The following is a 72,089-nucleotide window of genomic DNA, read 5'->3' as shown; positions in this document are numbered from 1 at the left end:
TCTTACCAGGTCTCGAGCGATCTCCATCAAAACCACACCATTCTTAAACTCAGTCCCCCAGCTAATGAAAGCCAACACACCATAAGCCTTCTCAACAACCCAATCCACTTGTGTGGCAATTTTGAGGGATCAATGTACATTAACCCCAAGATCCCTCTGTTACGACACACTACCAAGAATTCTGCCTTGAGCCCTGTAATCTGCTTTCAAATTTGACCTTCCAAAATTAATCATTTCAAACTGTCCAACTGTAACTGCGTTTGCCACGTCTCAGCCCATTTCTGCATCCTATCAATGCCCCGTTGCAACCTACAATAGCCCTACAAACTATCCACCACTTGATCCACCTTTAGGTCATCAGCAAAATGACTAACCCACTCTTCCACATCTACATCCAAGTCATTTATAAAAATCGCACAGCGCAGAGGTCCCAGAGCCGGTCCCTGCACAACACCACAGGTCATCCTGCTCCAGGCTGAATGTTTTCTGTGTATTGCCACTCTCTCTTCTATCGGCCAGCTCATTATGTATCCAGACATCCAAATTTCCCTGTACCCCATGCCTCCGTAATTTCTGAACAGGCAATCAGCGTGTTTTGTAACATCCTGATAGAATTCAATATACAAACCCTGGAGAGATGTCTTGGCAGGGGGAGCTTACAGGGATAGACATGATTGTCGGAATTTACAGAGACAAAGGAAGGTAGTATCGACTGGAGACGTTTAGGGCTTAAAGTGTTAGGGATTTCTGAAGTTGACAGAGATAGGGAGTGTTCTAGGGGTGGTTACAAACAGAAGAATGATCGAATGTACATCACAGGGATCACTCATTCAGCACGGGGCAGGAGTGATGTCTTGAATCCCCTATGCAGTCTCAGTAAAGACCAGTCAACAGAGGTGAATGCATGTCCCTCACAAGCTCGTAGCAATGAAGCCGACAGCGTTGTGTTTCCCTGCCCAGTACTGTATCTATGCCCTGTTTTGTGGGTCTGAATATAGCAGTCCGCTCACCTCCACATGCTGTCTCCTGTGAGTGATCTTCCTGACTGCAGGATTTACTAATGGGTCCAGATCTCACTCCGAGATACCCAACCTCCTATGTGTTTCAGAGGGACGGTGTGTCTGCAACCCTTCGCACCGTTGAACATTCAGTACTAAAGAAAATGGCATTGTCAGAGTGCCAGGGAGAAAAGACTGTCACATGGTCGGTGTTAACGAAGTGGACTCTGTCAGAGGGTCAGACTTCACCTGTCAGAGATTTAGTGTTGACGAAGGAAGCACTATTGCATGGTCAGCCCTGAGAATGTGGGCATTGTTAGAAGGTCATTGTTGAGGAAGTAGGCTCTGCCAGAGAGTTTGTGTTGAGGGAGTGTTGCATTGCTGGAGTGTCAGCGCTGAGGGAGTTCCATTGTCGGAAAGGCAGTGTTACAACAGTGCCACCCTGGAAAAAGGTCAGTTCCGAGAGAGTAACACACTATCAGACGGTCCGTGCTGAGGGAGCTCTGCACTGTGGAGCGTCAGTGCTGACAGACCTTCGCATTATCGGAGGTTCAGTGCTGAAGAAGTGCAGTCATGTTCGAGGATTAACGCTGAGGCAGCTCCTCAGTCGGAGAATCATTGCTGAAAGAGTGGGCCCTGTCACAGGATCAGGGCTGAATGAGTGGCACACTGTTAGAAAGTAAGTACTGAGGGAGTGCCGGACATTCGGAGGTTCAGTGTTGAAGGAGTGAGCACTATCTTGGGAGGTGGGGGGGGCAGTGTTAATGGAGTACAAGACTGTTGGAGAGGCTGTGTTCCCAGCGGCGTGAATCTGTGGAAGTGTTTACCTCAAGGAGGAGTCGAGTCTGGGTCAGTCAGTATATTGAAGGCTGAGATGCAGAGACAGATGTTTAATCAGGAAGTGAATCGTAGGTTAACGGGTAGAAGAAAAAACTGGAAGCAAGAATGATCGGATGAACGACGACACATTGAATGGCTGACCAATCTTGATCGGTTGAATGGGCTACTTCTGATTCTGTGTTGCTTCTCCGCAAGGAATACATGCATTTCCCAAATCTTTGTATAGACATCTGCCTGGGGTCTTAACAAATTTGATTCTTTTTCTATAACTGCAAAATTAAGAAGAGGTTGTTTGCGAGTAATCAGTCTTTTTAAATATGTGCATGTGTATCTCTATCAATGCTGCTAGCTTTACAGGTAAATGTTTGATTTCTTTATCTCATTAAATTGTCTAATCTCGAACTTCTCCTTCTGGATACATTTTCACAAATGCCTGTTTGGATTCAAATGAAGGTAGAAGCAACAACTGCAGAAAAACAGTTTGTGTTCAATTTGAAACAAGGATTATTGTACCAATATTGACCGATGTTACAAATAAAAATATATTACAAAGATATTGCAAGCGATTTTACAATCGTTTCTAAATTAAAATGTTTGTTTTAAATGTACCGTTTGTATTATCAATGAAGCATCTCAAAGGAGGTCAACATTCAAATTAATGACGATTTGATTAAATTTTTAATGGACTGAAGCTAAAGAAATGTCATAATTTTGAAAGCTACAAAATGTAATTTTGATGGTATGAATGCTTTCAAGCACTTGGATTTGTATAATGCTCCTAAGATCGTGCAACATCTTAAAACGTGTTAACATGATTGACGTGTGTGATGTTGCTGCTCCTTTTACAAGTTTATGTTGCCTTCGTTTTTTTCTCAGGAGGTCGAAAGGAAGTTTCCGAAATGACTGCAGGAATGTACTTGAATAAGCTTTCACGGTTAAAAAAAAAGTATACAACCAGGAGGGAGTCGCCAGTCCTGCCAGCTCAGCTTTACTCTGTTTTAGTTTGGTTTGATTTAAACAAGCATTCAGTTGAGCAGCAGCTGGATTCAAAGAAGTAGATCCGTGCTGATCCTTCCTCTCCCTGACGTGTCTCCTTCAGACCCTGTGTTTTATTTTTCTCTTTTGCCAAGGGGTGTTCATGCATATTGTTGTAAGTAGTTGGAAATACATCATTAAGTTTGGATAATCTGTTGGGTTTTTGAATAGGTTTCGTTATTCTGTATTCTGTTCTCTTTTGTTTGTATTTCATTCTATAATCATGCAAATACATTCCGTTTTGTTTAAAACAGACTGGTTGCACCAATTGCATCATCCCTGGAATATCCACAAATCGCCTGCTTAACAGAAACAAGATAGTTGCAGTCAGGATTAATATTTTTGAAATATTGTTTGGGCGGAGGTGCATGTCCTCGTTCAAAACACGTGCCTTCGTTGCATTCTAAACACCTCCACTAACGTCGGCGATGCGTCAGGTAAAGTCCACAAAGCAAGGTTCGACAACAGATATGACCAAATAATAGATAAGACTATTATTTTGACGAATTAATAAACACTTAAGTACTGGAGAGAACTGACTTTTTTCAGAACATGATCATTAGGAGAATTCTCGTCCATTCACTGATTAAAAAAGAACGACATCTGACCATCTCTCGACAAATACAGACACATATGTTGAGTATGACTTGCACAATATTTCAGGATTATTCGCCAATCATTCAGCCAGCTTCAATGGGATGCCACCACCAGAAACATGTTTCCTTCTCTCTTGTCAGCCTTCCGCAGGGAACTGTTCCCTCTGATATATCCTGGTCCGCTCCCTATCCACCGTCGACCTCACACCCGACAGCATTATGGCACATTCACATGTAACCACAGATGGTGTATTACCTGCGGATTACTTCGCCCCTCCTCAGTTCCTGTGGGCCTGAAAAACTTTCCAGATGAAGCACAGATTTACCTGCAATTCGCTCAGTATAATTGTTTAGTCTGGTACACTTGTTCCTCAATGTCGTGTGCTCTATATTTCCGAATCTAAGCACAGACTGAGTGACTGCTTTGTTGAACCCAAACATTTCTTCCACAGAGCTAAATTCCATAGTTTTCCTTTGTCTGCCTCTTCAAGAATCTGACGCACTTCCCGAGGCCATATATCCATTACAGGCTTGCTGCCGTGCTTCAGTGAAGTTCAGCGCAAGCTTGAAGAATTGGACTTGATTTCCTGCTTCAGAAATATACAGCATTCTGGGCTCAATATCGTTTTCAGCGATTTTAGGCCAAATGCGTTCCCCAAGATTTCCTCCGTTTGAACAGACCTGTCCTTACTAACACAAAGTCTACCATTATGCACAACCCCTTGTTAGACACTATTCGAAGCCGTAAGATTTATAAAGGTAATTGCTGTTCCCTTTTTTGTCGAGCCAACAGGTTTGCTTTCTCTCTGGGCTCTATATCGCTACCTATCATTTACTCCTAATTTCCTCTCGTTTCTCTGCATTCTACATTTAAAAAAAACATTTTTAGAGCTACGATAAGTTCTTTCGAAGGGTCACTGGACTCAAAACGTTAAATGATTTCTCTCCGGAGATACTGCCAGACAGGCTGATTCCTTCCAGCAACTTCTGTTGTTGGTTCTGCTTTCCAGCTTCAGCAGTTCTTTCTCGTTTGTGTTTCGTATGTTGTATCTTAATATTGCATTTTCTTTTGTTTAATTTTTCCCGAATCGTCCAAATTCTGTACAGTTTTGAATCATTATTGTCATGTGAGTGTTGCTAACCAAGACACCATTAATTGACTGTCCAGAAAAAAAAAGAATGGTTTCAAGCACCACTTTGAAATCTTTACTCTCAGTCAATTTGGATTGACGTATCAGTTCCTGTTGCAGCTTTTGTGTAAATGAAATGTTTATTCGGCAATCCCAGAGACCCTGAATTGAGAAGTGTATTACTTGGAAATGAAGTGACTTGTGCTACCGAGTTGGTAATGTAATGAGATTCCTTCTTTCCAAAGATTTAGTGAGCCATCTGCAGTTTTATATAAAAGTTTAATAACTTAGTACAATTACATTCTTGTTAAATGACATGTGTACTGAAAAAGACAGATTAATTATTTGATGTCAGGCCAATGTATTTGCTTAGGTCTTCCTGTAACTCGGCATCGTACTTCTTCCTTCACGTTCACTGCTGTTGGACAGAGATTGCAGGGAATCCCTGCAGTGTGTTTGTATGGCATTCAGCCAACCGATTGCACATTGACACTCTGAAGTGCGTCCCATTCAGACCCGTAGTTAATACATCGAGGCGGCATATCGTTGAACATTATAGGCAATTTAGCATGGCCAAATCACCGAAGCTGCACATTTGATAGAAACCCAGAGCACCAAGAGGGACCCTTCGTCGGCACAGGGAAAATATTCAAACTCCACACAGACTTTAACACTGGGCTGGAATCAAACCCAGGTTCCAGCTGCGGTTAGGCAGCAGTGCTAATCACTGAGCCACATTTCCACCCCGTAGCATCTGGATTAATTAGTTTTAGCCTTTGTATTTAATACTGTACAGTTACTGATAACCTGTCTTGATATGTATGGCTGTTTTGTGCTGATATTCTGTTTTCTACCTCCCGTATGGACAATTGTTCGTTACTTTATACCTTTCAAATTGCTCTCAATCCTGAGAAATATTTTCTGCCTTCCTTCCAAGTGACTTGCTTCGGCATAATGCAATCTTAAAATTAATTTGGTAGACATCGTCAGGATTCCTGATGAAGGGCTTTTGCCCGAAACATCGATTTTGCTGCTGCTCCTCGGATGCTGCCTGAACTGCTGTACTCTTCCAGCACCATTGATCTGGAATCTAGTTCCCAGCACCTGCAGTCATTGTTTTTACCTCTCTGACAAATGAATATGTCGGTGTTACAAGCTTCAGGTGTGGAGAACAAGAAATGAAAAATACCATGTCGCCATGCCAGGCAAAGGAAACAGAAAGTAAACTAACATTTTTTGATACGTTTTTACAGGATTTTCGGCCCAACCAACAGGTTCGCATTCATGGGGTCTTCGTGATTCTGCTATGTTCATTTTGAGCCATGGCAGAGAGCAGATGAATGAGGTTGTTGGAAGATGATTCGGATGATACACTATGCGAATGTAAGACAGATAGAAGTAAAAAGAAGAAAATGGCAGAAAATTGTCCGAGGTCCATGAACAAATTCATTGCATATTCAATGTAGATATTCAATCTGCGTTTCCAAAAATGTTTCGTAAACATTACAACACGTAGTCTTCAGCAAAAAAAATCCAGATTTGATATCATCTGTGAAAATATAAATTGTAGTCTTCCTTTTTTAACAGCATTAGCTAAGTTACATGCTTGGCTTTTTTTTTTGTTTTAAAGTGTGGTCAATTGGCTTACTATTACCATTTCTCAAGGTTGCAAAAGTGGATATATTATACATTCTTCAGTTGGTAGATCTCGTCCAACGAAAGTCAGTTTTCAATTTATAGTAAATGTCAGTTGGTGTCACTTTGCTTGGGGTTTTGCAGTAAATGTTGCATTCATTTTGTTTATTGCCGCGAATGCATTTGCATTGTTCTTTTCCATGAGATGGTGAAAACGTAATTTAAAAAGAGGCATCCGTACATATTTTCCAGCGAGTTATGTGATTCCTTTTACCACTGCCGTGATAACCAATTGCATTATTAGATCACTGTTTTATGTCAAGAGATATTCGTGAAAAATGCCATTGTGTTTATTTTTGACTTTCAAACAGATCATTGATGGTGTCTGCAGAAAGTTCAATCAAGTTTATTTTGGTGGATCAGTTGACTTTTCTGATTAAATTTATAATCCAATATTCGACTCTTTCCCGAGGCATAATCTTGAGACAGTCTGTGTCTTCAGCATATCACTCGCATCCTCCTGGGGACTTAATGTGAATTTGTTTATGGTCATAAAATCAGACAAAATTTACAACAGACACTTTGGTTCAATTGGCAGGTGCCGAACAAATGTGTTGAGATGAACTAGCTCCATTCGCCTGTGTTTGTCCATATCACTCTCAGCATTTCCTATTCATGTATATGCTCAATTTCTGAAAATGCTGTAGTTCTGATCGCTGCTACTGCTTCCTCCACAGACTCATTCCACATATTCACCACTTTGAAAATTTGTTCTGCAAGTAACTTTAAATGAAAATTGGAAGTCCGAGTCCAGGTTTCACTTAAAGTAACTTAAAGGTTGAGTCGATATTTAGGATGGCAAATACAATGCTGCCATTCATCTCGAGAGGACCGGAATGTAAAAACAACGATGAACGTCTGGGACTTCATAATATTATGGTCATACCGCATTTAGAGTATTTGAGCAAGTCTCGGCCACATATGCCAGGCAACATGTATTCACCCTGGAACAGGTTCAAAGAAGGTACACAAGAATAATCCTATGAATGAAAAGTTTAACATATGATGATCGCTTCATGGTGCTGGGACTATACGTACGGGGTATTGAAAGATGACTGGGGGATTCGATTGAAATTTCCAGAGCATTGACTGGCCTGGACAAAGCGGAAAGATGTTTCCATTGGTAGGAGAGCCGAGGATCGGGGGAAGAGCCTGAGATTGAGGGGAAGACACTTTAGGCATAGATGAAGGGAATCGTTTTATGGACCAAAACAAATACATCCAAACATATGTTGCGAAGGCAGTCTAGAGTGTGGCATCTTGTTTATTTTAACGCTAGGTATAAGACGCTTTGTTACAGATGAAATTCGATTGGGCAAACTGTTGGTTATTAAGCCAAACACTTTTTTCCATACACTGTAAGTGAAATGCAGAAAAAATAACAATAAGAGAAGAAAAAGCAGATTTTACTGAAACTCTATCGAAATCGCTAATGAAATAATATATTAACGACGGCTAATTAACTGTTGCAATACAATAACATTACATAAACACTAACTTGGCAAAGGCAGATTTAGCAAGGTCAATTTTCTGACATGCCATTTTAGTAGCTGAAAGAACATCCCATCTTTACTTCTAACAGAGACAGGAATAAGAGCTCCCAGCAAAGATACTAGAAAAGGCTATTGGAGGCAATAACTTGAAAAAAAAACAGGCCGTGGGCAGGTTGTACCCATCAGTTCAGGCCGCGTCTACTGTTCCAAATTCAAAAAGAAATCAAGGCCTCATAAGCTGTTTACTTTACAGATTTTGGAACAGAACATTCAGCATCTTTCTTCATTTACAGAACTTAAAGCCGTAGTATCATCACGTTTGCCATGTCCTTCTTTCAAGATTACGAGAGTCCAATACCAGAGGAAATAAGCCTTTGGCGAGACAGGACAGGAGATAAGGAGATAAGGCGAAACGTCTCTACCACAAAGAGAGGTGAATCTGTGGGAATTATTACCACATAAGGCTATGGAGGACAGGTCATTGAGAATATTTAAAACAAAAATAAACATGTTCTTGATTGCCAAGGTGATCAAAGGTTGTGTGGAAAAGCAGTACGACGGGGTTGATAACAAAATCTTTCGTTCAGGATGAAATGGAAGAGCAGGTTCGAATGGCCGATTGGCCTAATTTCTGCTGCTGCTTTGTGGTCTTAAGATCTTACAGTACATGTTGGTTTACAGGGGTGGGGGAGAGGGGCTGGTCAGTGTGGGATGTTCTTTGATGGTTAATGCGGCGAAAATTGGCCGAATGGCTTTTTCTCACACTGTCGGGACTCTCTGGATTACAAATCTGTCCTGTCTAACCAAAGGCTTATATCCTCTAGTATTGGACTCTCATAAACCCCATGTCTTCCATTGCTCCTTATTTTGCTGCTTCATGTCGTGGCTGCCAGACACACTAAGGTTGCCACAGGAGTCCGCAGGAGACGCCGATAACACAACAATAAAATTAATAAATGCGACCCAGAAATGAAGAGCATGAGGAACTCCATTACTTTGGTCTTTGCCATTTCAGGCACTTTCGTCTTGTTTTGTCTGACATATATTGCACATTTTCTACTTGTGCGGATTTCAGGTGACAGCTATTCGTTCGGTTCAAATCCCAATGACCCAAAATTTATTCTGCAGTAAATCGGATACATGCTGCAACTCTTACATTCATGCACGAATACGGGTATTTATGCAATGACACAGGCAAAGTTGACAGGTGAGTTCAAAGATGCTTTCAAATACTTCACCAAGCATATTACGACATGTCACATAGAGTGAGACCGGCTGAATAACTTGAAGTGACGTCAACACTTCAACACTTCACTAAAATCACACACAATCTTATGAATCTCTGGCACGTGTATAGGTAATGATCGACAAACTAACCCACAGCACCTCTTTATATATTTGTGGTAGCCACCTATGACAGAGATTGTTTCTCAAGTTATCAACTCTTCTGCCAGGCGCAAAAGCTCACAATAAGAAAGATTTCCGTTTGAAATGGATTTGATTCATCCGTGTGTAAAATCTGGAGGGGAGGATATCCATGGTCTCTGTTAAAATATTTAAGATAACTTTGTTTTGCAATTTTATAAAAATGTACACAAGAACACCAAGATTGCCTCTTATCCTAAACGTCAGAAAAAAAAAAAACAAATGTAGTTACAGTTAAAATTATGTTGTGACATCCTGGAAGCATTTAAAATCTGAAGTATGGGAGTAAAGATACGTATTGCATTGATCAGCGCTGGCACCTGAAATTAGTCATGCCGTACAATTTGTCACAATTACGAAAATGAGTAAACTGTGATTTTTTTTTAAACTAATCAATCAATTTCCTGTACATGACTATCCATATATCAGTTTTGCGTTGGCAAAATTTGGCCAGCAGAAGGAGATTTCTTTCTAGTTATCATAACAGGAAAGATTTACTTCTTCGAATGCACTGAAAATTTTCTCTCCCCGTATTAAATTGTTAAAAGCTAAGTCCCTGGAGATCTTAAAATAAAACACAGAACCGTTTGCATTGCGCGATATCCTTCGTGAAGTAAGCTGTAGCATTTGCACTTCAGGGACTGCAACAGATTGCAGCAGTTTATTTGTCCAATTTTGTCCCCAGAGGTTTTGATTCGAGGAGACGGTTGGAGTTTCAGTCGGAGCAAAAATAAATCAGACGTTTGTACATACTGGAGGTCAAGCAACGCAGTCCCAGTTAATCATACAGAAAATCATCAGGCTTGTGTCATGAGACCAAAAATATTTCGCTGTTATCAACGATCGTCCCTCCATCAAAGTGGGGATTACTTCTCCTAACTTCACGATGTGACACAAGCAGGAGTCTCATTTGGTATGGAAAAGGTAATTCCTCGTATAAAAGCGACGGAATTGGACACCCCAACGGGAGTTCCTCTACTCTCCATGTTTCTTTCTCATTTTCTCCGAGTTTATTCAGCTTTCTTATGATTTTGTTTTCCCGCTGCTCTCAGTCTAGCCTCCATGTGTCTCCAGACAGATCCCGTCCTGGTCTCTCGGTGGGTCTCAGTATGATCTCTCCGCGGCTCGTGGCCTGTCCCGAACTGATATCTCGGCAGCTGTCAGCCCGATCTCACGGCAGGATGTCAGTTGGTCTCTCGAAGTTTCGTGGCGGTATTTTGGCTCGGCGCAGGAGAGTATCCTGCCGAAGTATGTACCCTGAGGCACGGGGAGTTATCGATGAGGCTGCAATTTCAACAGCACCGATTCTGTGTGTGGTGGTGGCGTCGAAAGCAGACAGCAGAGCGAGAGGGGCTGAGGAATCATCAGTTGAATGGTTAACATATTCCTTTAATACCTAGTTTAATCTGTGAGAAACGTTAGTGTAAACTGTTCCCAAATTCTTTAATTTTCTAATATTCTATGAAGGAATACTTCGCTTTGTAACTCATTTTTCTCTTCGTACTTTGTACCTTAACCCTTTTGTGCCGAGGTAACTTGTATCTGAGATGGTATAATACGTTCACTTTACACCTTAACCTCAATTCATATCCTCACGGCACAAATAAATTCTGAAAAGCGAGTTCACCAGTAACTAGAAAAGCAGTCATTTTGCAGCAATAAATATGAAATTGCCATACAAAATTGAAATAGTGGCCAAATTAGAAAGGTGACACGGCGCTTAAAATAAGTGTAGCACAAACATAGCAAAGCTCTATCGCTCTGAAAGTTATTTCATTTTAAGAAAACAGAGTGCAGTCCTTCCAGCGCACAGTCAAAGGGTATCAAGACAACCAGATCATCCATGATGTTATTACATTTTGGAACTGGTGTATCAGCCAGACAACTGCCATTGGTTTTAACTCATGTAGTTGCGCTCTAGTACAGAGTCTAACAATATCAAAACATAATTTTGCCAAATGTTTACGAGCGTGTTATTGGGAAAAAAAGATTTTATTCCACATTGCCACCTGTGTACAAGCAACGGAGTGAACAGTTTTTGAGATGGATGGAGTTTTGGGAGTGAGGTGACAATTAGATCAGCAATAATTTAATCGACCGGAATTGGAAGTTGAATTTACTTCATGTTCAACTCCTTGAACTCCACATTTTGTAAAATATTTATCTTACTTTACCCTAAAATAAATAATGAATTCAAATCCATATCTTTTCACGAGGACTCTGAACCATTTCTGAACAAGTTGTTTGTTCCCTCATCGTCCGCGTTTCTTTTTTTTTTGTTCTACATTCCACTCGCTGTGGCGAGCCCGCTCGGAGACTGTCTTCTGAAATGAGCCGATGGTAATCTTTTGGTTGCACTTTTGAAACATTCCCACAATATTGTGATATCGCCATCTCTCCAGGGAGCCGGTGTCCAGCAGAGCACAGTAATGGCAATGCCTACGTGAAATTCTAAGTGGAGTGTTGGAATAAAATGAAAATAGAATTGAAGTGGTGAATGAAGGAGTCCACCTCCCGCGATGAGCCACTCTTCCTAAAGGGATTTATGAATCCTTCCTCTTCAATGATTCCCTCTCCAGGCTTCCATGAATATTTGCTTTTTGCTGTTGACTAATGGAATTCCAATATAAGTATGCACCATCTACTCCATCGAGAGTGCGGATGAATTTTAAAATCAGGGTATTGGAAACTGGGAGTTTTGGTGTTCATGTTAACAACTTCTTCTACTCTAAAACAACAACCACAGAATACTCAATGAACGTCAAATTCAAATAAAAATATAGAGCAAATCACTTACCACCTTACACAATTTAAAAAAAAACACTCCCAGAGCATATCTGCACAAATTAAAATCAGAGTAAAATTTATTCTTCTTTGTTCTGATTGAACCTCTAGGGCCAGTACAGCTCGGTGTTTGGTGCTAAGAAAACATTCGGCGTATTCGCCTAAAAACGAGATTCCCTGAATGCAGATATAGGACTTGGTTACATTCAAAGTAAAAGAATCCCGACACGGTTCCACTGTTCCATCAAACAGCCCCATCCCTTGTTCCGAAGTAAAACAGAATAAATAATGAAATGCAGAATGATGCAGTGTATACAACATTGAACATTACAGCGCAGTACAGGCCCTTCAGCCCTCGATGTTGCGCCGATCTGTCATACCAATCTGAAGCCTATCTAACGTGCACTATTCCATGGACGTCCATATGCTTGTCCAATGACGACTTAAATGTACTTAAAGTTAGCGAATCTCTTACCATTGCAGGCAAAGTGTTCCATACCCTTACTACTCTCTGAGTAAAGAAACTACTGCCAACATCTGTCCTATATCTATCACCCCTCAATTTAAAGCTATGCCCCATCGTCCTCGCCGTCACCATACTTGGAAAAAGGCTCTCCCTGTCCATGCTATCTAACCATCTGGTCATCTTATATGTCTCTATTAAGTAACTTCTCAACCTTCTTCTCTCCAACGAAAAAGCATCACGTCCCTCAGCCTTTCATTGTTAGATCTTCCCTGCATACCAGGCAACATCCTAGTAAACCTCCTCTGCACCCTTTCCAAAGCTTCCACATTCTTCTTGTAATGCGGTGACCAGAAATGTCCACAATACTTCAAGTGCAGCCGCACAAGAAATTTGTACAGCTGTATCACAACCTCATGGTTCCGGAAGACGATCCATCCATCAATAAAAGCTAAATCACTGTCTGCCTTCTCAACAATCCTGTCAAACTGGGTGGCAACTTTCAAAGATCTGTGTACCTGGACGACGAGATCTCTCTGCTCATCTACACTACGAAGAAACTTACCATTAGCCCAGTAATTTGCATTTCGGTTACTCCGACCAAAATGAATCACCTCACATTTGTCCACATTAAACTGGGCGCATTAAACAGTGCTAACCACTGGGCGGCACGGTGGCCCAGTGGTTAGCACTGCTGCCTCACAGCACCAGAGACCCGGGTTCAATTCCTGCCTCATGTGACTGACTGTGTGGAGTTTGCACGTTCTCCCCGTGTCTGCGTGGGTTTCCTCCGGGTGCTCCGGTTTCTTCCCACAGTCCAAAGATGTGCAGGTCAGGCTAAATTGCCCGTTGTGTTAGGTAAGGGGTAAATGTAGGGATATGGGTGGGTTGCGCTTCGGCGGGGCGGTATGGACTTGTTGGGCCGAAGGGCCTGTTTCCACACTGTATGTAATCTAATCTAAACTCTAATTTCCATCTCTCAGCCAGCTCAGCAGCTTATCTATGTCCCTCTGTAACCTACAACATCCTTCGTCACTATCCACAACTCCACCGACCTTAGTGTCGTGTGCAAATTTACTAACCCACCCTTCTACGCCCTTATGCAGGTCGTTTGTAAAGATGACGTACAGCAGTGGACCCAACACCGACTCTTGCGGTTCACCACTAGCAACTGGACTCAAGGATGAGCATTTCCCATCAACCACCACCCTCTGCCTTCTTTCAGCAATCCAATTACTGATCCAAACTGCTATATCTCCCACAATCCCATTCCTCTGCGTTTTGTACAAGAGCCTACTGTGGTGAACCTTATCGAACGCCTTGCTGAAATCCAAATACACCACATCAACCAGTTTACTCTCATCTACCTGTTTGGTTACCTTCTCAAATAACTCAGTAAGGTTTGTGAGGCACGACCTATCCTTCACAAAACTGTGCTGACTATACCTAATCAAATTATTCTTTTCTTGATGATTATAAATGCTATCTCTTATAACCTTTTCCAACACTTTACCAACAACCAATCATTACCAGGATTATCTCGACTCCCCTTCTTGGTTAGGGAACCACATTTGCTAACCTACTGTCATCTGGCACTGATCCTGTCGACAATGACCATTTAAATATCAATACCAAAGGCTCAGCAATCTCGTCCCTGGCTTCCCAGAGGATCCTAGAATAAATCCCATCCACCCCAGGGAAGTTATCTATTTTTACACTCTGCAGGATTTCTAATATTTCTTCCTTGTGAAAATCAATCCAACGGAGTCTATTAGCCTGTATCTCCGTATTCTCCTCGAAACATTGTCGGTTTCTGGAGTGAACACTGTCGAAAAATATTCATTCAGTGCTTCCCGTATCTCCTCTGACTCCACACACAACTTCCCACTATTATCCTTGATTGACCCTAATCTCACTTTCGTCATTTTTTTAATCCCTTAAATACCTATAGAAAGCCTTAAGGTTCCTATCTGCCAACAACTTCTCATGTCTCCTCCTGGCTCTCCTGAACTCTCTCTTTTGTCTTTCCTGGCTACCTTGTAACCCTCAAGCGCACTAACTGAGCCTTCATATCTCATGTTTGAACTTTATTGCTGGAACAGCACAGCAGGTCAGGCAGCATCCAGGGAACAGGAGATTCGACGTTTCGGGCACAGGCCCTTCTTCAGGAATGAAGAAGGGCCTGTGCCCGAAACGTCGAATCTCCTGTTCCCTGGATGCTGCCTGACCTGCTGTGCTGTTCCAGCAATAAAGTTTCAACTTTGATCTCCAGCATCTGCAGACCTCACTTTCTCCCCTTCATATCTCATCCCAATGTAAGACGTCTTCTTCCTCTTGACCAGAGATTCCACTTCCTTCATAAACCACGGCTCCCGCTCTCAACAGCTTCCTCCCTGCCTGACAGGTATATACTTATCGAGGACACTCAGGACCTTTTCCTTGAATAAGCTCCACATTTCCAATTTGCCGATCCCCTGCAGTTTCCTTCCCCATCCTATGCTTCCTAAATCTTGCCTAATCGCATCGTAATTGCTTTTCCCCCATCTGTAACTCTTGCCCAGTGGTATACACAAATATCCCTTTCTATCACTAAAGTAAACATTACAGAATTGTGATCGGTCTCACTAAAGTACTCACCTGCTTCCAAGTCTAACACCTGGCTGGGCTCATTACCCAGTACGAAATCTAATGTGGCTACGCCCCGTGTTGGCCTGTCTCCATACTGCGTCAGGAAGCGCTCGTGCACACACTGGACAAAAACTGACCCATCGATAGTAATTGTACTATAGTGTTCCCAGTCAATATTTGGAAAGTTGAAACCCCCATGACAACTAACCTGTCTCTCTCACTCCTATCGAGAATCATCGTTGCTGTCCTTTCCCCTACATCTCTGGAACTATTTGGAGGCCGATAGAAAACTCCCAACAGGGTGAATTCTCTTTTCCTGTTTCTAACCTCAGCCCATGCTACCTCAGTTGACGAGTCCCCAATCATCCTTTCTGCAACTGTAATAGAGTCCTTGACCAAAAATGCCACACCTCCCCCTCTTTTACCATCTTCTCTGTTCTTACTGCAACAACCATTCCTGTCCCTGCTCTATCCATATCTCCGAAACGGCCACAACTTCGAAGTCCCAGGTACTGACTAATGCTGCAAGTTCACCCACCTTATTCCGGATGCTCCTGGCGTTGAGGAAGTCACACTTCAAACCAACTTCTTGCTTTCTGGTGCCATCGTGCGTCCATGATACTTGATTTCGGACCTCCGTACTCTCAACATTTTCTTTACTCGAACTACAATTTTGGTTCCCATCCACCTGCTGTATTAGATTAAACCTACCCCAATTGCCTGAGCAATTCCACCCCTCCCCCCCCCCCCCCCGCATATTGGTACCCCTCTGCTTCAGATAAAGACCATCCTGCTTGTAGAGGTCCCACCTAACCCAAAATGAACCCCAATTATCCAAAAATCCAAAATCCTCCAACCTGCACGATCCATGCGGCCACGTTCCTATGAACGTGGACTACAACATGTGGCTGCTTCCCCTCCTCCTTAAGGATCACAAAAACACGGTCAGAGGCATCAGGAACTTTGCCACCTAGGAGGCAACACACCAAACGTGAGTCTCCCTCGTCCCCACGGAACTCCCTGTCTGTCTCCCTAACTATGGAGTCCCCAATGACTACTGCTCTGCTCCTCTTCCCCCTCCCCTTCTGAGCAGCGGGGACAGACGCCGTGCCAGAGCCCTGTGCCCCACTGCTTTCCCCTGGTAAGTCGTTCATCCCAACAATATTCAAAACGGTATACTTATTGTTGGGGGGATTCCCTACACTGCCTGCCGGTTGTCTTTCCGTCCCCTGACTGTAACCCATCTGCCTTTTTCTTGTAACTGAGGAGTGTATACCTCCCTCTCAATAAATCCCTCTACCTCCCGAATGATCCGAAATTGATCCAGCTCTAGCTGCTGTTCCCAAACACGGTTTTCGAAGAGCTGGAGTTGGGTGCACTCCCCGCAGATGTCGTCAGCAGGGACACTCGTGGTGTCCCTTACCTCCAACATTCTGCAGGAGGAACATTCAACTGCCCGCACCTCCATTCCCAGTATTCTAAATTCCCAAAGAGACTGCTGAAATATAAGTATTAAAAATAAACTTGTTACCGTACCAATCTGGTGCACAGAACGTTTTTTTTTGGTTAGAGATGGAAGATGAGTGGGGACACGACCCGACTCATGCTTCGGGTAGCAGAACCACACAACTTTACGAGTTCCCAGATGTCTTTCGCTCCTCCCACGCACCTCTCAGCAAATGGAGGCCCGACTCACGTGGTAAGTCTCTTTAATGTTTTTAAACTCACCCTTTTCGGCAGCCCTCGCTTCACCACTCCTTCTCTCCTCGGCGCTCTGGCAAAATGAAGGCCCGACTCCCGAGGTAAGTTCCTTTTAATGCGGGAAAACCTATCCCTCTCGGCAGTCCTCGCTTCACCACTCCTTATCTCCTCGCTGCTCTGGCAAAGTGGAGACACTACTCCCGAGATAGGTCCCTTTTAATGCGTGAAACCCACCCTTCCTAGCAGCCCTCGCTTCACCACGCCTTCTCTACTCGCCGCTCTGGCAAAATGGAGGCCCGATTCCCGAGGTCAGCACCTTTTAATGCGGGAATACTTACTCTTCCCGTCAGTCCTCGCTTCACCACTCCTCTCTTCTCGCCACTGGCAAAATGGAGGCGCGACTCCCGTGGTAAGTCCCTTTTAATGCAGGAAAACTAACCCTTCTCTGCAGCCCCCGCTTTACTAATCCTTCTCTCCTCGCCGCTCTGGCAAAATGGAGGGAGGTTTTGTAAACTCTTATGTCTCCCTGGCTCCTGAATTAACGAGCAAACTCATCCTTGTTATCAGTTCTATTTTCGTATGCTTCTCGCAACAATATCTGGTTACAAATGAAAATCAGGTTACAGAGAAAGTACAATAGCTATTTGAAGCGACAGGGGACGCAGTAGTCAAATTGCAAAGACTGGGATGCAAGAATGAGAGTTGACAGTGATTGGCTCTAAGTACAGATGTTAACTTTCGTTCCTTTCGTGCGACAGCAAAAATTGTGAAAAACATTCCTGAGAGAACTCAGTACATATATGTGCACGAGTGTCTCTATGAATGCTGCGCTGTGTACACTCAAATGTTTATTTACTTTATCACATTCAGTTGTCTAATCGCGGACTTCTCTTTCTGGATTTATTTTCATTTCAAATAAAGTGTAGGAGCAACAACACTTCCACAAATGTTTAAAACAAATGAAAAGGAAATTGCACCAGTATGGACCGATGTCGCAAACATGAACATAACTCCGGGGCATCACTTGCAAGCGGTATTCCCATTGTTGTAAATTCAATCATTGTTTTGAACTTTCTGTTTGCATAATTAATGAAGCAACTCAAACAATGCCAGTATTCCTCTGAATTGCTATTTGACTGACGGTTTTTATGCAATCAACCGAAACAAATTCAGAAGTTTGAAAGCATCGCAAGCCGTTTGTTCGAACTTTTTTCATGCTCTTGTATTCTATAATGCTTCTTCGCTCTTGTAAAGTCTCAAACGAAGTAAGCCTTATTGAGATGCCTTCCTTGCAGTTTCTACACATGCGCTTACATTTGACATGCAAGAGTGAAGTTGTGCACAGAAAGCTTCAGCAGAAGATATGACAAATTATTATCAATGATCGTTTCAGTTAACGAATGAATCCAGTGCTCATTTATTAGAGAGAACGCATATTTTTTTGAATAGAACTAATTGGGGAAACTCTCATCCAGTCACTGATCAACAATGAAATGCATCTGGCCATCTCTGGAACCATACTGATCGATTTTTTTTTTCAGTATTAAAAGCCACGTTTCCCACTACCTTCAGCGGTTTGCAACAACCAGACTCATACCTCTTGTCAGCCTACCGCAAATACCATTCTCTCCCGGACCACCTGGCTCATTCCTCATCCACGTCTGACACCACCGACCCCAGCCCCCACTGCGACATGAAACGTTCCCCTGCAACCACAAAAGGTGTAACTCCTGCCCTGTACTCCATGCCTCAGCTTGTGAACGCAAGCTTGCTTTATCCCTTCTTGGCCACCTTCTCTGCCCGATATACCACTGTCAGGAATCTGGAGATGTTTACACCCAAATCTTTCTGCGTGCCAGTGCTTCTAACGCATTTATTCTATAATAAACACCTGAATTTGATCTGACAAAATGCAGCAAGTTTCATTTTCCGGATTAAGCTCCATCTGCCTTTTCTCTATCAGAATCTGTAACCTGTCTATATATCGGTGTATCCCGATGTATATTTTGATACTTCCGAGCACTACCTGCAATGTTTGTATCATTCGCAAACTTACTAATCACACAACCCACATTTTCCTTCAGATAATTTAAACCGAACAGACACAACAAAAATCCCATTAATGATGCCAGCAGAATACCAGTAGTTACCTATCCCGGTTCTGAAAACTACCATTCCGTCCCAACTCACTGTTTTCTACGACCAACCTAGTTCATCTCATCAGCAGAGCACGGCTCCCACGAGAATCTCCATTTTGTCCCAACCTCTCATGCGTACGTTATCAAATGCCTTGTAAAAGTCCACGTGAAAATCATCTATTGCCCTTCCCTCATCAACTGTCTTGTCTCCTCCTCAATAAAACAAATCCAGTTGCAGAGTTGAACGTTTCAGCAGAAACCAATGCAACCTATCACTAGAAGTCAATTCTCTTCCAAATTTGAATTTACCCTGCGTGAGTCTCTTCCGGGTGCTCCGGTTTCCTCCCACAATCCAAACATGTGCTGGTCAGGTGACTATGCTAAATTATCCAAAGTGTTAGGCGCTTTAAATAGGTGTAAATGTTGAGAAATGTGTCTGGGTGGGTTACTCTTCGGAGGATTGGTGTGGATAATTTGGACAAAAGGACTTGTTTCCATCCTGGAGGGAATCTAATCTAAAGTCTACTTGAACGTAGGGACCAATGGAAATCTGTCCTTGCTGGGGTTGGCGGTTTGTGGTGGTGGTACTTGAATGCAAGGTTGTTGTAGATGAAGTCGATGCGGTTGAAGGCATCATAGATCACGAGGGAGGTGAATTTACAGTCCTTCCATTATGAAGACACTTGGGGTGTCCTGAAGTGGAATTGTAACCTAAGGAGTCCATAGAGAGGAGACGGAAGGAAATGTGCGAATGGGATTGCATCTTTTCAGAGGGAGGGTTGGAGGAGGTGTAGTTGAGTTAGTTGTGGGAGTCAGTGACTTTGAAATTGATATCAGTGCTACGTTGATTGTCGGGAATGTCGCAGTAGATTTCCAGGAAAGGAATGGAGTTGTCAGAGATGATTCAGGTCAATTTGAATTCAGGGTGAACAGTGTGGGTGAAGTTGATGAACGGCTTGAACTCGTCAGTCGGAATGCTCCATTCAACCCGACATGCCGGTGGATAGCTATGTCAACTCCCCCTCCCACTCCCTCAATAACATGTCCATACTGGGTATCTTCTTCATTCAAAATATGGGCACAGGCAAACTGTTGGAAGAACATCTCACCTTCCAGTTCTGGAGCTTACAACCTTATGACCTCACATAGAATTCCCCTGCTACCAAATCCCCTCAATAATCTCCACACCGCTCCCTTGACCAGGCCAAATCCGTCCATCTTCCCTCACGTTCTATGTGCATCCTCCTACCACCATTCCACCTACGCCTATTTACCTATCTTTCCCCAAAACCCATCCTAATTCCACTATTTATTTCTCAGCCTGCTTTACCCTCCCAGGCCTGATGAAGGATCTTGCCAGGACGTCAACTCTCCTGCCTCTCTTGTGCTGCTTAACCTGCTGCATATATTTCACCACCACATTTTATCAGGTCTGACTTTCCAGCATCTGCAACCCACACTATCTCCTTCACTATGTTGATCTGCTTGAGAGTATTCACACACATTTTCCTAATCTCAATATTCTTCATGTCCCCCTCTTTGGAGAACACTGATGCAAAGTACTCATTAAGGATCTCACCTATCCTTTTGGTTCTTCACGTAATCCCATTACTTTAATCATGAGTGAGCTTAGTCTTACCCCAGCTAGCCTCTTGCTCCTAAACATGACATGTATATGAATTGCCTTAGGAATCACCTTATCTTTCTTGGCCACGGATATTTCATTGATTCATTTTGCTTTCGAAAATCCCGGTTTTACTTCCTTCATAGGTTCCATATATTCTTCAAAACCTGGTCTGTTTTTATTGATTGCCCACACATTGGGTACGCTCCTTCATCTGATGAATTTGAAAACCTGTCATCAAAGGTTCCAGAGTCATGCCATTCTTGCCCGTCGTTTTCACAGGAACATGCCAGTCCAACACTGGAAGCCGTTGGTGTGTAAGGGAGTCCAGGTAGTCAGATGTTGATTTATACTCAAACAGTCTTTTCTCAACCCACAATATCTGATTCTTCCCTAATTCGATTATAGTTAACCATGCCCCTAATTTAACAACTTCAGCCGATGTCGAGTGTTGTCCTTATTCACAAGAATTTAAAATCTTAGGGAATTATGGTCACATTAGCAAACGCTTCACTGAACTCCATATACACCATGTCAACCGTTTTACCATTATCTAACTGCTTGATAAACGTCTCGAAAAACTCAATAAGCTCTGTGAGGCACAGCCTACCCTCCCAAACCCGTGTTGAATATCCGTAATTCAATTACTCCTTTCTAGATGATTACAAATCCTATCTCTTATAATGCCTTCCATCTCCATAACCACAACCGAATTATGGTCCATAATTGCCAAGGATGCCTCTCTTCCACTTCATGAACAAAGGAACCACAGTTACTATCCTCCAGCCGTCTGGCACTATGCATTAGACGATGACGCCATAAACATCAAAGCAGAAGGCTCTGTAATCTCCTCCCAGCTCCCAGAGATTCCGAGCATAAATGCCATTCGGCCCAAGGACTTATCTATTTTCACACGTTCCAGAATTGCTAACATGCCCTCCTCATGAACTTCAATCTCGTCCAGCCTAACAGACTGTATCTCAACATGGTACTCAACAACATTGTCTTTGTCCAGTGCAACTACTAAAGAGAAGTGTTCATCTAGCACTTTCCTTATATCCTCAGACTCCACTTACAAATTCTCACAACTGTCCTTGACTTGGCCTGATCGTGCCCCAGTCATGTTTTTTAAAATTACAGTCACACCTATAGAAAGCTTTATAGTTTTCCTTGATCTACCTTCCAAAGACTTCTCATGTCCTCTCATGGCTCGTCTATGATCCCTGTTTAGGACCTTCCTGCCTAACGTGGAACACACAGGCGACCTAGCAGAACCTTCCCGCCTCATTTTTACATAATCCTCCTTCCTCCTCTTGACAAGAGATTCAATTTCCTTTGTAAACCATGGTTCCCTCTCTCGACCACTTCCTCCGTACCTCATATGTATATACATATCTAGGACACGTAGTCGCTGTTTCTTGAACAAGCTCCACATTTCAATAGTGCGCAACCCCAGCATTTTCCTTCTCCATCCTATGCATCCTTATTCTTGCCTAATCGCATCATAGTTGTCTTTATATCTACTTATAACTCTTGCCCTGTGATATATACCTATCCCTTTCCATCACTAAAATAAGTGCAACCGAATTCTGCTCACTATTACCAAAGTGTGCACCTCCCATTAAATCTAAGACTTGGCCTAATTTATTGCATAGAACTAAATCCAATATTGCATCGCCGCTTGGTGGTCAATCAACATACGGCATCAACAAACTCTCCTATACATTGGACGAATACTGATCCATCTAAACTACTCAACCAACAACATTTCCAGTTACTAGTTGGAAAGTTAAAGCCCCCCATAAAAGCTGCGCTGTTACTTTCGCTCCTAAACAGAACTTTCGTTGCAGTTATTTCCTTTTCAACTTTTCGAATGCCTATAGAAACCTTCTAACGGTTACCTCTCTTCCCTAATTCGGACGACAGCCCATTCTACCTCAATAGACGACTCCTCATCAAACATCCTTTCTGCCACTGTAATTCTGTCCTTCACTAACAATGCCACACCTCCCCCTCTTTTACCATCTTCCCTGTTCTTACTGAAACATCTGAAGATCGGAACCTGCAAAATCCTTTCCTGTTCCTGCTCTATCCATGTCTCTGTACTGGCCACAGCATCGAAGTCCAAAGTAAAAACCCATGCTGTATGTTCACCCACCTTATTCTGCATGTTCCTGCGTTGACCACAGACACATTTGAAACTTACTTCCTACCTGCCGGTGCACTTTTGCGACCTTGATACCTTACTTATTACCTTACTACTCACAACCTTCTGCACACTGGTGCTATAATTCAAGTTCTCATTCCCCTGCCGTAGTAGTTTAAACACTCCCGAAGTGCATGAGCAAAATTCCAACCACTACAGGCTATTGGTACCCCTCTGGTTCACGTGTAGACAATCCCGATTGTCGAGGTACCACCTAGCACAGAATGAACCACAATTATCCAGGTATCTGAATCCCTCCCTCCTGCATCATCTCTGTAGCCACGTGTTCAACTGGTCTTTTTGCCCTATTCTTCGTCTTGCTAGCACGTGGCAAGGGGAACAAACAACAAATCGCACCCAAATCTTACATCCCCATCCGTTATCCTACCTATGTCTTTGGTGCCTATATGAACCTCGACGTAAGACTGCTCTCTCTACCCCTTAAGGATTAAGAAAATACAATCCAAAACGTCATTGACCCTGGAACCTGGAAGGCAACACATCAACCGCGAATCTCTCTCATTCCTACAGAATCTCCTATCTGTCCCGTTAAATATGGCATCCCCAATGACTAATGCTCTCCTACTGTCCGACCTTTCTATCTCAGCAACAGGTACAGGCTCTGTGCTGGAGACCTCTATCCCATCGCTTCCTCCTGTTGTTTCGTGACCTCCCAACACTACTCGTATCAGTGTACTTGTTATTTCGTGGAATGGCCCCATTCAACCATTGCACTGTCTGCCTGTTCCCTTTCCATCGCCTGGCTGTATCCCATCTACCTTTTCCACTTTGGCAAATTCACTCTTAATCAGTTTATCACCAAGCCTGCCGATCGAAGTCGATCGAAAAGTTCCAATAAATGCTGCATATGTTTCTTCCATGTGTGACTAAAATCACCAGGTCGTCGATACTAAACAATTGGATAATTCAGAAGTTATATTATTGGTGATTCTGTCAAATGTGGTGTGCGAACTTTTTTCATTTCAAGTGAGATTATTTTAAATTTATATAGTCCATTCGGTGTTACGAATGATGAAGCAAAATTTCCTTTTTCCAGTGAACGTACATGGCAGTTTCCTCCGAGTAAATCCAACTTGGAATTATATGTTGCTTGCCCCACATCCACAACGCAGTCTTCTAAACAGGGGATCTGATAAGAATCAGACCTTCGCCACAAAATTGACTTTGTGATAGTCTACACATAACCTGCTGGTACCATCTTGTTTTGACAATATTACTGTGGGTGTGCTCCAGTCATGGCAACTCACTTCGAAAATGTTGCCTTGGAGCATTCGTTCAATCTGTTTTTGAACCCTTGACAACTTCAGAAGTTGAAGTCTATAAGGACACCGTTTAATTGGAACAGGATTACCTTTTACTTCATCATACATAATTATATTAGCACTTCCCAGCTTAATCCCATGCAAACTCAATAATTCTTTTAGGTCATGTCATTTTTCCCTTTGAAGGTAACTCAATAATCAATTGCAATTTTTGACAATATCCCCATTTTCCAATGTAATTTGAGGAATGTCCAATTTTGAATGTTTGGAACTTGATTCTTCACTGTATGCTGTGACCAGGAAGACAGTTGCTGTTTCTTTATTTTCCCTGTCAGAATACATTTTCACCATATTCACATGACACACTCTGTGAGATTGCTTCCTGTCTGGCATCGTTATGAAATAGTTCACCTCACTCAATCTCCATTCGATCAGATAAGATCCACTACACTTATCTTTCGAAGGTGCATCCCTCACTGGGTGCAACACTAAGAGTTTATCTCCGTTAGAAAAGTAACGAGTTTTTGATTTCTTATCTGCTTCCTGCTTCATCGTATAATGTAATATTTTTAAATGCAGCCTTGCCTTCTATTTAAACATTCTCCAACATTTGACACATGATCCAAATATGTGGTGTCTGAATTTTGTATCTTCAGTTTCTTCGTAATCAATTTTGATGTACTCTGACTTCATAACCAAAAACTAATTCAAATGGTCTGAACTTGGTCGATTCAGTTGGTGCATCTCTAATGGCAAAAAGTTAAACCCGAATTCCATCATCTAAATCATCTGGATTTTCTTGACTGTAAAGCTTCAACATTGTCATTCATGTCTGATGCCAGATTTCCAGCGATCCCCACGATTCATGATGATCCGCAGTGGATTTGAATTGTTGAACTCCTCAGATTTCCGGAATCGCCTTGAATAATTTTGATATAAATTTTAATCCTGAATCTGATTGTATTTGTACGGTTAGTGAATATCCAGGGAATAATTTGAGCTACGCCTCTACAATGCTTTTGGCTGAATTATTGTGGAATGGAATGGCCTCTGGGAATTTTGTGGACACATCCATTATTGTTAACAAATAGTGATTCCCATTTTTCCTTTAGATAGGCGTCCTACGCAATCAATTAAATCATTCCTCAAATGCAGGAATAGGTATTAAAGGTTTTGGTTTTATTGCTACCTGTGGTTGTCCAATTACCTGATATTTAAAACGTGCAGCAAATTTCACTCCCTCGTTATGCAGTGCAGGCCAGTAACAATGTTTTTGTATTTTAGTTCGAGCTTTTCTTCACCCTAAATGACCTCCTACTGTTAATTCATGTGCCAATCGCAACACCTATTTTCTGTAACCCACTCGCAATACAACGTGATGAACTTCTGTCCATTTTGCAAGTGCGTGAATATGGGATGTCGCCATTTTCTCAACAAGACCTCATTTTTAAGATCCGATCACTCAGGGATGCACTCGGATTCTACTTCGACATATGCTTTTTGCTGCTGCAAAACAGTTAAATTTTCCTGAACTAAAAATGTTCACGTTCTCCTCCAGCTGTTTCTGTTTTGTCTACCAGTAAAAAAATCCTGATGATTCTACTTTATCTGCCTTATCTCTACGCACTGATTTCTCCTTCCAATTTAACTGGTGATATTATGAGCTTGTTACCCTATAGTGAGGGATGGAAAACGGTACATGTTTTCTATATTACAGAAGTTGCCTGATATTCCATTTTCTTTTCAACCATAGTTGGCTGCTGTCCTACCTCAGACCGAGCAAAATCGTTAGCAAGGAGATATTGCATTCCTCGTTCTGAGAGTTCCTTCAGTACCCCTTCTCCACTTTTCACTGGTCACTCCAACCTCACACTACATAATTAACCAATTCTTGTCTCACCATGAATTCCCCGTACGAGCACGTTTTCTGGTAATTGACCTTCTGAGTTACATTTCTCCTCATAGAGTCACAGAGATGTCCAGCATGGAAACAGACCCTTCGGTCCAACCTGTCTATGCCGACCAGATATCCTAACACAATCTAGTCCCACCTGCCAGCACCCGGCCCATTTCCTAAAAACCCTTACTATTCATATACCCATCCACATGCTTCTTAAATGTTGCAATTGTACCAGCCTCCACCACATCCTCCGACAGCTCAATCCATACACTTACCACCATCTGCGTGAAAACGTTGCCCCTTAGGTCTCTTTAATATCATTCCCCTCTCAATCTAAACTTATGCCCTCTAGTTCTGGACTCCCCGACCCCATCTTTCAACATTATCCCGTATCTGTTAATGCTGTAATTACTTCATCTGCTGCTCCTGCCTGTGCGTAAACCTAAACTTTGCGAGCAAATGGTTTAAGAAGGTCGGGCTCTTCCTCAATAGCAAACTTCCCACCAGACTGTAAAATCTGGTGCAGCTTTTCAAAAAGAACGGTGCCTTCCTTTACCACTTTCATAAAATTCACTTACGATCCTGTTTTCTATATCTGCCCCCCCTTAGCTTTTTCTCACCACCAATTCAAAGTGACTTTATGTGGCCTAATTTATTGCAGTGAAAGCACCAGATGTTTTTAACTTCTGTCTACCCTTCATGGCTCTGATTTTTATCACCTGGTAAGATAACGTTGTCATTTTCATCGAGATCTACTTTCCTCTTACGAGTATCCACTTCACAGATTTCTATCCCTCAAGGATTGAAATTGGATGTTGGAAGCCAAAAATTGATGTATGAACCAACTCATATTCAACAGCCATTTCAGCTGATAATTTTGCTTCTGTAAATCTCTGTTCTTCTCATTGGTTCTCTCTATCTCAGGATGTGACGTTTTGAAATCTCTGAAATTAATCGTCTCTCTAAGAGCGTCATATGATTGGCATATTTTAATGCCCTTATCTACTTATCAAAATTACTTTGTATGATACTTTCAAACTCACTGTTGGTTTGAACAAACTCCCTGGTTAAATTCCTCAAACATTGTCTGTCGGTCTCAGGCACATGCTGACATGCACTGCAGATGGCTTTCTTTACGTCCGCACAGTCCCCGGAAACCTCCTCTGATAGTGGTCCAAATACCTCACCAGATCCACAGAGCAGCTTTGTTTGGATTAACAAATCTCATGTGACCGCTGGCCATTTCATTACTTTCTCCATCTTTTCAAATGCAATGAGAGTAGCTTCGACATCTCTGCTGTCAACTTTATGGAATGTTTGGATGTATGTGAACAGATCGCTGAAAGGCATTTGGTGACAACATTTGGGTTTGGACAACATCTCTATCTTCCCCTCTAAACCTGCCTTCCACATTCATCTCCATTGATTTCAATCAACTTTGCTGTGTGAGTGCAAATTTCTGAATTTGAAAACTCTCTCTCGCTTTCTCCTCTCTCATTTTCCCCTTCTTCTCTCTGTTTCCCCCTTTCTATGCTCTCTCTCTCTCTCTCTCTCTCTCTCTCTCTCTCTCTCTCTCTCTCTCCAGTGGTTCTCCTTGGGCCTTCCACTACCTTTGTACTTTTTTTTTTGCAAAAGCGATTTTGCCTTTTCTTTTTATTATGCCAGGGCAAGTCATGTTTTCATAGAACATAGAACATAGAACATAGAAGAATACAGCGCAGTACAGGCCCTTTGGCCCTCGATGTTGCGCCGATCCAAGCCCACCTAACCTATACTAACCCACTAATCCTCCATATACCTATCCAATGCCCGCTTAAATGCCCATAAAGAGGGAGGGTCCACCACTGCTACTGGCAGGGCATTCCATGAACTTACGACTCGCTGAGTGAAGAACCTACCCCTAACTTCAGTCCTATATCTACCCCGCCTTAATTTAAAGCTATGCCCCCTTGTAATACCCGACTCCATACGCGGGAAAAGGTTCACACTGTCAACCCTATCTAACCCCCTAATCATCTTGTACACCTCAATCAAGTCACCCCTAAACCTTCTTTTCTCGAATGAAAACAGCCCCAAGTGTCTCAGTCTTTCCTCATACGATCTTCCTTCCATACCAGGCAACATCCTGGTAAACCTCCTCTGCACCCGTTCCAGTGCCTCCACATCCTTCCTATAGTATGGCGACCAAAACTGCACACAATATTCCAGATGCGGCCGCACCAGAGTCTTATACAACTGCATCATGACCTCAGGACTCCGGAACTCAATTCCTCTACCAATAAAAGCCAGTACGCCATATGCCTTCCTCACCGCACTATTTACCTGGGTGGCAACTTTCAGAGATCTGTGTACATGGACACTAAGATCCCTCTGCTCATCCACACTACCAAGTATCCGACCATTAGCCCAATACCCCATCTTTTTGTTATTCTTCCCAAAGTGAATCACCTCACACTTAGCTACATTGAATTCCATTTGCCACCTTTCTGCCCAGCTCTGCAGCTTCTCTATATCCTGCTGTAACCTGCCACATCCTTCCTCACTTTTTCCTCTTCTTCTGACTGTCATTAAAACTGTTTTGATTCCTTTTTAAGTTCAAGCTGCATCGTCGGCAATTACATTCTCGTCATTTCCAAAGATTCTTTAGCATATCCAGCAAATTTTAGTGTCGAACAATTGCTGCTACGTCGCTATTTTTCACATCTGAAGGCAACTCTGACTGCAATTTCCAGCAGGTGTGCCTTGGTCATCTTTTGTCAGCCCCAAAGTCACTTCTTCTAATCCAGAAAACTCGAAATGGCTCAACGACCTAGTACTGCACCAAGTGCTGCTTAAAACAACTGAATTCAACACCTGGAATTAAAGGCATTAAAACATTGCACTCACCGCCTTTAAGTCCAACGACACTAATCCGAAATTGGAATTATCAAATTAATTGCGACAAGAGGCCTCAATGTGTTATGGATCAGGCGATGCCACATCAAAATATTTTAAGAAGGAAACTGATATCCTAACTTCTTATTATTTTAAAGGCAGAAATTTAGTGGCTTCTCAGGTGACGTGCAGCTCGTCAAACAACTCGGCTTTAAGCAAAACAGAATTTATTTAAAAATTTACAGTCGAAACACAATCAACTGAAAGCGCAAGTTAAAATAACTGAACTATTGGAAACACAACTGAGCCCGCAGAGCAATTCCAGTTCCAATAACATTCCATGAACGCACTCCTTGACAATGAGTAAATTCAAACGCAGGTTCTCACAGGCAGGAGACATTTTAGAGAGAACTGCCAGCCAGGAAATATCTGCTGAATCTTGGAATATTTTGTTTGACTGCAACAGCATCTCATTCAGCTAACGTAGCAGCTTCTCAGTGTCACAACTAAACCAGAGTAGCAAAACAAAAACCTGAACTGGGAGAACTGGGCACTCATCTGCCATTCGGAAAGTAGACATTTCAGCACCTCTGCTGTTACGACGTATCATGAAAAGTAATGGACAAAATGAGTTTTTTTTCAAAGTGACAGCATTGTCATTTGAGATGATTGGGTTTTCAAATTCCTAAAAATGAACACGTGCACACCAAACATGGCAGATGAAAAGAACATGGTCACAGTTAACATTCTATTTTGATGTTTTGGTTTCTTCATATCTCTGGGAGAACAGGTCCAGATTTCATTTCATATGCATCCGTCAAGCATTGTGTGTTGTGGTCGACATTACATTTCTATTGATTCGTTCGTATATATCCCAAACCTGAAAAGAAAGCAACAGAAACAAATTTCCAGTTTTTGAGCTAATTTACTGTTTTTGCCCTGAATAAGTATTAATCCACCGTGACACCTAAAATTAGTTAGGCCTTACAATTTGACACAACAAACAAAAGGAGTGAAAATGTGTATTTTAAAACTAATCCACTAATTTCATGTACGTGACCATTCACATTTCAGAGCACTACATTGGCAGTTTCAGATCAGCAGAAGCAGAAAGCTTCACAGTGTTCATTACGTGAAGTGAGGATTTGCCTCGAATGCACTGAAAACGTTTTAATCATCAAGTTAATTTTTAAAGGAGTCTCTACAGGTTTTAGGGTAAACTAAAGTTCTTTTCGTACTCCCCAACATTCCAATCAGTAAAGCGATGGCATTTGCACTTAATGGACAGCAATAGACTGCCGCATTCCATTTTTCCATTTTTTGTTGGTAGAGGCTTCGAGTTCTGGAAGTTGGTGGGATGTTCGAAGCAGCAAAATGAATCAGATAGCTAGTTGCTGGACTTAAAGTAATTGTTATCAGTCCATTGTTATCAATATCGCAAGTCCTTTGCATAGTCTGATGAGAGCAAACATGTTTCGCTGTTATCAGTGATCGTCTCTCCATTAAATTAGGATCGTTGCTAATAATGTCATAACATGACAGGAGCAGAACAACTTTGAGATGAAAAATGTTGATAATCTCGTGTTATCGCGACAGAGTAGAATGCTGCAGCTCGCATCCTCCGAATTTTCTGTTCCTATTCTTTTCTCTTTTTCATCTCTTTTATCTGATGTTGCTCCTTCGCAGATCCCACTCTGGCCCATCTGCAACTCATGGCAGATCCCACCCTGTTCTCTCGGCGATTCGCAGCCTGGTCTGTCGGTGGTTCATGTTTGTACCCGGCCTGGTCTCATGGCAGCAAGATGAGCTTTCTCATTTCAATTTATGGCGGCGTCTCAGCTTCACAAGCGAGTGGATCCTGCCCAGGCATGTTGCCGTGGCAACGGGGGTGATCGTAGTGCCGGCAGTTTTAGCAGTAGTGACGGAATCCATTGTGGAGACGTCGACAACAGACAGCAGACCGAGGTAAGTGAAGGACTCATCTAAGTCTGCTGAAGCTTTAACGTATTTCTTTGTTATCCTACATTAAATGATGAAAACGAATTGATGTGAACTATTATCGATTTCTCTATTTTTCTGATATTCTATCAACTAATACTTAACTTTTCAACGCGTCTTTTCTCTCCGTCCTTTGTGTCAAAGGAATTTGTTTTTACAATCCGAGGTGCCTTGACAACTAAGATGACACAATGTATGGCAACTGTATACAATTTTCGCTGCAGTGCTGTACTTCTGTACTAGAATACAAATGACTATAAAAACTAAATGAAAAATGGATCATTCAGCTCTATATCGAAAAGGGATTATTGTGCGAGAATTGTTATGAACGTGTAGGTGTGGACTGTAGTTTTAAGACAGAGGAAAAGGTTGTAAGGACTGACTCAAAGCAGAGGCTGTGCTAAAAAAGTAAAACTGTCAGACATTTTTGAAACGAATACCTGGAGTTGCATTGACATGGAGCAAAAACAAATTGAAATTCGGCCAATCATTTTAAATTATGCCCAAGTTAAGAAAACCCAATCGAATTTGAATTTAATTGTTTGATAACATCAAACCAATGAAGTGAACCGATACTTTGAGGTGTAATGCCGAATGTTCTTAACAGTTAGGAAGAATGGCACACAGCACCAACAAAACAGACTGTCAGCCGAATAGTTCTCTGAAATATATCTGTCCATAACTAAAGTTGTGCAACAGGCGATCAAATAAAAGGCGACAGCAGGAAATGCAGACGAGAATCTACAGAGGAAAATCTACCAAGAAGAATGGATAACTGGCTGGATTTTGAAACTTTAGAGTTAATTTTCCTAAATCATAATCAGCTTATTTTTAGCGGACCAGTACCATGGAATGGCACTTAAAGAAAGAGCTAAAAGTAAGAATTTGGAAGCAGGTTGTGGTTTTACTGTTCGCTGTTGGACTGAAAGAATACAAGTGTTAATTTTTACTTTATAAAGTGAAATCTGGGATAGTTCTTTGCCTCTCGAAATTTAAAAGATTGTGCTGCAAGATGAATTTCTCTGTGTGCCTGGTTTAAATTAGCAGAGGAGATTTCCCCTGAATAGCAACTGCAGCAAGATAATCGTTTCATGTCGAACACAAATAAGATACAGATCAGAGCACTTTCCAAATTGTTCAATCATAAATTCCTAGAATATATCGGCACAAATTACATTCCGAGTAATGCTTTCTCTTCTTTGTTCCCATCGGACCTTCTAGATATGTTCTGATGGAATGTTCAAAATCGGACCTTCTAAATATGTTCTGATGTGATGATAGATTTAATTAAAAATGGACAACGACTAAAGCATTGGGGAAACTAAGGCAACACACAAGCAAAATGACTGTGCTATTAAACATGCCACAGAATCCAGACTGGCTGCAGCGACCAACAGAAGGTTTGCAATCAGCATGGCAATTGAAGATCTAAAATATAAATCTGAATTTGGGGTTGAAATGAATCAGCTCGATCACAAACATCGAGGTGTTTCCCAGTCAAAGGGGCGCCTCACAGCGTTATTTGGAAGAGGCTATGTGCACCTAGCACCTGCAGTAAATGATATCGAAGGATCATCCTGCCATCAACATGGATATAAATGCCTCGTTTGGTCTAACCAATCAGCCGGTATCTTCGCCCACGGTGTTCTGTTACGTTCACGCGCAGATATATGTTCGGACAGCGCGTAAGTATGCAAAAGCTTGACTGAATGCTTACCAGTTTGGGAAGTTCGATGTTGTGTTTCCGCTGATGTGAAATAACTATCATCAGCCCCCTCACTGAACAACTGCAGGTTCACAGTAGGTTAAGTTCAGCATAATCAAAGATGGAACTAACCACAGGTGATCCACAAAATGTAATCGCAGAGCAGACAAATGCGCCAAAAGACGGGCTAATGCAGGAGTTTCCTGGTGGGCACCCATAGGTAAGCAGCCAATGCTGTAAGTCTAAGTCAGTAAAACATAGAGGACATTAGGCAACCAAAACGCCGTGATGATTCCTTAAAGCAAATTATGGGAAGAGTTTACCCAGATGCCTCTGCCAGATGGAAGCGTTCCCTACACGTAAGTGACAGGTTATTTCTAAAATCATGATTGCATGTCGCCTCGACTGAAGACAGGAACCAAATTATACATAAATGTCATTATAGCCACGTGCACCAGGGAAGAAAGGCCACTACAAAACGATTAAAATCAGTGTGTTGTTGACCCGAGTTCCATAGGGATGCAGCACATAATAAAGGGAACTGTTTTGTCTCCACCTAAAACAATACAGATAATTACACGCGAAGGGGAGAACTAAGAAGTGGAAGGGCACCGGACAATACTTGAAATTCACTTCACAGGTCCCCTGCCAACGTTTGGCAATGGACATATCTGCATTCTGATCATCATAGATACTGTGACAAAATGGGTCGATGCTTTCCTTGTTATTTAAATACAACCAAAGCAACAGGATATATCATAACAGTGATGGTATTTACAGGATGGGGTCTATCTCGCAGTAACAAGTCAGATCGATGAATCCATTTCAAAGGCTGAGTCATGCAAGTTTTGATAACTATGCTTGGTATCAAGCAGAAATTCCACATTGTATCCTAAACAATTCAGTGGGATCGTGGAAAGCATGAAGCACAACCAAAAAGGGGTGATTAGGAAGATGGTGCATCAGAATAAGAAAAGCTGGGATACAATACTTCCGTTTGGCCTCATGATGGTATGCATCACCATCGTCTGATCTCCAGAATAAACCTCGCACATTGTCATGACAGGCCGACACCTGAAGGGAGACGAATACCTGTATGGTCTAGACCTCACAGAACCAGAATTCACTGTCCGGGGTCACAGATAAGCAGTGCTGGCTCACACTTAGAACATCAAGACCACTCAGCTCAATGCGCCTGTCAAGTGAAGGACGAGAAGGAACGTGAGCAAGGCGTACTTCGATAGCAATGTTTACCTTTTTTTGTATTTGATCAATCTCTAGAAAGTGCCATTTTCTCATATACTATCTGCATCAGTTTCGTTGCTCCAGTATATGTTGGGCTTAGCTTGAATAGGCATGGTCCTGCAGTCACTGCCTTTCATGTTGTTATCCATCACATCAGGAAAAAAAGGAGGTCCTTGGCCTGGAAGGGCTCTCAAAAACATGATGGATTTCAAGAAAAATGGACAAATAGGAAAGAATTCTGGGTACCTAAGGTGAGCCTGAACAAACATAACAGTGCTATTACGCACGCTGCATCATCCAGTAAGGCTGCAACTACCAACAGCCAGTCAGCTGTGTACCCGGCAGTTGAAAACCTATCACATACACCCGAATTTGGTTGGAATGTCATCGTCAGGGCGAACGGAAACGTCGAGATGTGTAACAGATACAGGAGCGCATTACACTCTGAAATGGAGGGTTCTACATGCTCCCAGCACCTGCAGTCATGGACATCTAAGGACCGCCCTGCCATCAACATGTCAATGACTTTTTCGGCCCGATTACTCAGCGTGATCTGGCCTGATTAACCCATTGTTGAATGGTGGAAATTCATTCAGATGGGCACGAATACCCTTGAGTATAAGAATTGAGACAAATCCACGCTCTAGGCGGTCAATCAAGAATCAACACACAGAAGAAATTGCATCGGAATTCTTCGGGAGTACACCAAATAAAAAGGCGAAATGGAGCAAGGCCAAGTTCAAATGTGGTGGTAAGTGATTATCAAATACTTACAGTGTGGAAACAGGTCATTCTGCCTGACAGGTCCACACTGACCCTCTGAAGCGTATCCCATCCAGACCCACTTCCCTACCCATGGTGTACATTGCCCGTGACTAATGCACTTTAGCTAAACACCGCAGGTCACTACGGGCACTTCAGCAAGGCTAATTCACTTAAACAGCATATCTTTGGCCTGTTGGACGAAACTGGGAGCACCCGGAAAAGACCCATGCAGAAATGGGACAATGTGCCAACGCCAAGCAGATGGTCGGCCGAGACTGTTACCAATCTCGTTCCATGGCACTGGGATAGTTCGCTCCGTTTTCAGTTGCATTGCATTCTGTTCAAGTGTACTATTACGGATGCACTCGACAAACCTGTCCACAAGGCTGCCCGGACAGCGCCGGTTCGAACAGTCAATCTGAGATTAAAATCCCCCGATAATTGCCAGGCACTTTGTACAGGAATTATTCATTTATTTATTTATTGCCACGCCAATGTGATGTTATTATTTGGTGTCGTTTTGACTATGCGGACAACTGAAATTTTATGTCTTTGAATTTTTAATTTCCACCCAAATGGATTCCAATTAATTATGATGTCGTTCTTGAAAAGCAGAGCTACACCACTTCCCTGAACTTCCTGTGTGTCCTTCCGACTTCTCTGAACACCTGGAGATGCAACTCTCCATCGTGACCATCCTGTAACCATGTCTCCGTAATGGCAACTAAATTATTTTCATCCGCGATGAGTCGTGTTGTTAACTCATTAATCTTATTACGAATTCAGATAAAGTGCCTAATGGTAGTATTTCCAACATATCTCATAATATTTACTGAGTTATCCATCCCTTTTTACTTCTTTCATAGTCTGAATTGTACTTGAACCCTCTTGCATATATGCAAATCGGCTGCTTATCTTTTTTTTACTGTCATACTTCCCGTCGTTTTCCCTTTCCCTCGCCCCTCCCCGTAGTCCCTATTTTCAAGTATGCGTGAGCACTCTGTTTATACTTCCGTGTGAATGCAGGTTCCAGATCGGCTCAGATGGAGACTGTCCCATCAGTACAGATCTCCCCTGGTTCCAAAACTGATGCCAATGCCTATGAAATGGAATTCTTGACATTTGACACTAGGACATGATATGCCGATGGTCAGTTTTTTGTAATATTGAACATGTTTTATCTATTTGACTGTATTTGTGTCATCAGGTTGGAAGTCTCCTTTTTTTGCACAAACATAACTCGGATTAATTCCCACTTGGTAAAAACAATGACTGCAGATGCTGGAAACCAGATTCTGGATCAGTGGTGCTGGAAGCGCACACAATTCAGGCAGCATCCGACGAACAGCAAAATCGACATTTCGGGCAAAAGCCCTACATCAGGAATAAAGGCAGAGAGCCTGAAGCGTGAAGAGATAACCTCGAGGAGTGTGGGGGTGGGGAGAAATTCCCACTTGGAATACTGTGGTAAAATGTAATCAGCACACCTTGGGAAGCATATATTGAACTTGGGCAAAGTACGATGTTCTCTTCCGTGTATATCAACAACACCCAACGAACTTTTCAAATCATTAATTCCATTAGTTGGTGCATACCTTTGTCAACCTGAATATAGCAAAGGCACACCTGAATCATTTTGTTTAACGCTGGAAGCATCCAAAGCCTTGGGAAGGAATGTAGCATAACTTAACGACACTATTTCTTGGATTTCAGGACTGATGTTATTCAGAAGATTTAGGAAAGTATGTCCTGCTTTGTGGAGAACTTCGAAAGCTGTGGTGTCATCTGATCGAAATCATTAATCAAATAGAATATTTAATGAGATGGCATATCCACACATTGGGGACTCTAGAACTGAGGGCATGATCTGTGATTTATGAGGAGACTGTTCAGGCGAAATGTTCGGAAGAGCTGCTACACGCAAGAGGTGCAATATGTTTGGAACACTCTGGCACAAATGGCAGAGGTTGCTGCATCAATTACTCATTTCAAATCTGTGCGAATGATTTGTGTATCACGCTAAGTTTTAAGGGGTATGAGCTATAGAATTTTGCCTATAAACTATTAATTTTGGCCAAAATGCTGCAGAAATGTTTTATGTATAGGAACTTAGAGTCATAGAGATGTACAGCATGAAAACAGACCCTTCCGTCTAACCCGTCCATGCAGACCTGCTATCCCTAGCCAATCTTGTTCCACCTGCCAGCAATCGGCCCATATTCCTCCAAGCCCCTCCTATTGATAAACACATCCAAATGCCTCTTAAATGTTTCAATTCTGCCAGCCTCCAACACTTCATCTGGCAGCTCATTCCATAGAAGTACTACATTCTGTGTGAAAACGTCGCCCCTGAAGTCTCTTCTATATCTTGCACCTCTCAAACTAAACCTACGCTCTCTCTGGACTCCCTAACGCCGTGGAAAAATAATTTGCTTATTTATCCTATCCATGCCCCTAATAATTTTGTGAACATGAAGAAGGTCCCCCGTCAGCCTCCGATGCTCCAGGGAAAACACCACCAGCCTATTCAGCTTCGCCCATTAGCTCAAATCCTCCAACACTGGCAAAATCCTTGTAAATCTTCTCTGAACCCTTCCAAGTTTCACAATATCATTCCGATCGTAAGGAGACCAAAATTGCAATATTCCGACAGTTGGCTAACCGATGTCCTATACAGCCCCAACATGACATCCTAACTCCTGTATTCAATACTCTGACCATGAAACGAAAGCATACCAAACGACTTCTTCACAATCCTATCTCCCTCCGACTCCACTTTCAAGGAGCTACGAACCTGCATTCCAAATCTCTTTGTACAGCAACACTCCCTGGGGCCTTACTATTAAGTGTATAAGTCATGCTAAGATTCGCTATCCCAAAATACAGCATTTATCTGAATTAAACTCCATCTGCCACTTCTCTGCCCATTGGCCATCTGGTCAATAACCTGTTGTAAGCTGAGGTAACTAACTTCGCTGTCCACTACACCTCCAATTTTGGTAGCATCTGCAAACTTACTAATTGTATCTCTTATGATCGCATCCAAATCATTTATGCAATTGACAAAAAATGTAGAGGGCCCAGCATCGATCCTTGTGGCACTCCGGTGGTCACAGACCTCCAGTCCCGATAAAATACCATCCACCACCACCATCTATCTTCCTCCTTCAAGCCAGTTCTGTAAGCAAATGGCTAGTTCTCTCTGTAGTCCGTCAGATCTAACCTTGCTAATCAGTCTCCCATGAGGAACCTTGTCGAACTCCTCACAGAAATCCATATAGATCACGTCTACCACTCTGCCCTCATTATTCTTCTTTGTGACTTCCTCAGAAAAAGCTCAATCAAGTTTGTGAGACATGATTTCCCACACAAAGCCATGTTGACTCTCCCTAAGTAGTCCTTACCTTGCCAAATACATGTACATCCTGTCCCTTAGGATTCCCTCCAACAACTTGCCCACTACCGGCATCAGGTTCACTTGTCTATATTTCCCTGGCTTGTCCTTACCACCCTTCTTAAACAGTGGCAACAGATTAGCAAACCTCCAGTCTTCCGGCACCTGACTTGTGACTATCGCTTCGACAAACATCTCAGCAATGGCCCAGCAATCACTTATCTAACATGCCACAGAGTTCTCGGGTACACCTGATCAGGTCCTGGGGAACTATCCACCTTTATGCGTTTCAAGACATCCAGCACTTTTTCCTCTGTAATCTCGACATTTTGCACAGTGTCACCATCTATGTCCCTACAGTCTATATCTTTCATATCCTTTTCTTCAGTAAACACTGATGCAAAATACTCGTTTAGTATCTCCCCCATTTTCTGCGGTTCCACATAGAATCCGCCTTGCTGATCTTTGTAGGACCCTATTTTCTCCCTGGTTATCGTTTTGTCTTTAACATATTTGTAAAAACACTTTCGATTCTCCTTACCTTTATTTGCCAAAGCTAAATCATGCCTCCTTTTGGCCGTCCTGATATCCATCCTCAGTATACTCCTCATTCCTTTATACTCTTCTAACGATTCACTCGTTCTAAACTGTCTTTACCTTACACATGCTTATTTCTTTTTTCTGAATCCAACCCTCAATTTCTCTAGTCATACACCATTCCCTATCCCTACCAGCCTTTCCTTTCACCGAAAGAGAAAAATACTTCCTCTGGATTCTCGTTATCCAATTATTGAAGGCTTCCCATTTTCCAGCCGTCCCTTTACCTGCGAAGATCTGCCCCAATCAGCTTGTCATCTCTGATGACAAGAACGTCATTTTAAATTGACGATCCGAAATCCCTATGTTTAATTTCGAGACAGGAGGAGACCACTAGTGTGCAGACTGAGGAGAACGACATTTTGGAAAAGTTCTAAGAGGTCAATCATGCACCATTGCGGGCTGGCAGGAGTGTGAATGAGATGGGGAGACTGCTGAAGGACGAGGGAGAACGGAGAGAGTGGAGAATGAAGTGACTAATCGAGCACAAGGACAGACAATTTGAGGTTATGAACGTTCATAGGATGTTTACATGCGCAAAGTATATTCTAATTTTGGAAGATTTCGATAGGAGGGCGAGTTGATTGGAAAGGTCGTGGCTGCAGACAATATTATTAATCGTTTTGTCTAATGATTGTCTAAAAATCAACATATTTTATTTACATATCTACATTTAATTGTTGTGTCCATCAACATTTAATAACCACATTACTGTCCAAGCTTTCCAAACAAGACAGCCGACTGCAATGTTAAAATGGAAAACAATGTGGAAAAATAGGATGAGATGCAATTTGATTGGAGGAACAGGCACGTAGACTATGTTCTAAATTTGAAAGAACGTCGGAGTTTTTACGCAATGATAGTCTTTGAGCCCTTGTTCGGGATTTTCTTCAGGTTTGGCTGCAATTTCACTTGGAGGGTAGGAAGAAAAATGAAAAGTGAACATTCATTTTGAGCGTGCTAGAATGAAAATCTGTGGATATACTGCTAATGCTATTTTAGGCTTCAGTCCGACCAGATTTGGAATATCGTGTGCCAATTAATCTAAATCATCGTTGGGAGTCAGGGTATACAATGGGAACTAGAAGCTGGTGCTAATTTTGCCTTTTGATTCTATGAGTGATCAGACTGAAGGGATATATCACCAATTTTTTGAATTGTCCTCTGAACCTATTCTGTGTCACGACGTAGATTCCAGTGTTTGTGCAGCAACTCAGGAGCTGTAGAATAAATCCTAATTCTTGGACATACACAGGCACATAAATCAAATAGCCCAGATTATCCATTCGTTCAAGCATTGCATACACGGAAAACACTGCCCACAGCAGGATGAAGTTGCCTGAAATCATAAACAGAAGAACAATTGATTTTCTTCGGTTCTCCATCTCCGTGTCTCTGGTACACTCCCCATTGTTGTGAGTCCGGAGTCTCCTGCGGGCTCTGCTGCTCACTACAATATGTCTGACAGTGAAAATGTTGAGCTGCAGAATCAGAACGAATGGGAGACAGGGTGAGAGAATGTAGTGAACAATTTCAATTATGGCCCATAACTCTAAGTTGTCATCACTCAATTCTATACCACAAAACATAGGATGATTAGATAAACCATAATTACTGTTATACATAAAATACCAGCTGATATTATTTAAACAGCTCAGTCCAGTCACTGTTCCGAGAACCACCGCCGCTGTTTTCTCATTACAATATTTAGTTTTGAACGTGTGACAACGAATGGCTACCAAGCGGTCGAAGGTGAATGTGACGGTGAACCAGACAGAGCAATCGGATGCTGCATAAAGCAGAACAGCATGAATGTTGCACACATCTATATCTTCCATGAAAGTGAAGACTTCTGGATAAACAATTGGAATATGTCTCAATATCAGGTCAAGGATGACCACCAATAAATCTGCGACTGCCATGGCCATCAGATAGAGAGTGACACATCTGGAGAGTCCACACTTCCCACGGAACAGGATCACAATCGTCACTGTATTAACTGTGGAAAAGGAAACTATGATATAACACTTAACGATTGATGAGGGAAAAAGCTGTAATATTCAATTTTCACTTCATCCATAAGTGGTGCACAGTCATGACTGTGTTTTCCATTCAGAAGGCATAATCCTCAAAGAGTACCTTCCAAATTCGCATTCTCTACTCTGACGTAGCTAATTATTGTATACATAGTTGCAGGAGAATATGATGGAACGTGTGGTGTTGGAGATGCACAGCCAGTCTGGAAGCATCCGAGGAGCAGGAGAGTCGACATTTCGAGCGTAAACTCTTCATCAGCAATGAGGGAATAGCCCAATGGGCTGTGAGAACAATGGAAGGGGATGGACTGTGGGGAAGGTAGCGGGGGATGGGATAGGTAGCTGGATATGAGGTATTATGGTGATATGTCAGAAAGAAGGTTGAACGGAATTGGGAGGAAGGAAGATGGACAGTTTGGACAGTTCAGAGTTTGGTGTCGAGTTAGAATGTTGGCTCTGGAATAAGTTGGAAAGAGGGATGATGGCGATTAATGAAACGCGTGAAATATACCTTTATCCTGTATGGGTGCAGGGATCAAAGGTCGACGACGCGGCAGTATTCATCCACGTGTTGAGTGGCTAGATGTTTGATGTGGAGGAGGCCGAGGATGTGCATGGCCTCGGCGGAGTGGGAGTGGGATTGAAAGTGTTTGGCTACAGGGCAATAGGGTATTTAGTGCATGCGTCACAGAGATGATCTCTGAAACGTTCTGCAAGTAAGCGTTCTGTGTGCTTCAGTTGGAGGAGATCACATCGTCAGCAACGGACCCAGTATATGATGTATGTGGAAGTCAAGTTAAATCTCTGTCGGTTGTGGAAGGATCCTTCGGGGCCTTGGACCGTGGTGAGTGTGGAGGTGTGGGAGGAGGTTTTGTACTTTGTCCGGTGGCAAGGCATGATCCTGGGAGAGGATGGTCTGTTGGTGGTTGTCTTGGACCTAACGAAGGAGTCCTGGAGTGAATGACCCCTGTGGAGCACAAGTCCGGGTGGGGCGAGTAACATATTTCTGGTGATGTGGTCTGTTTGAAGGTAGTCGAAATGGTCGAGGATGACGCGTTGTATTTGCTGGTTGTTGGGACAGAAGGTGAGGACCGGGGAGGGGGGGGGGGGGGACGGGGGGGGGGACGGTGGGGGCTCTGTACGTGCTGTGATTGGATGGGTGCGCTTCAAAGACAGATGCACAAAAGAGGAAGAGACATACTGGAGGGAGTCTTCGACAAATCGTGGGGGAAATTGCTTTGTATTGAGTCTGTCAACGGAAACGAAGACGGAGAGGTACAGGAAAGAGAAGCATGTGGGCTAGATGATCCAGTTGAATTTTTGGTCAGGGAATAAATTGTTATTAAAATTCATGAACTTTTCAAACTTCCGGTGGGAGCACAATGTGGCGTTGATACAGACGAAATGGCTGGAAATGGTGCCGGTGCAGCTGCGGAAAACACACTGTTCCCTGTACTTGAGGAAGAGGCATGCACATGAGAACGATGCTGGTGCCTTTCGCTCCCAATCAAGCCAGCAGACAAAGCGTGCACAATGATAAATTGGCGCACTAATCTCCACATAGCTGAAAACAGGCACCAACTCACGGACACCTTTTCCGAGGCCCACTCAATCACGAGCTCACCTGCCACTGCCAACCTCTCATATATCAGCCTCAAAACTCATAGTCCGGGGGCAACGCACTGCCCGGTTCTACCTTCGACCCAAAATTCACAAACCTGACTGCCTTGGTTGACCTAATGTCTCATCCAGCTCCATCCCCAAAGAACATACCCCAGCATACCTTGGCATCATTCGTCCAGCTTGATCTAGGATCTCCCCATTTATGTTCGGGATGCCACCATGACTTCCGTTTCACTGGCTCGCAAACTTCATCTTCAGACATTCTTCTCTCAAGACCAAGGCCTCCAGGCCCACCATTGCGTCGTCAAACGATGACCCAAATCGCATACTTCCACTGAAACGTTTGTCTGATTGGTTGAACTGGACATCACCCTCAAAAAAAATCTCCATTCAATTCTCCCACTTCCTCGAGGGAAAAGGGGTAACCATGGGCATACGCATCGGCCCCAGCAGTTCATGCCACGTTCTCTGGTACATAGAACAGTCCAACTTCCGCAGCTAAACTGACACCAATCCCCTCCATTTACTGCGCTTCATCAATGACTCGATCGGCGCCAGCTCATGCTCCTGCGAGCAGCACGAACTGTTCATTAACTTCACCAGTACCTTGTACCCTGACCTCAAATTTAAGTGGACCGTCTCGGGCACCTTTCTCCCATTCCTGGACCTCTCCATCTTTATTTCCGTTGACAGACACAAAACAGACATCGACGTCAAGCTCACTGCCTCCCACAGCTACCTGGACGACATCTCGTCCCATCTTGGCATTTTTAAAAACGCTATCCATTCCTTCCAATTTATCTACCGCATCTTGTCCCAGGAGGACTAATTCCACCAAAGAAATTCCCGGATGGGAAATTCTTCAATGACTGCAAATTCCCTCCCACCGGTCGACGATGTTCTCCAGTGCATCTTTTCCATTTCGCTCACCTCTGCCTTTGAACCCTACCTCTTCAATCGGATCAAGGACAGAACTCCCCGCTCCTCAACTTTCATCGCACCAATCTCCACATTCAACATAACATCTTCAGCCATGTCCGCCACCTGGGATGCATTTCATTTTCCACCGCTACATGCATTCCACAGAGATGATAACCACAAAGACTCAATTGCAAGGGCCAAAGCATCCACCACCGTATCGTCCACACCTGGCACCTTTCCTTGACACCACAGGAAGAGCAAAGCATGCGCCTACACCTTCAAACTCACTGCCGTCCATATTCCTAACTGATCTTTTCGCATTTGCAGAGAGATTTAGCTTTGCTTCCACACACATCATCAGTTGTGTCCGTTGGTTTTGGTGTGGCATACTCGACATTGGGGCGACAGGACGGTTACTTGCGGAACGTTTCTGAGAACATCTCAAGGAAACATGGACGAAATAATTCCATCTCCCCGTTGCAGAACACTTTAACCCCCCCCCCCTCCCAACCGTCAAAAACATGCAAGTCCTGGACCTCCTCCACGGACAGACTCTACGCACCTGATGCCTGGAGTAAGAATGCCTCAACTTCCGCCCATGGCACGGGATTGATGCAGATTTCACAAGTTTCTTCACTTTCCATCCATCCCACTCGCCACCCTATTTTTTTGAGCAAACCTTCCAACTTAGCTCCGCCCTATTGAACTGTCTTAAATTTCCATTTTTCTTCCCACCAATTAGCTCCACCCTCCTTTCCAAACAATCATCATCATCGCGCATCTCCATCCCCAGCATCACCCATTTACCTCTCAGGCTCCTTGGCCCACCCCCTCATTCGTGATGAACGGCTGATGCTCAAAACTTCACCTCTCCCCCACTTCGCATGCTACCAGAACACCTATATTTTCCAGCACCACATATTACGACACGGGGTACATTCTGACAGTGTCTGTGTCTGAGATTCTCTGAATAAATGAGTGTTTTCCATTGATTTTGTGTGTGTGTGTGTGTGTGTGTGTGTGTGTTTGTGTGTGATAGATAGTTCGAAATAAGAGAGAGAAAATTTCTCTGTGCATTTGGGAAAGAATCTGAAAAGTTTTATGTGAGTGATAGTGGGCGTATGCAGTTTTGCAAGAGCGAGAATCTGTGAGAGAGAGAGTGTGTGTGTCTGTTTGACTGATATGCTGTCATCTTATATTAAATACATTGAATCTGCTGACGCAGAATTCTGATCCAAGTATTCACGGTCTATCAAACAAATACAGCCAACTACTGCAGAAAATTTCAGGTGATCCTTCCACATTTGCTCGTAGATAATTAGATCCATAGCCACGAGGATAAGAAGCAGAGAATCAATCGAATTCGTCTCCGGTAATGGCTATGTAGACAGTGTAATGTAGTCTGGTCTAACATAGGTTTACACTTCACCATATATACCAAGGTGAGTAAGGAGAATCAACCATCCATCTACGAGCAAACGTGGATCAGGAAACAGTTCAGGACAATAAGTGAAGAGTACAACACGGTTTAGAAATTTGCACTTACGGGGGACGCTGACAGCAGCAAGTATTGGGTAGTATATCCTCTCAAAATCCTGAATTCTAGTTTGGATGTCGAAGTCCCCATTAATCCATGAAGATACGCCGGAGGATACTTCAAGAACGTATAGATAGAAATCATTGAAATCCATGACGCATTTTCTGCCAATGGGTGGAGGGTTATTCTATGCAGTTAATCCAGGAATCCTTTTATGCAGAAAAAAGACAAGTCCCTGAGAGACTTCACTTATTAATTACAGAGTCGACATTAATTCATCGTCAACACCTGTGTTCCGTTAACAGGATTGTTTATACCATGTACAGTCACTGAGCAGTTGACTTCAGTTATCCCTAGGAATCCAGATGTCGATTTTTGTTAAAGTGAAATGAGCTTGTCAATCTAAACTTAGAAAATTACAGAGTGTATGAGTCACTCTTTTTAGCTGGCTGAACCGAGAGCAATAGTCTTGGTCTGTTGGAATATAGTGTAATTTAAAATAAATATTTATTTTCTTTTACGCTGTTTATTGAAATGGGGAAAATGATTATTTTTAAACATTAAGGATGATTCAAAGGATTCCTGGACGTTTGGCAAGTAAGTTACCTCACGCTCATTGCTGACTTCATGCGTGAGACGTGCACCCAAGTCCAGTGCCTCGAGAACCAAGTTAGGGAACAGCAGGTGGAGCTGGATGAACGTCGGGTCATTTCGAAGGTGGAGGCAGTTATTGTGAGGAGTTACAGGGAGTTAGTGACTCCACAGCAACGCGATGATAGTAGATAGATTAACGTCAGGAGTAAGGCAGTGACGATTAGGCAGTGCAGGGATCTTCTGTGGTGATTCTTTGCAACAAGTATATCACTTTAGAAATTGTTGGGGGAAAGACTAACCAGGGAAGTAATGGGGAAGAGGTCGCTGGTGCAGTGTCTATCTCTTCTGCTCATTGGTGAGTCCATAGTAAGGAAAAGAGATAGGAGGTTGTGTGGGAAAGAGAGTAACACACGATTGGTTTGTTGCCTCCCAGGTGTCAACGTTCGTGATGTTGCAAGGCTTAGAAAGTGTGAACGGTGGGAATTCGTTTCTATTAGATCTCCCCTCATCCTTCTAAACTCTGATGAATACGATCTCAGGATCCTCAGCCGTTCATCATATGTGAGGCCTAACATTCCAGGGATCATCCGTGTGAAACCCCACTGGAAATTCTCCAGTTCAAGTACGCGCTTCTTGAGGTATGGGGCCCAAAACTCGACATAGTATTCTAAATGCGCCCGAACCAGAGCTTTATAAAGTCTCAGTATCACATCTCTTCTGTAACATTCCAACTCGCTTGAGAAAAATAACAAATGTACATAGATCCGAGAAAGTCGACACACACGTTGATGCAGTTGTTGAGAAGGCATATAGATTGTTAGCTTTTATTCGTAGAGCGATTGAGTTTCAGAACCAGGACGTGTTGCAACGGTACAAAACCCTTTTGCAGCCGCACTTGGATTATTACGTATAGTTCTGCTCACTGCATTATTGGAAAGATGTAGAAGCTTGGGAACGGTTTCAGAGGAGATTTCCGCGGATGCTGCCTGGTCTGGAGGGAAGGTCTTACGAGGAAAATCTGAGGGACCGAAAGCTGTTTTCGTTGATGAGAAGAATTGAGGGGGACTTGGTAGAGACTTACAAGATGATCAGAGAGTTGGATGGGGTGGACAGCGAGTGTTTCTTTTGTTTCTCAGACGGTGTTGGCAAGCACGAGGGGGCATTGCTTTAAATTGAAGGTTGACAGATATTGAACAGATGTCCGAGTTAGTTTCTTTACTCCGATAGTAGTAGGGGCGTGGAATGCACTGCCTGCAACAGTAGTGGACTCGCCAAGTTGAAGGGCATTTAAATTGTCATTGCGTTTTCATATGGACGAAACTGGAATGGTGGAGTTTGATTGGGCTTCAGATGGGTTTCACAGGTCGGCATAACATTGACGGCCGGAAGGCCTGTCCTGTTTCATGTTCAAAGTTCTACGGCACGAAAATAAAAAGATGTATGGTTCAAGGTAAGGAAGAATGTCAGAAATGGAAGCAGACGTTGATATCTTGGGAAGTGGACCGAAAAATGGCAAGTGATATTTAAGTGTGTGGTCGTGCATTTTGTAAAGTCAAATCAAGGACTGTGTTTCATGGTGAATGGTCGGGCCTTAAGGAGCGGATTGCCACAGAGGACCTTTGGATTTCAGGTGCACAGTTCTCTGAAAGTGGAGTCACAGGTAGCCAGGGCAGTGCAGGGGGCTTTTGGAATACTCGCCTTCATCAGTCAGGGCATTGATTATTGAAGTTGGGAAGTTATGTTGTACAGAACATTGGTGAAGACGCACTTGGAGTATTGTGTTCGGTTTTGGTTACCTTGCTGCAGGAAGGGTGGTATTAATCTGGAAAGACTGCATCAAAATTTTACAAGGATGCTGCCAGGTCTCAATGGTCTGTGTTATAGGGAAAGGTTGAAAGAGATGGGCTTTTCTCATTCGCGTTTTGGAGACTGAGTGGGTATCTAATAGTTCAAGTGAGGCATTAATAGCGTGAATGCAAACAGTCCGTTTCACAGGGTTTGAGAATCAAGGAAACGAAGACTCAAATCTGATGTTCGAAGGGAAATAATAAAATGGAAATGGAGGTAAACCATTCTTACACATAGAATTGGTTGCACAAGGAATGAGCTGCCAGTGGACGTGGTTAAAGCTGGTACATTAACAACATTTAAAAGTGATTTGGACAAATACATGGATGGAAAAGGGTTATGAGTATATGGGCCAGGTTTAAAGGAAATGGGATTAGCGTGGATGGACATTTTGTTCGGCATGGACCAGTTTGGAACAAAGGGCATATCTCCATGTTTTAGTACTCAATGACTATTACAGAAAACCCATTGAATGGAGGTGCACAATAAAACAAAATCATCGATGCACACAGGAATGCACTAAGACACAGAGACAGAATCACAGACATAGAGGCACACAGATACACAGACAAAGACACATGTCAAGAATCATAAATGCACACCGAAAGATAAACACAGAGTCTGAAACACGCACACACACAAAACACACCACACGCCCCAGACACGCACGTGAAATGGAAGGCTCACAGAAATAGCCACATAAGCAAACTTACACAACACATGCACATAGGGACAGATAGGCATACATATCAACATTAACATGAACAAATAACACCTAAAGAATCACAAACTCACACACACACACACACACACACACACACACACACACACTCTCACACACACACACACACACACACACACACACACACAGTCAGGTCGTGCACAAATGCTTTGCAGATTCGGAATAAAGTGGAAAAATGTAGCTTCATTGTCTTTTCTTGGTATCAAAAGTAGGATGTGATGCTGAGGCACTGCTGACACTGTCCATCAGCTCAATTCCCCCACCCTCACTCATTCCTACAGAGGTTTTCATCAATCCAATTACCTTTCAGGTTATCCTTTCATGCCTTCACCACTTATGCCCACTCATAATCTTCCCAGTTGGCTTCCTTCTCACCCTTCAGTCATTGTCGCCTCTTGAACTTCAATGGTGTTATCATAACTGAATTACTCCCTGCCAATCTTCAACGTCCTAAAAGTTAACAATACGAGATAACCTAAATGTTGCCCCTTGATGTTCAATCGAATCATCATTATTGTACACCCTGCACACCCCCTCCCCCCGCCCCCGAGCCGTCAACTATTTACATTCAGCTGCTTCAAATTGAGCCAGAAACTAAATTGGAGCAGCTAGCTCAATATACTGGCTAAAGAGAGATTCAGAGTCTAGGAATTCTGCTGCGCCTTTCTCAGCTCCTTACCCTCCAGCTCCTCATCTCCACCTCCACTCCCCACAAAACTGGCTCATCATCGACAAGGCACAAGTGAATAGTGTCAAACCCACCTGTCTGGATTTTTGCAGCTGCAATTACATTAAGAATATCGACTGGATCCATGACAATAAAGCCCACTTGATTCGTAAAAGATCTACACACATTCACTCTGTCGACCACCAACGCTTTATAGCAGTGTGTACCATCTACAAGACGCACCGTAAAAATTTAGCAAAAGTCCTTCGAAACCCCTTCCATCGAGAAGCACAAGGGCAGTAGATGGATTTTAGTACTAACCCCTGCACTTTCACCTCCAAGCCACTCACCATATTGTCTTGAAATATATCACCATTTATTCAGTGCCGCTCAATCAAAATTGTGGTAGTTCTTCCCTGATGGAATCACTGATCTACACTGAGCACATTGAATGCATTATTTCAAGAAAGCCACTCAATGCCACTTTCTCACAGGGCCAACTAGGGAGAGGAATAACTGCTGGCTGACAACGCCTTCCAAACCGCATGAATGAATCGGATGAAGTGCGCGTGAAATATATTGATTATTCATTCGCTGTGATTCAGACAAAATGCCGTATCTGTCTCCCTGCCATTTTATTGCTGGTCTGTCTGCGGTACACGGACTGAGGCAGTCTGAGAAGGAGTTAAGCCCCACTCTCCTCAAGGGGTACAACTGGGGATTGGCAAAAAATGGTGGAACAGTCAATATTGCAGACCAATATCCTGCGAATGAAAATTGATGAAGGGTGAGTGAATACTATGGTGCTGTGGTTTCAGACGGACCTGCACGTTGGATGTCCATCTGCCCTCCCCGACTCTGTCTTGCTCCAATCTCGAGAACTGACTGTGAAAGTGCTAACTTTATACAAGCATTTAGACATGACTGGAAGAAGCAAGGACCCTGATGATGGACGAAGATTGTACAATCAACAAACAGATCACATAAGGTTCTCTCTCTCGATCTGTGATGTTTATTTTCTGTTCACATTTAATTCTTATCTCTCTCTCCTCATCTATCTCTCAGTCGCAATTACTATCCTGAACGCAGCTAGTTTTGTTCCCTCGCCATCATCATTCAATACCTGTTTTAGTCTTTCTCTGATGTTTTTATTCAAACGCTCTCACAATCATTACTCAACATCAACTTTTTCAATTATTTTCCATGTAGGTCTCCCTTTCTCTTATTCTGATTTTTTAAAAATCTCTCAAACGTCATCACCTTCTTTCTCCGTACCTCTTTACTCTCTTTGACAAGCACAATTCTCTCTCTGTTGTGCATTATACTGCAATGCCTATCTCTTTTTTCTCTCAGCTCTTCATTAATCTCCCTTCTCTATTTTCTAATCCCGTTATCTTCATTCTGCATTCCTCATTACTCTCTCTAACACCATAACCGTCTGTCTCTTTGTCCTTCATTCCTGTCTCCATTCCATTTCTTCTGAAATACTTTTATTTATTGCATTTCTTGTCACTTCCCATCTCTTGTCTTCATTTCTGATTCTCCATTACACTACTGTCTTACTCCCTCATTACTCACTCTACCTTTATTTCGCACTCTCACTCTGTCTTTTACCCCTTCTTCTGGATGTCTTAACTTTTCTCTGTCGTTCTACTTTGCGATGCAGTGTGAATCTCCAAGTCCAGCAGGATCGAAATCAGCAGCAGGCCTGGCTGGAAATGATGAATGCTGTCTTCACTTTGTCAAGAATCCTTCACATCAGTTACTGATGGATGCATCCACCTGTGGCTATTTACTTACCTTTCAGCCTCCTGCTATCAGTGTTCGCCTCCTCAAAATGCCACGTTGCAAGGAGCAAGAGCACAGCTTTCATTCGGACCTCCAAACTTCCGCGATATCCCAGTGAGATCGATGAAATACAAGAGTTACATTCAGCGGTTCGGAGACTCTGCAGTGAATAATCACTGAAATTCTCGGCAAGGAGCAGTACCATCCGGACTTCTCTGCGAGTTCTCGACTTGTTAAAGAGAACAGGCGAATGCGCATCACTGTGCAATGGTTAGGCTCAGTACGTTGAACTCAAGTACCCTGAAAAGAAGTATTAATAGCCGACCGACAACACTCCCCTCGCCCCCGCCCCCCGCCCCCCCCCCCCTCCCCCAGTCTAGCCACTCTGGATTCAAGTGCCATCTTGGGATTTAGACTTGTTCTTTTCAACTTAATGTGATCAGGATATGATTTCACCAGAGAGTGGGCTCAGTAGAGAAAATTCTCCAGCGTGATCAGGTTCTGCAATGCAGAGTGCTGGAGAAGCTCGGTTTGTTTTATGAGAAGCAGAGAAGGTCGTGTGAGGACAAGAGCGAGATACATGAGCGGCATGGACAAGACCAGAAAACATCTGGTCTCCTTATCCGAACGCTGAATAGCAAGAAATCACCATTTTAAAGTGAAAGGCAGGGGTTCAGAGGAGAGTTCAAAAAATATTTTCACCCACCGGCTGGTGGTGAGTCTGCAATGCCCTGCCTGAGTTGTTACTTGAGAAGGGAAGTTTCACGACCGGAAAGTGTACTTGGATAAGCCACTTGAATCGTCTGAAAATTAATGGCTCTCGGTCAAGTGGGAAAGGGAGTCTGCTGGAGGTCGTATTTTGTTTTGGAAGAACAATGTGCCAAAGGGTCTCTGCTGCAATATTATAGATCGCTCTTTAACCCTCTCAAAATGCTACCTTTGCTAACAGCAACGATTACCATTGGAGTTCTTCTAGTTTCTTCATGGCACAGGGGAAATTCCGGGCAACGGCAGCAGGACTCGTCTCCTGGCACGGGTTTGTGTGTGTCCACTATTCATTGATACGTACTCATTTAAGTGAAACACCCCGCATAACATTGGCCCACGAACGCCCCAGCACCACAGAACAGGTAGTTGGGCTGGAACTCCGTCAACCATCGCAATCTTTACCTAAGCCTGTGCCCTCTGATCCTGGTCTCTCCTGCGAAATAGAACATCTCGCCTCATGCACTCGATCGAGGCTTTTCAGTATTCTGTAAGTTTCAATTTGCTCACCTTTCATCCTTCGAGATGTTCGCGACCCACGTCGAGCTCGCGGCTCAGCACATCCTTCCTGAGATATAGGCCCAAACTTGCTCACAATGATCAAAATGTGGTCTGGTCAGACCAGGGCTTTATAAAGCCTCAGAACTGTATCCCTTTATTTTTATTCTCGCTCCTACGTGTCTTGTTGACTATCATCCAAGTGTGAACCCCCTCATTACTGATATACAAACGAGACGCAGCAGAATGTTTTTCTTTACTCCATAGCAAACATAAAACAATGCACTCAGTCAGCGATGCCCACATTCCGTGAAAGATTTTATTTATAAATTTCTGAAAGTTTCACCTGAGTTGCCAACAGATTGCTTCATGCTTTCATGATGTTAAATATTTACATCCTTCATAGAACAGATTAACTGCCGGTTGTCATTCTGTCAGCTTCAAACGAAGTTATGAATCTATTCTGGAATGAATCACAGCACCATGTGTTTCATAGTGAAAAACAGAAACTGTGAGCAGGGATAGATCATTCAAGAATTCGAGCCTGCTATAACATTGAATGTGACCTTTGGTGATCATCCAACACTATCCCCTGTTACTGTTTTCTCACCATACCCTTTGATCCATTTCATTCCAGGAGCCGTATATAATTACTTCGAAAAAACAATATTCAATATTTTCGCCTTGACTGCTTTAAGTGGCAGATAATTCCACAGTCTCCGCTGTTCCCCTACCTCCGTATTAAATGGCCTGTCCTGAATGCCTTAGACTGAGACCCCCTTGGTTTTGAACTCCTCTGGTCATCGCGAACATGCTGTCCTGTGTTTAACCTATATCCTCTTGCTAGAATGCAACAGATTCAGGCATTCAGACCCTCGAGCCTCTTTCCGAACTTTAAGAACAGAGATAAGTAAAAGCAATCTTCAGCAAGAGAGTGGCCAATCGATGGAATTCATTGCAACAGAAGGTTATGTAGACGAAGTAATTACATTCATTTTGGACTAAGAGGGATAGGCTCCTCATTATGAAGGGAACCTAAGATTACCATGAGATGGCGAGGGATTTATTTTTTGAGAAATGTACCAGCCAGGATTGTTTGGTCTGAATTTGTGCTCCTATGTCGTATGGTCTCATGGGCTGTATCATCAGTTCGTCCTTAAAATTGGATAACTGCAAGCAACCTTATCCAAAAAGATATGGAGACAAGTATAACACAACTAAATTTAGCTTAACGTCTACCATTGGTAACATGTTGGAATCTATTATAAAGAGGTATCAGTAAATCATTTAGAAATTCAGAGTATCATGATACACACTGAGCACGTATTAATGGTAGATTAAGCGGTATTGTCACATGTACTGATATAAAATGAAAAAGATTTGCTATCTCGGCAAGTCTTACCATAAAAGTACATTATCGTAAAAGAACAGAGTGCAGACTACATTGTTATAGCTTCAGACACGCAGCAGATAGAAAAGAACAATAGAATTTTGCAGGTTTGTTTCAAAGGCTGTGATCAGAGTGGGAAACGTTGTTCTTGAATCTGTTGATATGTGAATTAAAACATTTACATCTTCTGCCTGTCAGAAGAGGATGAAAAATATTATAATCATGGCGAGGTGTGGGATCATTGATTCTGTCGGCTGCTTTCCCGAGGCAGCGTGAAGCATAGATCGAGTCAATGGATTGTCGACTAATCTGTTGATAAACTGGGCATGTTCATGACTCTATGGTATTTCCTGCGGTATTGGGCACAGCAGTTACCGTACCAAGTTGAGATACACACAGACAGGATACATTGCATAGTGCACCGAGAAATAAAAACTAAGCTTTTTGTTGTACATAAGGAATGTACATAGCCCTCTGAGAACGTAGCGACATTCTTGTGCATTCTTCACCGTAACATCGATGGGGAAGCTCTGGACAGGTTGTTGGTGATCGTTACGTCTGGTAACGCTGCTGACCATCTTCATCATAGCACCACTGATGCAGACAGATGTATGTATTTCACTCAGCCATGAGTTAATTCCTGACACTGCTACTGCAATTCAAAAGCCACAGGTGGAACGTCAATCCGGAATGGCTGGCTTGCCGGAGGGTGGGGTGGGGGTGGTTGTTGGGTTGTGCGTGCATGTGCGGAGGTCGCTGGGAGGGTGGGAGCTGCACATTTCTTATCATGTTATTTGATCTCACCCCACCGTGGTACACTTTCGATGGTGATGCAACATTGCCTGCTCACTGTGGACTGTCACTTTAACAAGTCAAGAACTCCGAACTTGAGAGATTATTAAATACAGAGATCTCCAAGCCCGCTGAACATGGCTCCTTTGTTTATTGATCTCACTGTGGCTCTGCAGAACTTGTTGGGCGATAATATAAGCTCTGCCGTTGCTCCTCGCAACACGTGATTTTGGGGAGGTCAACATTGACAGTGGGAGGTTTAATATTAACTAAGTTGCCACATATGGATTCATCCAACAGGAATTGATATGAACGACCCTTCACAGATTGAGCACAGCCTTTACCATTTCCGGAAAGGCCTGCCACTGAGTTAGATCCTGCTGAGTTTGGAGATTGACACTGTGGCACGAAGTACAGACAAGATAAAAGTTAAGACATGCAGAAGGAAGCTCAATGGACAGAGAGAGAGCATGAAATAAAGGTCGAGGGAGTGATGAGGAAGCAAGAGAGAAGCATAATGGAGATTGCAAGATTAACAGGAGAGGTGGAGGAGACAAAATGCTGTAAATACAGGTATTACAGAGAAATTGAGGCGCAAACCGTAATGAGGGATACAGAGACAGAAGATTAATGTGTTAGAGAAAATAATGTGAGGTATGCAGAAGGAAAGTAAACAGGTTCGAAAGCGGGATCAGTTCCTGTGGATTGGAGGGTGGTTAATGTTGTACCACTTTTTAAGAAACGTGGGAGAGAGAAAGCAGGACATTATAGACCAGTTAGTCTGACCTCAGTGGTGGGAAAGATGCTGGAGTGTAATATAAGGATGAAATTACGAAACATCTGGACAGTAATAACAGGATAGGTCAGAGTCAGCATGGATTTATGAAGGGGAAATCATGCTTGATTAATCTTTCGGAATTTTTTGAAGAAGTAACTCTGAAGATGGACGAGGGACATCCAGTAGATGTAGTGTTCCTGGACTTTCAGAAAGCTTTTGATAAAGTCCTACATAGGAGGTTAGTGAGCAACATTAGGGCGCATGGTGTTGGGGGCAAAGTGCTAACTTGGATTGAAAGTTGGTTGGCTGACAGGAAACAAAGAGCAGTGATAAACGGCTCCATTTCGGAATGGCAGGCAGTGACCAGTGGGGTACCGCAGGGAGCAGTGCTGGGACTGCAGCTTTTTACAATGTATATTAATGATATAGAAGATGGTATTAGTAATAACGTTAGCAAATTTGCTGATGATACTAAGCTGGGTGGCAAGGTGAAATGTGAGGAGAATGTTAGGAGATTACAGGATGACCTGGACAGGTTAGGTAAGTGGTCAGATGCATGGCAGATGCAGTTTGATGTGGATAAATGTATGGTTATCCACTTTCGTGGCAAGCACGGTAGGCAAATGGAATCAATTTAGGTAAAGTGGCAGTACAAAGAGAGCTGGGTGTGCTTGTACACCAGTCAATGAAGGTACGCATGCAGGTACAGCAGGTAGTGAAGAAGGCGAATAGCAAGCTGGCTTTCATAACAAGAGGGATTGAGTTTAGAAGCAAAGAGGTTCTGCTGCAGCTGTACAGGGCCCTGGTGAGACCACAGCTGGAGTATTGTGTGCAGTTCTGGGCTCCAAATTTGGGGAAAGACATTCTGGCTATTGAGGGAGTACAGCGTAGGTTCACGAGGTCAATTTGGTGGGACTAACTTACGCTGAAAGACTGGAGCGAGTGGGCTTGTATACCCTTGAGTTTAGTAGACTGAGAGGGGATCTGAATGAGACATATAAGATTATTAAAGGATTGTACACTCTGGAGGCAGGAAACATGTTTCCGCTGATGGGTGAGTGCCGAACCAGAGGACATAGCTTAAAAATACGGGATAGACCATTTAGGACAGAGATGAGTATAAATGTCTTCACCCAAAAAGTGGTGACTGTGTGGAATGGTCTGCCCCATAGGACAGTGGAGGTCCAGTCTCTAGATTCATTTCAGAAAGAGTTGGATAGAGCTCTCAAGGATAGTGGAATCAAGGGTTATGGAGATAAGGCAGGAACAGGATACTGATTATGGATGATCAGCCATGATCATATTGAATGGTGGTGCAGGCTCGAAGGGCAGAATAGCCTACTCCTGCAGCTATTGTCTATTGAAATACAGGTATAGAGAATAACGAGTGGCAGAGAGAAAGGAGATAAATGTGTTAGAGTGGAATGCAGAGCAGAGAATGGAGAGAGAATTCTGCGTGAGAGAATGATTAATGAGGGACAGTGAAAGAAGATGAATGTGTTCAAGAGGAAAAACAGGAACAAAGACTAATGAAAGAGAGATACATGGAAAAAGAATTGGAGTAAGAGAGATTGGGCAATGAGAGTGAAAGAGTGTTTGAAGAGAGAATGAATCGTATATTGTTTGACATAGGTGAGGGAGTAAAAATAACAGCGTTCAAGATAGAAACAGCGACAGAGACATTAATGAGGGAGGAGAGAGAAATTAATAAAGTGTGAAAAGAAAATCAACAGCACAGATAGATAGAGAGAACCTCAGTGTGATCTATTTTGTTACTGATATCCTCGGATGTAGTTCAGCAAATGTCAGCTCGAGGATTGTACATTACTCTATCGTCGTAATGATCCTGGTTTCTTACATTCATGTCGAAGCATTATTGTGAAGTAACATTTTCACAGTGTGGTTGAAATTGGATCAAGACAGAGTGATAGAAAATCCTTCGGCGATAGGGATGCAATAAGATGGCGTCGGGATCTCAGATGTTGGGGGAGAGAAGAAGGACATCTCACAGATCAGTACCGTCTGAAAGCACATCATCATTGTCTTCACTCACCCTTCATTACATTTCATTCACAAGAAGTGGTGCACATTGGCCGGTCCGCCATTTGTTGTCCATCCCTATTTCCGCCCCTTGAGAAGAGATTGTGGCTGAACTCCTTCTTGAACTGCGGTGGTCAGTGTGCTCCACGCAGACTAATATTAAGCCGTCTGTGAAACAATTAGACAATTTTGACCCAGTGACTTTGAAGGAACTCTTGAAATATTTCACTGACCTTTCATTCCTATTCATTCACTTAAAATGAGAGCCACCTGTTCGGCCAACATTTTTGCTCTTCATAGTTCCCCTTGAGAAGGAGGTGGTGGTATGCGCTCTTGAAACAAAGCAGTCTGTGTGCTCTGTGTAGACCCATGATTCCTTATTGGAGGGACTTCCAGAATTTTAACCTGTGACAGTGAAGGAATGCGATACACTTCCAAGTCACAATGGTGAGTGGCTTGGAGAGGCTGTGATCCCATACGTCTGCATTTCTTGTCCAGCTGGATGGAAATGGTCACGGGGCACAAAGGTGCTCAATCAGGAGTTCTGGTGAATTTCTGATGTGCACCTTGTGGAAGGTACACACTGCCACCGAGATTTGGTGGTCGAGCGAGTATTATGTGTGTGGATGTTCTCTCAGTCAATTGAACGTTTTTTCCCTGAATCGAGTCTCTTGAGTGTAATTGCAGCTGCAAAAATCCAGGCAAGTGGGTTTCACGCAACTCAGTTGTGCCTTCTCAATGGTAGATAGGTTTTGCGATTTGCGAGTGTTGGAGGTGAGTGGGGTGGGGGGGGGGGGGGGGGGGGGGGGGAGAGAGTAAGGAGCTAAATTAGCCGCTGCAGGATTTCTCACCTCTGAGTCGCACTTTAGCCACTGTATTGATATGGCTGGTCCAGGTTAGTTTCTGGCTCAATTTTCAGACCCACGATGATGGTAGTTGAAAGCTGTGGGTGGCAGGGGTGGGGAATGGGTGGTTGTCAGTGTGTAATACAATGTAGATACCATTGAAAGTCAAGTGGGAATGGTTTGATTTTCTCTTAATGGTAAGCTTCAGTTCATTAAATGTTGGGAGGGAGCAAATCAGTGAGTATAACACAATTGAAGTCTAAGTGGCAACAAGTACTGAAGGACTGAGAATGGGGCCAACTCGGAAGGCTATGAGGGGGATAAGCAGGGAAGGCATGAACAGATAACCTGAAAGATAATTGGGTTTGTGAAAGTGTCTGTCAAACGGGCTGAGGGTGGGGTTGTTGGGCTGATGGGCTGCGTCAGCAATCTGTTTTCCCTTTGTAGTTTTTAACCAATGATGCTAACGTGTTTGTCGATTCTGGCCATTTAACAAAGTTATGTTGGCCTTGTTTATATTGAAGAGGGATCGTGAAGACAGAGTTTCTGATATGTCTGTAGAGGGCTACTTTCAATAGTAGGAGGGAATTTGCAAGTTCTCCCTGTTCATGATATTTTCTAGTTTGTTCATTTTTAGCAGGTTGTTAGAAATACCCTGGTAACAGAGAAACAGCAACAACAAAAAGATGTTCCATGCTTCAACAGATGTTTATCACCAGCTTTCTCTCTGAAAGCTCTCCTGTACGTATGAACCTGAGTTTGAATTAGCCTTTTGCTAAGTGGTGCGTTTTGGGATGTTGCAGAAATTGGAACAGCTCCCTCGCTAACTTACAATAGAGGCGTTTGGGTTTTCAACTACGAGAAGTTATTCAAAATTCTGTTTTCATTCTGTTCCTGTTTCTTACGTAGTGTTCAAACAAATTTTGTTTTCCATCAAAACGTACTGTTCGATCAGCTAAACCACTCCTGGAATTTCCACTGTCCATCCGCCTGAGAAAGAATGTTCGGCTCTGGTGCGTCACCTTAAAATATTTTGGGGGGGTCTGGCCTGCTCCAAAACAGATGTCCATCTGATTGGAACTGCCTCATACTTCGTTCTCACCCAGGACACAACTGGCACACATTGGCTGCATCCAGTGTCTGACGTGCTTCTCTAAAGTTCAATCTCGGTCTCAGAGAGATGTTAGCAAATATGACAGTCTCCAAACCTCCAAGAGAGACTAATCCCAATTCAGACATTCCTGAGAAGATTTAGGTGCCGTTACCACTGGCATATTTCAATCCCCCCCCCCCCCCCCCCCCCCCCCCGGCCAATGCCACTGCCCTCGGTTTCAGGATACAAACAAAACTGCATTGGCGATCACCTGCGTCTAGGTTCACACACGTTTCATGGAACAGATCTGGCGATACTGCTGGGGAATGGGCATTCTATCTATTTTGGCTGAATAGGTTCGGGAAGAACAGGGGTAATGAAGGGAAATATGTGCTGTTTTGGAAGGACTCTCCCTCAGTTGTCCACACTGAACTTGGGACCTCAAATTTAATATGCAGACATGACACAGAACTTCCAGACCACACATTGAACACACAGTACCCACACAGAAATTAAAGACCTCATATTGAAACCAGATACACCACATTCTTATGCGTGTGTTGGTGATTCTCCATATGTGTTGGTCTGTATGTTAATATGTGTGCCGCTGTTTACGTATGTGTTTGTGCTGTGTAAGTTTGCATATGTAGCTATTTCTGGGAAATTGTTGATTAACGTGTGTCTATGTGTGTATTTATGTGGAGCGGGGTGTGTTTATGTGTGCATGGATTAGCCTCTTTCTCCATCTACTTATCCACGGCTATGATTCCACATATGTGTCTTTATCTGTGTTGCTATGTGCTTCAAGATGTGTGGGTCTATCTTGTGTGTGTTTGCGCATTCATGCGTGTAACAATGATTGTGTTCTATTGCGCATCTCTGTTCAATGGAGTCTCTGCAATAGAGTCATAGAGGCAGAGAGTTTTCCAGAACGAAGACAGGGCTTTTGATCGAAACAAGTCCTTGCCAATGAAAACATCCAACCACGCGGAGCACAGTTCCTTGCAACTGGTCCATACACAACAATTTCCTACCCAGGTGTTTGTCCAAATGACATATACTTGTTGTTAACTTACCCACCTCAACCACTTCCACGGCAGCTCACTTCATATGCGTACAATCCTCTGTCTAAAAAACTCCTCAGTTTCCCTTTTTACCGTTTCCTCTCGAACCTTAAACTAGTTCCCTGCATTCCTCGATTCGCAAAGCCTGCGAAAAATACTGAGTGCATTCCCGCTATCGAAGCTTCTCGTGGTCTTCAAGATAACTCCTCCGTGTCCTTCAATGTCACGAAAAAAACCCTAACTTGACCAAACTGTCCCGAAAACTCAGGCGATTGAGCTCGGGAAACATTTTTTCTAAATGTATTCTGAATTCTTTCCAGCTTCATGCCATCCTTCCTATAGCAAAGCGGCCAAAACTAAACACAATACTCGAACTGCAGCCTAGCCAACATCCTGTAAAACTGCAACATACCTTCCCAACTTCAATACTCAATACCTTGACTGATGAAGGCCAGTGTGCTGAAAGCCTTCTTCACTGCCCTGTCCACCTCTAACTTCACTTCGAATCAACTTGTGCCTGAACTCCAAATTCCCTCTGTTGCAATACACTCCTTAAGGTCCGACCATTCACCATGAAACTCTGAACGTTGCGTAATTCGAAATACAACACCTCACCCTTGTCTGTATTAACCTCTGTTTGCCATTTCTCGGCCAACTTCCCGCGCTGATAAAGGTCCTGCTGCAAGTTGTGATAAACTTCCTCACGGTCCACGATCCATCCATTTTTTATTGTCATGAGCGAACTCACTACATTTTCCATGTACATTTTCATCCGAATCAATGATAGAGATTAAAAAAAGAGATAATATGCAATATAAGTTATCTTAACTTCTGAAAAAAGTCTTCACGCAGAGGTACCTGCATATAGTTCCAGGTAAATACTTGGTGTCACGAATGATGCCCAAAATTAAGTTACTTCCTCGTTACAGAAGGAGCAGAAACATTTCTCCTCATGGGCACGTTCGACTCTGAGGGTTGTCATTCCAATCACAATTCTTCTTAAATCTGGTGTGTGTTTGTGTGTGTGTGTGTGCCTGTGTGTGTTTCTTTGTGCCTGTTTGAAAGTCTGTGTGTCTGTGTATGTTTGTATGTCTATGTGTTTGTTTTTGCATGTTTGAGAGTGTGCGCGCGTGTGTGTATGTGTGTGCGTTTATGTGTGTGTATGTTTGAGTGTGTGTGTGTGTGTGTGTGTGTGCGTGTGTGTGTGTGTGTGTGCCGTTGGAGCCGTCACTTTGTATTATGCAGTGAACTACTGTCCTCCTTCTCTGTCCCTCTGACTGAATCCCGAACGGTTTTCGATGAAATCTACTGCTGACTGTGCATGGTTTCCGGAGGCCACAAAGGAAGGCATTTAATCACTTTGAACACCCCAGAGATATTCAGACCTGCGCATGCTCCCAAACGCACGCAGATAAACGAATCTGGTGTCATGCAGATCGGGGTGAATTGAAGTTCCAGAGAATTTCAGCAATTCAACAACTTTCTCAATCTTGTAATAATAAATTTGACAAATTGCGATCAAGAATCAAGCGAAATCAGTGCACACAAGGAACAGTTCCCTGTCATCCTTGTACTCTCATTCCGAATGTACTGAAGGAAAACACAGCTGATCAGTCCCATAGGTGCAGATAAATATCTGAATGGACTGGGCCGACCCTTCATTAGCAAATGGAGGATTCAATATCTGATCGAAACGCCAAAATTTCAAAGCTTCAATGTGTGCTCCTCGTTCTTAGAGTGGTTAGTAACCCGGTCTGTATCATGGGCGTTTAGGATTCAATTCACTGGGCAGGCAAGTCGAATGAGTTCATTGAAATAATGAAAACATGACACTGGAATTAGATTTTCAAATTGAAAATCATTCCGGTTATTGGAATTTGTCATGCCCATCAAGATTTTACATCGGAAACAGACATGGTGAGTTTTCGTTTGAATCAGGGATTGCAGTCTGAAACAATCCCCTGAGAAGAAACTCCCAGCTCTGCAAATTCCAGTGACAAGCTTCATAAGGGTTTTCACACAGAAATGGGACTGAATTGACATTTCTGCAAATCCAATGAACTGGTAGCTTTAATCCAGGATCATTTGCTGGAACAAGATGGTTTTGAATCGAGTGACACCAGCCATTTTCGAGTTATGTTTCGAAATCTGGCAGAATTCACGCATACTCTGATAGATATTGAGTATCTTGTAAACAGTGACGAGGACAAGACACAGTAACCCAGATTGGAACCTCTGCCTTTATTTTCTTTAGTTTTGTTAACTTTTGCATGGTAACTGTGCATTATCCTGTCATTTACAGATACTAGTTTTGTTTCTTCCCTTCTCCCATTTGTATTGACGTATTGAAGATGGAATTCAAGTCCCTTCCAGTAAAATTAAACGTATGGACATAATTCATCAAGCATGCAAAAAATAAGAGTGACCTGAGTGCTGAGTGAATCTCAAACTTGCATACATGACAGGAGAATTTGAACTACATAATACACACTAACAGAGAGTATGATTCAGAGACAGAATGAATCTCGCGATCGATACATGTCCAGCAACAGAATCCCACAGTTATATACAATCATGAATCCGACAGTGACAGATGGGGAGAAACTCTTGGTCAAACACAGAACCAGATGCTACTTAATGCAGAAGGAAGTCCATATTCACTGGCACTATCCGTGATCGACACAAACACGCAGAAACCGCTGGAATAATCAAACACAGGGCACATTGCACAAATGCCAACAATTGACCATTTAATTAATCTCTGAACCACAACATTCCAATTGTAAAAACGGTCTGACTTCGAAGGGAACGAATTATTAAACAATATTAAATATTGTGTTTTATCGAGTTCGTATCCATCCCTGCCATTCCCAAATTGGCCTGTACAATGTCATTAAGTAATATGCGCATGCACTTCTCCAATATGCAATCTTCATTGTTCAGGACTGTGAATACTTTTATTGGCCGTAATTCACATTTCTGACAGAGTTGGACAAGTTTACATTTCTTTCAGTATGACAGACAGTGGGCATTTTGAAAGTTATTTATGTCCATAAATCTTGCATTGTTTGCCGAAACTGCCAGCGTAAAGCACCGGAAAATGCTATTGGCTGCCAATCTTTTCAGATCGAATGGATCGGAAGGAGAGACACTTAGAAGCAATGAGGAATTTGCAACAGCAACGGTATGTGATGGATGGCAGTTATAGGATGGAGTGAAGCCTCAGATGCAGGTACATAGATGGGGTAACTCCAGGAAAGGTAAGTGAGATAGGCAGTTAGTGCAGGAGTCTTTTGTGGATATACCCATTTCCAGCAGGTATGCTGCTTTGGCAAATGTAGGGGGTGATGGATTTTCAGGGGAACATCGCAGGAACAACCAAGTTTCTGATAATGAGACAGGTTCGAATGCAGCGATGGGTACGTGTGTTTCCACGAGATCAACCGTGTTAGGAGATTCTCTCTTCCGGAGTTACGGACAGATGTTTCTGTGGCCAGCAGCGAAAAAGTAGAATGCTGCGTTGCTTCCCTGGTGCCATGATGAAGGATGTCTCAGAGATGGTGCAGAAAGTTCTCACGGGGGAGAGGGGCCAGTAAGAGTTCATTGTCCACATTGGAACCAACGACATATGAAGTTTAAAGGTTGCGATTCTGGAGGCAGATTACAGGGAGTTAGGCAGAAATTTAAAAAGGAGGTCCTCGCGACATGTAATATCCGGATTACTCCGGGTGCTACGAGCTGTTTAGCGCAGGAATAGGAGGATGGAGCAGATGAGTGCATGGCTGAGGGGCTGGTGTATGGAAGAATGATTCCCATTTTTGGATCATTGGAATCTCCTTTGGGGTAGAAGTGACTTGTACAAGAAGGACGGATTGCACCTAAATTGGAAGGGGACTAATGCACTTGCAGGGAGATTTGCTGGAGCTGCTCGTGAGGATTTAGTTGGGAGGTGAGGGCGTGAGAACCAGGGAGATAGTGACGAAAGAGATCAATCTGAGACTGGTACAATTGCGAACAGAAGCGAGTCAAACAGACATGGCAGGCAGGGACAATAAAGGGCGAAGAAAGGACATTTATATCAATGCAAGGGTCCGAAAAGGGAAGGCAGATGAACTCACGACATGGTTGGGAACATGGGACTGGGATATCACAGCAATTACAGAAACATGGCTCAGGGATGGGCATGACTTGCTGCTTAATGTTCCAGGATACAAGATGGATAGAAAGGGAGGCAGGAGAGGCAGGAGTGGCATTTCCGATAAGGGATAGCATTACAGCTGTGCTGAGGGAGGATATTCCCGGAAAAACATCCAGGGAAGTTATTTGGGTCGAACTAGCCTAAAACTAAGCTAATACCATTTGTTTACTTTTGTGTCATATCCCTCTAACACATTCTTATTTATGCATCTATTTAAATGACTTCTTAATGTTGTCGCTGTAGCTGCATCAATCAATTTTTCTGTCAGCATATTCCACATACAAACCATAGTCTGTACGAAAGATTTCCCTTCCAGTCACTTGGAAATCTTTCCCGTCTCGCCATAAAATTATGCCTTCTTGCTTTGAGCTTCCCTTTTCTTGGCAAAAGACCTTTGTTATTCACCAGCTTCCTGGGCTCCAGTTAAAATTATTCCAGCCTATCCAGCCTCTCTGTATAACTCAACCACAGTCACACCACCATCTGCCCGCCTCCCCATATCCCAGAAAAGTTTGGTCAGAATATCTTGCAAATCTTGTCTGCACACTCTGTCGTTTCATAATAGCCTTGAACCAGTCGGTCTGACTTTTGGAATAAAGGAATCACATTTTAACAAAATGAAGTTAAAATGAATGCCTTTGGCAGAATGGCGTAAACGTGACCGAAACATATTTCTCCAGAAGCACCATTAAACGAGCATGGTTTTATACATTCTTCTGGATAAATCAATGACAACTCATGGATTGTTTGTCAGATTTGTGATTTTCAAAGCTGCCAAGAAACGATGATGATGTATTTATTGGGTGTACATGTCCTGTACAAGTGTATTTTAAAAACAGCAAAATAATGAGGATTCAAAACCATTGCGCGGTCGTTGACATTATTCTGTTGTTTAGGAATTATGTGTGGTGATCAAATTGAGAAAAATATGGTATAATGAGGTTTGTACACAGAATAATGTAAAGTTCTGAATGTGCTGCATTCTAAGTTTCATTTGGCAGTAATCGTTAAATGGCAAAAATAAGTCAGAGAATATAGAAAATTGATTAGTTTACTCGAGAACGGTGAGGACTGCTTTGATAAAGTGGAGAATACATGATGGGCCACTGTTAGCAGGGACTGAGGGACGCAGGAGAAAGTGAGGACTGCAGATGCTGGGTATCAGAGCTTGGAAATGTATTGCTGGAAAAGCGCAGCAGGTCAGGCAGCATCAAAGGAGAAGGAGAATCGACGTTTCGGGCATAAGCCCTTCTTCAGGAATGATATACTCACTGAGACCCTTGTAGAGGGAGGAGGAGAACTTCTTCTAAGGGACGCAGTGATGGATTGCCATGTGGATAGAGGCATGTGATGTGCAATTGATTGAATCTCATACGACGTCCACATTCAATTTATTTTCTATTAAATTCCATAAAGATGAATGAAGAAATTACAACCATCTCTGCTCATTTTTGCATATTCTAATGACCCTCGATTTTTTCATGATGCCTCCCTGTCTGAACTTTTTGAAGACGAACGTCTCTGCGCAAACTAATGAATCCAGCGTCTGCAATAATTTGCTGCTGTGCATTCCAAGCAGTGATTGTGACGCCTCTCCAGCAGATGGAACCGTGCTGTCCTTTGCTGCCACAATCACAACTGGCTGAAAAAAAATTGCCTCTGTCTCTGACGCAAATCACAGTGAACTTTGGGAAATTTCCAACCTTTCACCGAGCTTCTTACTTTATTTTAAGTGTTTGTCTTCGACCGGCTGAGACTTTCCGTTGGTTTCTCGCATTGAAATTACGCGTTCTTCAATTTGGCAACTCAGAGATATATTTTGCAATAAAAATAGTACTCATGTCACTCTAACATGGCAGCCGCTATAGGCGAGTTGCATTTGGATTGACAAGTTGGGAACTAGTGGCAGAAGAGATGGCACTATCGGGACCCAGAACCTTAAGGGGAATCAGAGCAATGCCCTGTGACCAAGAGCACAAATAGTGTCTGTCGACAAACTCAGAGCAGTCAAATAGAAACTCTTTGCTCCGTAATTCGACCTTTCTGTATCAGAATCGGAATGCTTTACTATCACTTTATTGTTTCCTTTTTTACCTCGTTCTGGCCCTTTAAACCTTGATTTCTTGGTTGGTCTCGAATTGATGAGCTCCTCTACATGACTCAGACTTGTCCTTTCAGTCTGTCTAGTCAGACAGTAAATCACACACCTCTCTACAGGCATATCTTTACACCATAAGACTTAGAATGAGAAGAAGGCCATTTGGCCCAATGACTCTGCTCAGTTAATAAATGATCTCCTAACTTATCTAACAATCTTTAGAATCACTGTCTTACGTTATTCCTATGTTTTTTTTTTCAAACCTGCACTGATTAAAAATTCATATCTCAGTCTTGTATACACATAATCGTCAAGCGTTGACAGGCATTACAGTGAAGTATTCCAGATTCACACCCTCTGACAGGCGAAAATCCTGAAAATGTCTGAGTTAAATGTTTGTGCTTGATTGCACTTCTTCTGTTGCTGACAGTTCACATTTCCTCTTGGATGACCAGTTTAGATTCGCTGCATGCTACTCCATGTGATGAAAATATCGAGTGTATGTTTGTGATAGATGGGATTCCAACTCCACCAGGACTGTGGTCTGGACACTCCTGGCGATTCTGTTATGGGCGATGCATCTGTGACAAGTGTATTGGTACAGAAGCATTTCAACCAAGATACATCACCGTTGTCGGTTCAGTCATCCATTACTGCAGTCTAGCTTTTGGGTCTTTCCAGTCTCGACCTGCTTAGTCAAAGGTTGTCCAGTGGAGAAATTCATGCTGATAGACATTGAAGAGTATGACGTGTGCCGTATTCACCCTCAGTGGATCTCTTCATGATCAATGAGACCTAATTTATTAAAGTGTGTACTGGGGAGAGCAGGAGATGTCAATGAGCACAATGTTTTCTTTAATCTATCTGACCTGCTGTCATTGAGATTTATGTGTTTCTGAAGCCAGTTTTGACGATTTCCAGAGTTACTCCTTTCCCACCTCTCTCACACTGCCACGAACAATGGTGGCCCTGTCCTGCCAATGGGGTAGGAAATAATTAACGAAAGTGATGGTGGTCCCTGAGATATTTCCAATCAGGTCTTTTCTTGATCAGTCAAATTGGCAAAATACAGTTGCAATCGGGAAGGGAATACTGGCTGACAAGCTGAAAGAATGTCTTTTTTAAGGACATGCATTGTATCTTCAAAAACTAACCTACACCCCTCCCCCCGCATTGCGCACATATGGATGTAATTTCTACTGCGTGGGGAAGTACACATGCAGGACTTCTATTTCCCCAAAACCAGGAGTGAAGGCCATGACACCAGACGACGGCAGCCTCCTCTGAAGTTGCCGATCAAGCTTTAAGCAGTCTCGGATGTCTGGAGGAAAGCATAGCATGGTGTTTTCCACTCCTTCACGGTGAGGGGTAACCTGATGACAATCTCACCATTCCCATTGAGAAAAACGAACAAGAGGCAGCGAGATGATCTCAAAATCGACATTGGCCTCACTGAACATCCGGCTCGAATGTGCCACTAAGATCGCCTCAGCCCAGATTCCACACAATCAGTTTGAGTGAAGTTCAGAAACAGCAAGGAGAAACAAATGTTGGGGAGAATTGGACATCGATTTCAAAACTGCAGTACAAGTTTTGTGCATGTGTAAACAGGCAGTTTGGCTTGTGGGGATTGAAATTGTTCATGGAACTTAACAGGTCTCATTGAATCTGCGGGAAGAAAGCAGTTAATATCTCAATTCTGACGAGTTTTCATCAAAAGAGTTTGGTTTCAGTTCTTCAGCACACGCTGGTCTTAGTTGTATTTTAAATGTGCAAGTGGTAATGAAAGTCTTAGGGAAAATGTCAATTCACAGCTGCCTTAGATGAAACTCATCCCCCACTCCGTTATGATGCAGCTGGCAAATGTCTTTAGAAGGGCACATCGAATAAAGGAGATGTGGCAATCGCTGATACCAATGTTGCATGCAATGATTTTAACGAGGAATGTGTGTACATCCTGTACTATATTCGGAGGTAGCGAGTGTGTATAATGTCTCTCCCCAATGACCTCCCCAGGCTGAAGTGATAAGGAGCTCCGAACAAAGATCGATGTCTAAACACATGACACGGGAGGCCTCTTGAAAACCTCTCCAAAATGGTAGAAAATAACAGCAACATGCGGAATTGGGAATGCTGCCTTTAATGACAGAGAACGTGTGGAAGTGGGGACACTGCATGAACAAGGAGACATTATGTGGAAGTGGCAACTCCAGTAAAAATAACAGGGGAATTTGGAAGCCGGAATATTGTCTGAAAAGAGAGGGACAGGTGGAAGTGCAAATTTTACTGATCATACCAGTGAACACTTGGAAGTGGGATTCGTGTCCAATAAAACAGGGAACATTTTGAAGCTGGAATATCTCAAAAATAACAAAGAAATGTGTAAGTAGGAATGTTGTTCAAAATAATTGGAATATGTCGAAGTGGTGATATTGTTTAAACCAACAGCACAATGTGGCTATTGGAATGTCATCTCAAATGAAATGATCGTGAGGATGTGGGAATTGTTTTGAAAATAGCAGGAGGGTTTTTGAGGTGGGATGCTGTCTGAAGTTTATTTAATTATTCATTGATATATTTATTGTCACTCGTATCTCGTTCCTAAACGTCGTGAAAAGTATTTTATACTGCGGCCACTCTCTAGTGCCATCTCAAAGCAAAAGAAACATATGTCAAAACATAGAATATAATGTTAGAAAATTAGTAAATAGCATCAGAGAATTCATAGAATCTCTACCATGCAGAAACAGGCCAGTAGGCAAAAAACGACCACATAGTTCTTCTGAAGAGTATACCATCCAGAATCATTCTCCTATTACACTATATTTCCCCTGACTAATGCACTTCTCTACACATCCCTGAATAATATGGACAATTTAGCATGGTCAATGCACCTAACCTGCATATCTTTCGATTACAAAAACTCTCCAACTTTACTGCTCTTTCATGGGCAATGCACCTGGGGCCAGGCACGAGGATTGCCCTGGCACTGCAACTGGAACAAATATCACTCCTCTTCAGCGCCATCTTTCCGTTGTCACTATGAGTCCTCGCTGGACCTCACCAACACAGACACCACTGGTGCTGACGGGTGCAGAATCTGGCAAACTGCAGTCACTATGAGCATTTCGAAACCAGCGGCTGGATCAGACAGATTCAACATGGATTTATGAAGGGGAAATTATGCTTCACAAATCTGTTGATTTTGGGGAGAAATCAGGATGAGGCTGTTGATTTGGGCAATGAGCCATAGTCATGATGAATTATGCAGCAGGTTCAAAAGGCTGAATACCTTCCTCATGCATTTCTCGTAGGCGCTTCTCCAAGACGGTTTCGGACATCCGTCAGTCATGTAGACCTGGCTGAGGCCGCCAGGTGTCGTACAAGGCCTGAACACGCCCAGACCACAGCCTCAACGAATCTGCGTTCAGACTGTTTCGACAATGCAGAAGCCACGGTCACCAGTCTGCGCTGCTGGTCCCCTTTATCGCCACAGAGCTCTTCACTGAAAGTCAAAAGGAAATAGAAGATGATAAAAATATTACGGGAGAAGAGAAAAGTAAAGAAACGAAAATAAAAGCGGATTGAGCAGACGACCTGGTGCTCAGCAGCCCAAATCCAACTCCATTTTAGCGGAAACCAGGGACAATGACAGGAAATATTTGGAAGTAGGAATACTCTATAACATTGCACTACCATATGTACTGATATTTGAACACTCAGCAGTCTGCACTTGCATGCCATCGACAGCAATATAATGTCTACTACGTAGGAAAACTAATACCTGGACTCTCAGAATTGTGCAGACGCTGCACTATGTACGTGATGCAATGTCTCCAGTACTGCAATGTACACAGCGTGAGAAGTTGTGTCAAATGTTTTTCATCAAATTCTTATGGTCAAGCAAAATAAATCCTTGACACTAATTTATAAATCACCCAGTACCAATTCGTTTATCTAATTCTAACAGTAAATAAACTAACTGAACTATTAACAACCTGAATAAACCACTTCTAATTACAAAATAATGCCTAATAAAAGATTCCTAAAGAAACCTGACAAGATTTGTTTGGCCTGCTGTTCCAATAGATACAGATCCCACCTTTTTAAGAAATCCTAGAATTTAGTCTATCAAATTATAACAAAGTTACATGTCTTCCGCGGTGGTTTTTTGCCTTCTCTGTTGATTCTCCATCAGCATTATTCTCTAGTTGTGTCGCTGTTCTCGTTGGTATTTCGATGGTGTTTCACCTCAGTCATAGAGAACTGTGAGGGATAGACAATTTCTGTTGGGGGCTGACGACCGTTAGTTCTGGAAGATGGCAGCCAGCTCTGAGTCCTTTGTCCAACTGCCCCCTTCTTTTTATACAATTGGTGAGATATCTATAATTTTTAACATCGGATTGGTCGTGTGTTGTCAGAACCATCAGGCTTAAATTTATCGGATTCAGGAAACAAAGTGCCTGGTTCAAATTGATTGCCGAAATTCAAAAGCCTGTCGTCTTGGTAAAAAAAAAAAAAATTGCTGATTGTCCTGCTTCCTGTACGGCCTTTTGATACACATTTCAATTCGGGTGCTTTCTGTGTACGTGCAAACTTTAAGGCTACTGCTCAAAGACATCCATTCTAGATCTCGAACAACAGGAAATGCACATAATCTACAAAAGCGGACATGCAATGCTTTCATGCCAGCATTGTGCAAACACGAAATTCTAACTTCCTGACTCACAATCTCCAAGTTACCTTTTCAGTTTCACAGCATTTGGACCGCATTTAATTGCAGCAGAGTACAGTCCGAACATTGAACACACAAGTTTACAAAGAGATGCTGGATCATTTCTAGTCTTTACAGTTTGACAATGCAAACTTTGTTAAACTCTCAGACTGAATGGAGCCTTGTGGCCAGGGAAGTCCGTGTCAGTGGCGAATATTTAACAGAGAGATGAACTGTTCAAAATGGTCAGAGACTGCTTCCCGTCACATCACTGAAATGTAAGTATTTCTGTCAATTTTGCCAGCCACCAGGCGTTTGGGCTGCTTTTCTGCTCGTGTTCTGAGTTTAGTCTGCAGCTGATTCTCACACATTGATTCTCCACAATAAACGTCGAGTTACGGAGGGGTCATGTGGTACAATGGAAGTGTTCTCTCTTTGTTTCAGGAGATCCAGATTCATCTTTGAAATTTCTTCATCATAACTCGGAAGCACGAAACCAACTTTAAAATAAGTGTTTCCATCAAAATTAAGATTGACTGCTCTTTCATAATTATAGATTCACAGAGTCCTGCAGCCCGGAGATAGGCCCTTTCAGCCAAAATGATCAATGCTCACTAAAAGGTCACCCATACTAACCCCATTTCCCTGCACTTGGCCCATATCCTTCGAAACCTTTCCGATCTAATGTATTTGTCCAAATGCATTTTGAATGTTGCTATTGTACTCGCCTGAACCAATTCTGCTAGCTGGTGATTCAATATAAAATCACATATGTTTTTAAGTGACTAGTCCATCGTTACGTTCGCTCAGTGTTTAGCGCTTCTGCTACACAGCACCACTGACCCGGGTTCGATACCATCCTCACTGGAATGTCTATGCAGAGTTTGCACGTTTTCCCCTTTTCTGCGTGCTTGCTCTCCTGGTGATCTGGTTTCCTTTCAGAGCCACAAATATGTGCAGGTCAGGTGAATTGGCCATGTAAAATTGCCATTAGTGGTCAGGGATGTGTAGGCCAGGTAATTTAAGCAGGGTAAATGTAGATTCATAGGTGTGGGGCCATGGGTTTGGGTGAGATGTTGTTTAGAGGACCAATGTGGACCTGTTGGCCAAGTGATTTGTTTCCCCACAGTGGGGATTTTTATTCTATCAGTGCAATGAAAGGTATGTCGGTTTGCCTGATCTTAGGGTACGATAAAAGGCTGGCACAACACCGAGGTCCAAATGCCTTTCCTGTTTTGTACTGTTCTATGTTCTTTATTAAGGCTTGAAATCTCACAGAATCTGGAAGTTTATTGGGAGATATAATCGAAGGTTCGGATTACTAATAGGGAAAGATAAGATATATAAGAACAAACAATGTGCACAAGTTGACGTTGAATTCAAATATGTGCTGGTCCAAAATCACGGAATTCGCGCCCTCGGGTCATTGTGGGTAAACTGCAATGTATGGATTACTGCGAATCAAGAAGGCAGTTCACCACCACATCCTCACAGAGACCACTCGGGTTGGGCATTCTGTGTTTTCCCCCAACCAGAGATGT

This window comes from Chiloscyllium plagiosum, unplaced genomic scaffold, assembly GCF_037043375.1.
Source record: "Chiloscyllium plagiosum isolate Xiang-an unplaced genomic scaffold, Cpla_swu_hap1 HiC_scaffold_41, whole genome shotgun sequence".
NCBI lineage: Eukaryota > Metazoa > Chordata > Chondrichthyes > Orectolobiformes > Hemiscylliidae > Chiloscyllium > Chiloscyllium plagiosum.
Note: the sequence above shows the minus strand (reverse complement) of the source record.